This window comes from Castor canadensis, chromosome 12 (genome assembly GCF_047511655.1).
Source record: "Castor canadensis chromosome 12, mCasCan1.hap1v2, whole genome shotgun sequence".
NCBI classification, from domain to species: domain Eukaryota; kingdom Metazoa; phylum Chordata; class Mammalia; order Rodentia; family Castoridae; genus Castor; species Castor canadensis.
This window is the reverse complement of record NC_133397.1, coordinates 6417589-6489677: the sequence shown is the minus strand read 5'-3', so window position 1 is coordinate 6489677 and position 72089 is coordinate 6417589. Positions and strand designations below refer to the sequence as shown.

General features: G+C 44.4%; 1 long non-coding RNA gene across 1 annotated transcript; it reads left to right on the top strand.

Moving 5' to 3' along the window:
* Positions 1 to 44876: 44876 nt before the first annotated feature.
* Positions 44877 to 51550, top strand: LOC141415002 (uncharacterized). The gene is made up of 3 exons (XR_012440020.1): positions 44877 to 44943; positions 46435 to 46495; positions 50663 to 51550. It is a non-coding gene; the product is annotated as an uncharacterized lncRNA (long non-coding RNA).
* Positions 51551 to 72089: the final 20539 nt, after the last annotated feature.

Below are 72089 nucleotides of genomic sequence, written 5' to 3'. Positions count from 1 at the left end.
CAATTTTATCAGATCATAATGAGTCCCTTAATTTCTTTCAAACAAGGGAAGAAACACACTTGAACCCCTCAGTCCCTTGGTCAAATTATCAACCTCACAATCCTTTCATTTATGGCCTGTTTTGTGCTCACTCTTTGTGCAGCCCTGTAACATTCACTTCAAGTGTGTGCACAAGGTGACTTTGTTCCCTCCCACAAGGTGTCTCAATGGTGGCATTTTCCCCTGGTTGCTGCATAGGAATTCCTGCTCTTTGTCTTGATCCTTGGTTTTCAGTACTCCGCCTTCTGTCTTAAAATAGGCATGTATTTTATCATGTGCTGAGCCACTGATGTGCAAAAATCCCAGGTGTTAGTGAGGTTTGCAGAGGAAGCTCCAGGAAGATCACAGATTCTTGACTTCAGTGACAGTCATTAAGAATGCAGCCTTACTGGTGTGGACATGTTTTTAGATGTAAATTTTGTACTTTTTAAAGAATCATGGAACCAGTGAGGCCAAAACAGAGAGTCTTGGCACATATGTAAGCCCCCAAACAAAGGAGCATATGTAAATCAGATGATGAACGAACGTTGGCATTTCATGTTTTCACTACATGCCCTAATTGTTGAACACATATACCTACTTCTGAAACAGATGCAAAGAGAAATCACTATATGCACATATTGTAGACATTTTTCTAAACCGGCATCACACAGGTAACAATCAGTAGTTTAAGAATTCAATGTTGACTTTGCAGAAATAGCAGTTCTCATGACCAATTGTCTTCCCTGCCCCATGAGGTGTTAGGCAACCCTGCTTTGTGCCTACCTGTGACTCTCAGCTTACCTCTCAAATAGCATCCCCACCCCACTTTCCTAATTCCTGGTGATGTGTCTTCTTTCTACACCAAATTGTGTGCTCCTTTAAGGGAGGGACTGTTTCATACCAGTGCCTATCCAAGGGGTTGAATGACTGGAAGGATGGGTGGATAGGTGGATGAATGATGGGTGAGAAGCAGAGATGGTGAGAAGTGTGGGCTATTATTTAATATGATGAATTAATATCAAGTTGTAGATGAGTTCAAATGATGCAAGAGAGCTGTCTGTTGGGTTGGGGTATTTCTGGAGCTGCTAATAGCTAGCAGTATGGATTTGTATCCACATTTAAGACAGTAAAGAGAATTTTATGGTAATCACACATTTTCCTAAGTCCATGATGTCAGACATCTTTGTCCAACTAACAACTAGATCAGTGAAACAGTTTAGAAAGTCAGGCTTGGTTCATTTAAAATAGATGACCACTTATGAGAAGGCTGTCTAATTTGAAACTTTGTTAGACTTGTTTCAAAATATCAAACTCATTATTTTATCTCAGTGGTTCTCAAACATGGCAATATCAAAATCACTTGAGAAGTTAAAACTTCCTGATTCTCAGACTCTACCTCAGCTATTGTCTCAGACTCCTTCAGGGCGGGACCCAGGCATCTGCACGGAGCTTGCATGGCTCCCAGGCAAATCCAATATATATGCCCTAGGGCATCTTACTGAGGCTGTGACCCATGAGAAAATGGGACACTATAAATTGCAAGAAAGAATTGGCCCCAACGTAATAAGAACTTGGTTTGGAACTTTAAAGGTGGATTCTTTGAAAAAGTATCTTCATTCAGTAAAAATTTAAAAACGCATGCACACTAAAGATAGAGTGGAAGTATTTTGCAGGTCCATCTTACTGTTGTGAATTCACTACTAAGAAAAACCAACCTAACTGGATTTCGTGCCCTAGTGGAACTGCTTCTGCACTTAGGAAGGCGAAGAATTTTACAGCACAGCATAGAGGTGAGGTGGGTGTGTCACTCACACTGGAGGTCACATTGGTCTCAGATGTCACAGGTGTGGCAGGCCAAATCTTTTAATACCACTTCCACTCCTGGGAATTAAATTTATTCTCAGTGAGAAGGGATTGATAAATCATGGCCCTGCCTTTGGAACAACAGTATGACATCGCCCGGGTGATAAATTGCTCGTATCAAAACAGACATTGAGGCTCCAGGGAAATAATGGGCTTGAACAGTACTAAGTGTAATGTCATAGTGCTTACGAGCGGGAATCAGCAGTGAAAAATCAAGTCTTGAGAAACTGGTAGATTGTATTTATTTAGTTAGTTTTGAGCCTTTCTTAAATCGTAAGAGGTACACAAGAGCAGATGAAAAGGATAAAGTAATTGTAAGAAAAAAAATCCACCATGACCTTGTCCTCCAGAGCACAGTTGCTGGAGGGCGGGGCTGGGCTGGGTGGGGATGGTTGATGGCTAGGTGTGTGGGGTTATCTTTTATAGTCTCCCTGACGACCTGCGGGCCTGAGAGGAAGTCTGCTGTCTGGGGAGGTGACTTACTGAGGCTGAGAGGCACTCCCTGCCTGCCTGAGAATGCTTCCTGCCAACCCGCCCTAATTGTCTGCAATTCTCTCATGACTGAGGGTGAAGTCAGGAAATGCAAATGCTACCTGGACAGAAAATCCCATTAAACCATTATCAGCTATCAGCCATGTTTCATAACCCACTTCCCCAAATAACCAACTGCCCTTGTATGTGACCTAGAAATAAATGAGGGAATGGGATTTTGCTTTGGTCACTTCTTTCTCAATTTGCTAACATGTTATCCTGCCCAGACCCTTGACCTTGTGAAAAAAAAAAAAGGAGCAAACCTCCAGGCTGTTTTCTTGGCTTAAGGTTTTCTTGGGCTCATCCTCCAGGACTTGATTCACCTGTGGCTTCCTTAGGATGGCTTACTGAATACCCCCAGGATACTGCTGCTCTTCTAGCTCTTTGTTCTCATATTTTCAGGGGAGTAGAGGGTGACCACTACTGTGCATAAGTGACTCACCTTCACACATGCATTCATTCACCAATAATTTTCTGAGCTTGTACTATGTGCCAGGCACTGGGCATGTGTCTGGGACAGAAAGAGAAAACCAAGACAGCTTGAGCCCTGGAAGACACCCGGGTAGTTCTGACTTGCATTGCTAGGCCACAGGCAATGTTTTCTCCTTTTTGGGGCCTCGCCCCCCTTCCTTAGTGGAGTTTGAGGTTGGAGCAGATCATACTTTAAGTTTCTTCTGGTTCTGAGATTATTCTGTGAACTGTTGTAATCTAAACAGGATCTTTTCTCTTTATTACTAAAGTAAAAATACTTTCCTTGTAGGGAAAAAAGAAAAAAGAAAACCATCATAATTCTACCACTGGGGATAAAATCAGTTTTAAGATTTTACTTTGATCATTAGTCTTTTATTATGCATACAGTCCTCTCACAGGTCAAGAGCAACTACTCTTGGGTTTCCTGGTAATTCCCGTAGGTAGTCCCACATCCACCAACAGTACATCCCCCTTTCAATTGTGTGACCACACTGTTCTTGTTATTAAGTAGCATGTATCAAGTATTTGCAATGTACCAGGCACCGTGCCATGCAGTTTAGATTCTGAGGTGTTTTAATCCCCCAAGACTAGATGAGGTAGGCATCTTTATTCTCATTTCAAATGAGAAATCTGAGGCTGACAGCACTTAAGAAACTGGCTGAATGTTGAGTCCTTGTCCCTGCTGTGGTCCAGCTATCCTCGGGTTCCAGGGCAGCCCTGGGCTGAATTCCACCCCGGTCTGAACTCCCTGTAATCATGCTGGACCAGGGCCCCATTGGTGCTCTACTGATTGTTCCCACCTTCCCACCATTACAAACCATGGCCTGAGTAAAATTTGTGCAATGCTTCATTTTAGTTTTCTTCAGTGATAGAAGTCAAAAAATTTGTGGGCTTTGCCATATTGCTGTCAAGTTGCTTCTATCCACAAGAAGCTGAGCACTGTATGCCCCTAAATCCAGCAAAGAGCAGACAAAAGGAAGTGAAGCCATGCTGAGGAAGAGAAGGAAAGATCAGAAGCACTGAAAGAAAGGAGAATAACAGAGGGTTTGAACCATATATATATATGTCACAACGGAACTCCCCATATAACATCATAAACAAACAAAAAGTGTCTTTCAAAAACGAAGGACAGGAAGGTAAAACAAGTCCTATTTGGGGGTTGGTACCAGTGAGAGGGGGAAGGGCATAAGGAGAGGGTGAAGTAGAGAGAATGTGGTGGAAGTGCTATGTATTCATGTATGAAAATGGAACAATGAGAACTGCTGAAACTGTTCTAAGAAGGGAGGAAGGGGATAAAGAAGAATAATGGAGGGGGTGAATCTAAGATGTATTGTAAGCACTTTTATAAATGTCATAATGTACCCTGGGTACAATTATAATATGCTAATGAGAGAGAGAGGGAGGGAGAGAGAGAGAGACAGAGAGAGACAGAGACAGAGAGAGATTGGGCAGAGCTGGAGGGCGACTGCTCTTCCTAAAGCAGCAGCCTTGTGACTTTGCCAGGTCCCAGGGAGTGACTCTTGCTTGATTTGCAGCAGGCTGAAAGGAGGCCGTCCTGGTTTGCCCACGATCTCCCAGAGTTACTGATGTTAAACAAATGCTAACCTTTCATTTCCCTTGAACTAAAAAGAAAAAAAGTCATGCCTTTATTGTCTTCCTCTGCTAAGCCAGGCCTGAGGCTTGTGCCAACTTTTCCCGTGTAAAAATGTGAGATGAAAACTCCAGTGCTATCAAATGAGACCTCTATGCCTCCACCTGCACATCGTGACTCTCATAAACACGCTATCAGCTCATGAAAATGATGGCAAACAGGTGACTGAAGGATTTGATAAGTCAGCAGCGAAGATTAACAGTTCTTTTCAGAGAAAGCTGTGAGAGGTTCCCCCATTTAAAACAATTGTAGCATGTGAATTTACAGCACTTAAATCATTATCGGCAATTAGTCCTTGTCAAAAAGGTTGCAGCTGGCTTCAATTACAGGTAAGATTTTTATAATTTGAACTTAGTAGTACGTCTGATAAGTAGGACTTGGAGGAACACTTGCAGGGAGATTTGCAGTGTGAGGAAAACTTTAAGGTATTTCAAAATTTAAAAATCCATTATTTTCAGGATGGCTTTGTTTCTGACATCTATTATGAAGCTTTGAGAAAAAATTTTGTTTTCTTTCCTAACAGAAAAATTGCTACTGATTAAAACATTGTTTTTCTTAATGACAAAACACTACATGTATGGTATAAAAAAATCCAAGCAGCAAAGAAGGATAAAAAGTAAGACTTATTAAAAATAAGTATTTTTCTAGACATCTTCTCATCCTTGGTCTCCCGTACCACAGAGATAGCACTTTTCATTTTCAATTCTTCTAGAAATTTCCACCCTAACTTCATCTAGAATTATTTTTACCTTATAGTCTAGATGTGTTCAAAGTCTTCACTGTGAAGATGAAGAGTTTCGGATGCTTTCCTTTCCATTTCTCTTTCACATGTTGATCGCTGCTGATGGTATGTTTTTAAAGTTTATCTGTTCTTCCATTTTCTTGATTCAACAACCAAAGATATCCACCATCTCAGTAGATATGTAGTGGTATCTTATTTTAATTTACTACCTAATGACACATGGTGCTGAATATCTTTTTTATGTGCTTATTTGCCATCTGTATATCTTCTTTGGTGAAATGTCTGCTCAGATCTTTTGTCTAGTTTTTAATTGAGTTGTTTGTTTTCTTATTGTTGCAACTTAAGAGTTCTTTGTATATTTTGGATAATAGTCCTCTGTCACTTATGTCTTTTGCAAATATTTTCTCTATGACTATGGCTTGTCTTCTCATTCTCTTAAAGTATCTTTTGCAGAGCAGAAGTTCTTAATTTTAGTGAAGCCCAGCTTTTCAATGATTTCTTTCATGAACAGTGTCTTTGGTGTAGTAGATCCATTGCCTTTAGACATTATCTATTGACTCTCCATTAAGAAAGATGAGAAATTAGCATGCTTTTTTTTTTTTTGGCCAGCTATCCCATTATTTTTTACATTGCTGGGACTTACTGTAATTATAATTGGGTTTTCACTACTTCTATGAATCAATTCTAAAAATTAAAAAGTAGCATCTACATTGTTATTTAATTGATTATTTAATACTTTTCACTGCAAAGAAAACAAAATCTACCTATATCACTGAGCCCCTGCTACCTGAAGAATAATCTTCCAAGGGTCAAGATTAGTTTTACTTTTCTTAATAGCCATCTATTGCTCAAAATCACCCTACCTTTAGTTGCTTCAAATTCAGATCATGCATGTTTGTACAGCTATCATATCCCTCTCCCCTACCCTTAGTGTTTCTAGTTTTCTTTGTATTTTGTTTTGTAACCATTTCTGGAAGGGAAATACGCATCCTTTAGACCTTCCAGGTACTTGATCGTACAATGCACCCAGTCTGCTTCTGTCTCGCAGACTTTCTTCCACAAGCCTCCTCCCTTCCCTTTGAATTGGTCCATCCTTTCTGGGCACACTGCATAGCTCTCAACCTGTTTTCTTTTCATTGGTCTCCTGCTTAGCTCACTATGAGTTCGATTTTTCTTGAGTTTCTTTTTCATTTTGCCAGAGTATAACCTCTCTGCTACAGTTTCTTCAGTTATAAAATTAGGGTAATAATGATTTCCTGGGTTGATGTAAAGATTCAGAGTTAACACATCACCCAGCTCCATAATTATATCATCCTTTTATCTTTCACGTTTCTGTCATCTGTGTTCCCTCCCATGTCTTCTTATACCAGTACCTAGATGCTTGTCTATATCCCTTTGGAATGCGTGGCCTTCCAGTTGCTGCATACTGTATCTCAAGTATATCCAGAGTGACCTTGACTTTGACCTTGGAGCTCTCTTGCTGGAAGGCCCTCTGTGTGCTACCATATTATTTGTCTGTCTCGTCTTGAAGCAGCTTCAGCCCTCTGTTCTCAGTTCCCCACGTTTTATGCTGTAGTAACAGCAGGGACAGCAACACAGCCAAGTGTCAGTCACTACATGGGCAGGGCTTATGGGTTTCCCTTCTGTTTTATTCGCCTGCTGATTTCTAGGGCCTAGAACAGTAGTGCCTGACATGTAGTTGGTGCCTAGTCACAAATCGGTGTTATTCACAAATAACAATCCAATCTAAGAAGTGTCTCTCTCCCTTCAAAGGGTGAGTCACCTAAGCTCTGGACCATCTCTGGATCTCTTCTGGAGGATTTTGCTGCCTTAGTCATTCCCCTTCTTCTTGAACCTTCATTCTGCCTCTCATGTTGGGTCTGCTTCCATCTTCCAGCCCATTTTCTGTTTCCTTCCCTGCACAAACTTCTCATAAACTTGGCATGGTGCTCCTTCCTGTCCCTTCCACCTGAGATGAATTCTCTTCTGAAGACATCCATGCCCTGCTCTCTGGAGCCTGTGAATGTGGTATTCCATGGCAAAGGACTTTGCAGAAGTGATAAGGGTGAGTCAGTTTCCCTAAATCATCTGGGCGGGCCCCAAGAGTCACATGAGCCCTTCAAAGCAGAGAACTTTCTCTGGCTAGAGGCAGAATAGGTGTGAGAAGTCAGATATGCCAGTCTCCAAAAGGATTTGGTCTGCTCTTACTGGTTTGAAGAGAAAAGGGGCAATGAGACAATGAATACAAGTAGGGAAATGGGCTCTCGACCCACAACCACCAGGAAGGGAATCTTGCCAATTACCTGAAGGAACTTGACGTGGATTCTTCCCCAGAGCCTTCAGAAAAGATCCCAGGCTGGCTGACACCTTGAGTTTTGCCTTTGTGAGACTCAGCTCAGAGAAACTGGCCAAACTCACCACAATTCTAACTTGGTTTCATCCTACTACTCCATTGAAAATAATTTTCCAGGGTCACCAGTTACTTCATGTGGCCAAATTCAAAGGGTCCCATCTTTATCCTTACTGTCTTGATCATTCAGAAATAAGTTATGTTTGTGGTTTCAGGGAAGTCCTTCCTTCAAATTTCTCCTAGGTTGTTTCTCCCCATCCCTGCTGGGTTCCTACTTTGTTTTCTGTAATGTTGTGTTTCCTCAGAGTTCTGTGCTGGCTCTACCTGGTGGTCTTTCATTGGTTCTCAGGGATAAAAATTCTATCACTCTTAGGCTTAGTCCCTGGGAAGCAGGCCTTAGGTGAAGACTCCTCCAGGAAGGTGGGTCCAGGATGGGGACAATGGTGAGTCTTCAGCAGCCAACCCTCCTGACAGCTGGGAATCCATGCCTCAGTCCAGGCAATCTGTGTGGCTTAATCCAGCATCCACTATAGTCCATTCTCAAACCACCCACATCCATTGGCCTAACGCCTATACTCACCCCATTGGGGAATATCTCTTGCAGGATTCTGGTTGCTTTTTAGTTTTAAAAAGGAGGCTAATGGGATGAACTATGGTTTTTGTCTCTGCACTTGGTCTTGGGTCTGCAATGGACACTCACATTTCTATTCTTTACTCATTCTAGGTGGCTTACCTGGTGGGGTGGCCCAGGCCTTCATACCTAACAGGGTCTAAGCTTTCGGTCCTCAAGCCCTTTTCAGGCTGCTGCTACTGATTTTGTCCATCTACTGTAAAAATGTTTCTTTCTGCCCTCGTTGTGTAACAGCAGCTTTACCTTCCAGTGAAATCCCACTGCCAGGCTGGTGATTCCTTCTCCTGCCTGCCATGTTCTTAATGATTGACCCAAGGAGCAAGAAGTGCCAATGTATTCCCTTGGATATCAGGATGTGTAGCTTAGCATGTCCAGAATTGTAGGGCACAAAGAGCTACAGATTACCTGAGTGGGAATGATGACAGCCACTCCCACACCCATTCTTGATTTCTGAATCCATGTACTCTACCTTCTGTGGATGTAGTGTTCTTGAAGTCACTGATCTAAGTCCTCACCGTGTTCCATCCCTATAGGGTGCCATCCCACACTGGTGCCTCATTTGAACCCCCAAAAGAGAGTTCCATCGTTTTATCAGTCCAACGGTTCTCTGAGTGATGGTGGGACCCAAAAGGACAGCCGGTAGATCCTATGCTCGTGTGCTGTCCCTACTTTATTGTGAGGTAGACTACTTGGTCAGACATGCGGGTGGGTGGAAGCCTGTGTGATGAATTGAACTCTCTGTGGACCCTTGCATTGCTGTTTTCTACCTGTGCTGCCTAGTGTGCTGCAGTGGGGTGGCCAGTGATGGAGGCTGGCTGACAGCAACTAGCTGCTTAGTTCTTTTCGGTGGTGGGTCCTTTCAGGTGGGTATGCACACACCTTATCCCCCTCCCATTATCTATCACAGCTTCTCCCCAGATGTTGCCCCAATCTTCCTATCTCTTTCTTCTGAGCATCTGGCCAGATGTCCCACACGAACGCTAACTGCTCGAATTGGTTAAGAGTGGAAGGACTGCACTTGTCCAGTATGGGGCTGCATTCCATGTTAACCTGCTCTAGGACAGATGTTTGTCAGCCAGTTGTAAACACTGCTTGTCCTTGGTGGAGTCTGTGAAGGTCCATGGTAATCCTGCAGCACCTGGATTTCTAGAGGTCAGACTGGCTGAATAAGTTGGTCTATGTTATCTCTTGCATCCTCTAGGTCTTTAGTCCCTGGCCTCTCTTTTGGGATGTGATGTTGTTTTTGACTTTCTATATGTCTGGAGGTGGGGCACAATTCAGAGGCTGCTCTTTGATCCTTCCCATTCTGGTGTTTCTTACCATCTGCTCCAAGGAGCCAGTGCAGAGTAGTTCTGTCAAATTTCCAAGACCATTTGAACCATACAGTTGGAGACTGGAGAAATGTGCACTGGTTGGATGTGTGGACCCAGGACAGCCACTCTGGGCCAGACCTGAGCCCCATATACTTTAAACTGGCCCCCATATACTTCCACCTTACTCAGGTCATCCGTGACATTAATATCATTCCTTAGGGCCCCAGTTATCAGTGTCATCACAAATCTTGTGCCCGCAGTCTGAAAATGTCTAGGTAGCCCCTTTTTTTTTCAGTGTGTGGTTGCCTGACTAACTGGCTGTGAGTCTCATTGTGAAAGATCCAGGGAAGCTATTGACATACCCTTGTGTGGTGTTGGAGGTCCTTCTTCGAGGGACCCACCCTTCCTTCAGTCAATGGGTTTTGGGTCTAAAAATTGACTCAGGCCCAGGGCTGATATCTGGCATTTTATTGGGAAGTTCCATTCAACCTCTTGGCCACTTTTCCTTAAAAATTTTTTTTGAGCATGTAGATTGAGCAGTGCCCCTTCTGGCTGCCAAAATCTCTCACTCCTGAACATATTGCATCATTGTCTTCTAGGCTGACCCCCTGGCTGTCACTCCAGGATCATTATAACTGTGCACACCACTTATAATTCAATGCCACACTGGCTTCTATTATTTTGGGGTTCCATCAGTACTATTTCTATTAGGGAGTCCAGTTTTATAACAACAGAATGGCCACAGTCTCTCTCTGAGTAACACCTTCTTTATCAAGCTGGTAAGTGGAGGGTCATCTGGGTGTCGCTGAAGAACGTGCTTGGTTTTCTGAGCTGATGTGCCCTGTCTGCTTTGGAATGCCTTTACCCTGGGCCTCTCCCTCTTCAGGCCTGGATGGCAGCCTGGTGTTCCACCTCACCTGTGTGGGTCATTGATAAAGTTTCCCTAGTTTCAACCTAGGTTCTTCCCTTCTTGACCCAGCACACTTGGATTTGGCCCTACCTGTTCTTCTGGCTGCTACCAATACTTCTTGGCCAGGTCTTGCATCTCCCTTGGGGGCTCTTTCTCTGTCTTCCCATAGCAGGCCCCACATTCCCACCCTTTTGTCTTAAGCTGGTGATTAGTAACTCATGGGCTTTCCTTGTCTTTCTCCAATAGGTGATCTACTCAGTGGCCTTTCCATCCCTTGTCCTTGGAATGACCATTTCTTGGAAGCCTACCCAGTGTCCAGGGTCTTGCACTTGTCAGTGTGCCCCTCCCCCATGGAGCTCTGACCATCCACTGTAGGATGCTAACAGTTGCACCCCACCCGGACAGGGGCTTCTAGTATCACACCTGCCACCAGCTCTCTGTCACAATTGACCAGCTCTCCATGCCAGCTGCCTGCCCTACCAAAATGGGGACTCTCCTGGAATGAAGCAGATGTGGGGTGCTGGAGCTTGGGGGAGCCAGGAGCCACAAGAGATCTTCTACCACTTGGGAGGAAGGGAAACTGAGGCCCAGATTGCACTTTGAAAAAACAGAAGTCTCCAAAGACTTAGTCAAGTGAAGATAAGAGGAAGACAAGATGTGAAAACTCTAAATAAATAGACTTTGTGGTTCATAGAAATTTACATTTTTTTCAAGATGTTTTAAAAAAAACAATATGTGAGCAATCCTTTAATTCTCACCATCAAACTAATAAACAAAGACACATTATTCTATATCACTTTGTTTTAGGGAAGATCTTGGAATAATCTCTTAAGCTTTTAACTTGATGCCCCTCCCCCACCAACCACATTGTTTTACCTCACCTCATTCCTCCCTCCCTCCTTCTCCCCGCCTCAGTCTCCATTCCTTCCTTCCTCTCTTCTATCCTCTCTTCTTTCCTCCCTCACTCCCCACTTCCTCCCCCTTTCCCTTTCTCCATCCCTCTCTCTCCCCCCTTCCCTCTTTTTCTCTCTCCCTTCTCTCTTCCATATATATTTATTGAGTCCACACCTCCTGCTGGGCTTTATTTTGGAGATCACAAAATAAGAAGTTTGTTTCATCCTTTCCCAGTGGCCTCACCAGTGTGGGATGACTTAGGAGAATCCGAGGCTTCCAGGTCCATCCTGCCACCTTATCTTTTTTTATCCAGGTCTGTACAGGAGTTTTCCTTCTAATAGGTGAAGTAGAGGTGTGCATTGCTTGACACCTGGCATTTGTTCTGAAGCATGTGCCATTAGGTGAATCTGTCACTATGTGACCATCATAGAGTGTGCTTACCCAAACTATGACTTGTGAAATTATCAGGTCGTCTATTCTTATGGGGCCACCATGTATAATCTGGTCTGATGTTTGCCGAAGTGTTGGTATGCAGTGCATGACTGTAATATTTTACATCGACTTCAGAAGCGTTAGTTAGTATTTACAAAGTATGCTGAACAAGAAAAGTATAAGTGAACCAAATGTGAATTCAGATTTGAACACATTTTCCTAAGTTTCAGTAATTTCTAGTGTGTTGCCTGGCAAGATACCATGGTTATGAAATGTTACCAACTGCATATATTTCTTCATATTAAAAAAATCTCATTATGGAAAACTCATAGTTTAGAGTTACCCTTCACACAGGAAGTCACGGAGAAGCAGGCAGGCATAGTAGCTGCGGGGTTTTATGCAAAAGTCAATGCATATAGTAATTAATCTTTTGTTTGCTTAAAACTTTCACATTCAAAATGTTTAATTTTCACACCCACACTCCTGCTCTTTTGTGCACTGAGTAGTGGTACTGTATTTCTAAGTACTCAGACTAAGTGTAATTTCTGAAAACTCTCTCCTCCTCCTTCAAGAAGTGCTTATGAGAGGCAGAATTCTTATTTTCACTGGTTTGGACCTCATTTTTATAGGCATCTCTGTTTCATCCCTTGCTCCCTTTTCAACCTGAGCCTTGTGTCTGGACACCACAGTGTAGATCCAGACCCCTCAAGATTCCTATCAATCTGGACTCAACTTTGTAACAAATATTTTCATGCCAGAAACAAAACAAAACAAAACAAATGTAATTATTGTGTTAAACAAATTCTGCTTGCACATGCCGGAAACTAGGAACCAGCCTTTCTATATGTATAGTTCTATGTTTCTATGAAACAAAGCAGTTTTTCTAATAAAGCATGTGCCAAATTGAAATCCAATGCAGTACCCATTGGTGATGTATTTTGCTGGCATGCCTGTGTCATGGTGCTGTGGTCCAGTCAGGCCAAACTTGGCCCTTGCTTACTGCTGCGTCTCTGGGTGGCTCAGCTCTCTGCCAGAGTCCTCTGTTTAGATCCACGGTACTCTGTGATGTCACTTGGTCTTTCTCTTGTGTCAACTGCATTATTTGGGTATACTATTGGCCATAATTCTTTTCTCATTAGCCTGTGTCAATGAAGAGAGAGCTTCATGGAGCCGAAACCAGGAACACATAGAAGCAAACCCAGGCATGGAGCAGCACAGTTACTAGGAAATTAACCAGGTGAGTCAGAACGTGCAGAGCAGGTTCCTTCACACCGCAGCATCACAATGAAAGCAGAGCATCTCTGATTTTTCAGAGAAGAGCCCCAGACTGTTGGGAAGACATCCTGGGAGCCTAGCAACTCTGCCTCAAACTTCTGGGCTGGTTTCCATTTCAAATGCTCTGCGTCCTTGTCCCTTTGTTTGCTGTGTGATACTTCTCAGGTCTTGGTTTCCAGAACTAAAGCCTCCGACCTTGTTCTGACCAAAGAACCTGTACCTCTGCTCACATTCATTCCTTCATCTGGAGTACTTCTGTCTCCTGATGTCATTGAAATGTCTTGGGAACACCAGCTCCTACTTTATCTTTCCTTGGAAGGCTTTTTCTGCTTTTGAATTGCATTCCCTTTGTTAAACTCACCCAGATGGACACTTGCTTGGAATCCCCTTTTATCCCCACAGTACCTGGCAGAGTGCTCTGCACACCGGTGCTCTGTGCATCTTTGAGAGTCAGCAGATTGGAGGGTCTCCTCTGCATCATGGGCCACCTGTGGAATTGAAGAGATGCTGCATGGGACCTGGGGTCAAGGGTAACTGGCACCATGTCCCTGGGCCAAGTTCCATAAAACCTGGCAACCTGACATGGGAAGGAATACCCAGGATGATTTGAATAGAGGCAGGTTCTGGCACAGGCTGTATGTGTATGTGCGAGTGTGTGTTCGTGTGTTAGTGTCTGTGGGGGTATGTGTGAACCATACACCGGAGGAGTGCATACCAACAGTGGACAATGACATTCTTCCCACCTAGGGGAAGTTACCCCACATTCCTTCCCCATTTTTTCCCCTCCTTCCTCCAGAGGTTAGTGGTAAATTAAAAGGACTGTTAAGATACTCTTATTGGGAGAGCCATTGATGATGAATTGTATGATTTTCAGGGTGAACTATTTTAGGACACAGTTCTTTGCTGTATTATGTCCTCATCATATCCTGGAGTATTTTCAGACACTGTGCTTTGGAGCACCTCTCATTCCCTGCGTCATGATTGTATCTTATACTGTTCATAGCCCTCCAGAGGGTCTTGGGGTTTTTTTTGTACTGCAGTAAATAAATAAATCAATTATTTAAGGCAACTATTTTCATCATTATGAGCTGTGAGTTTTCATGGGAAAATCTTAGCTGTGTGGTTCTCTACCATGTCTTCCCTCCCAGCAGGGACACAGCACTTCTGAGGGCCCCTATGGTGGCAGCATTGTGTCCTATTGTGCACAGCAGTAGGTCACCAAGCTTCTTGCTGAACACACACAGCCTTCTGTGCCTGCAGTAGAATTCCCACATCCCATGTCATCTGACAACCTTGCTGTGGTCTCAGCTAAGTGGCCACTTGAGTTCTCAGTGAGGTCTGTTATTTGCCCCTCTTCAAAGGGGCTGGGCAGATGGAATTGCTCCTTACCTCTGTGGATTTCACTCTGGTGTTTCTCAAAACACTGCTTTCTCTGGCTGGGTAGAAAGAATTTGGGGGTCACTTGGGATCTGTATAAATTACCATTTATATCATATTAATGAGGTACTAATTGCTCTTGCAACCTTTTTAATGCAAATGAACTCCAGTCCTCTTTGCATTGCCCTGTACCAGCCTGTGCCTTACAGCTTCTCTACTGTAGTTAAAGTAACTACCAGTGTTACTGTTAATAAGAAACATGTTTCATGTCTGCCCTGCTCACTGTCACACACAGGATGTCTTTGGGGGATAACAAGATCTTTCCAACATTGTTAGGGTCACTTTAAAATGATGGTGTCTCCCAAAGATAGGGACATTTGCAAGGGGCCGCAGATAACAGCTGTGTGTAGAATATATGCACAGGGTTAATCCTCAGGAAACCTGGAACTCACTAACACTGCCATAGGTCCTCCTTCTTGCTCAGCTTCCTGTCCCCTTTCAGATGACTAAATGACAAGCAGTTTCAGTGGGTTGGGGGGATGGGGTGGGAAGGCAAAAGGAAGAGTCTTTACCCCATGTATACTTACCAAAACATGCTCCCATATTTTGACCCAAGGAGAAAAAATGAACAGAAGCTTTGTGATTAAAAAACCATGACTAGATAAGGAGTCCGACATTGCCCAAGCTGTGTGCACAACATTGTCATCTTTCAGGAAGCTGTCTGGAGGGGACACAAAGGCCATGGGAGCCTAGGAACCTCAGTTGATTGGAAACCACTGGGTTATAACACTGAAACAAATGAGTAAATAGCATCCTGTCTTTATCTTTTTTGTTTTGTTTAAATGTTGACTTTTTTCATCATGGATTTTTTTGCATAGTTTTTTATTCCTTAAAAATTATTATTTATTTTTATTACTGAGATTTTTGGTTCTTCCTTAAATTTTGCCTCACTTGCTTCACCTTGTCCCTGACCTTGAACAGTTTAACAAGTGACTTTATTAATTTCCAGATAAGCATGTTAACTCTAGTGTAGACAGCATTCTAGAAGAGTTGGCATTCTGGCTCTTTCCTGGACTTCCTACTGTTTTACATATTTGAGGAAGATCCCAACATCGTTATCTTTGAAATTGAGGGATATTACTTAGTAACTGATGATAGGGTTTTTATAGGTATAGCTATTTTAAAATTTCTTAGATGTAGCTATTTTAAAATTTCTTAGATGTAAATGGGGTCTTCTGAATAATAGAAATTGTTCTTCAGATAAAATTTGAGTCATTTGAACATATGCACTGTTGAAGATCAATTGTGGACTTTGGGTTCAAGTGTGTGGGTTTTAATTGGGCTCTTTTGCTTTTTAGCTGAGTGATCTCAGAATAAGTTTTTCAAAATTTTTGAGCCTCAGTTTTCATATACATAAATATACATATACATACATACACACACACACACATACACATATATTTGTGGTATGGGGTTTGAACTCAGGGCTTCATGCTTGCTAGGCAGGTGCTCTACTGCTTGAGCCATGCCTCCAGCTCTGGCCTCAGTTTTCTCATCAGCCAGTGAAAATAATGCCTATTCATATCATGATTTTAAGGATTATATAAAACGGTCTGCACAAATAATCTGACATACCTAAGACTCTTTACCCATTTTTAGTTTTTGTTTTCATCTGAAAAGATCTTATTTTTACAAATGCTGCCTCAACTCAGTGTCCCTGAAAGTGGTCCTTTGGTCTTTCGTGCTCCATCACACATTAGATTCCAGCCACTGAAGGTCACTGTTTTCCCAAAGAGGCCAGCATGGTCTTGCTATAGCAGGACCTGGGACCTCCACAGAATCTTGCTCAGTGGTTCCAAGAAACCCTGGGTTTTTGCCTGGATGAATGAGAATTCCTTCTCCCTCTTATGGGCGTATACTTCTGTCTTCCTTTCCTGCTTGTGCTCTCTCAGGAGACCTGTGGACACCACAGTTCTTTGTCAGGGGGTCACCAATTTCTCTATGGGGCTGTCCCAAAGCTTCACTGCTGTGGGGAGAGGCACACCAGGTAGAACAGTGCTATCATTCATACAAACTGGTTGTGCTTTCTAAGTCACTAGGTTTTCTTTACCTTGGAGGAAACTGCTGTCCTGGCAGGGGACTGTGGGCATAAAACCGTCTGCTTACCTCAGACCAATCCTTGCCTATAGTGTACTCCTTGGAGGACTTTCTACTGGCTGCTTTTCCCAAGCCCCATTTCCTAACCTCTTTCTTTTGCTGCTTTCAGTCAAGGATGACCATGTGGATAGAGTGCTGGCCATGGGGACAAAACAGCAAAGTTTGCTTCGAGTCCTGAAAGCTTCTGCCGTAAGATTTGCTTCCTCCTTTCTGGTGGTTGGAAGGCAGCTAAGATGGATAGCAGTCTCTGCCCATCGGAGACCATGAAGGAGGGGACAAAACAGCCTCAGAGACCTTAGCATTGAATCAGGAAAATAAATCACTTATTGGTTTAAGCCATTAAGGTTAGGCTTTCTGTCCTTTTCAGTGCAAGGCCTTGTTTCTCTGATATGCTACCAACTCCCGAAATCCTGGCATACCCAACAACCTGTGGAAGGTAAGTATGAGAAAATTCACTCGAGTGTGTGGCATGCTCACACCCCTGTGGAATTTAAGGCTCTGTTAGTGGCCTCCTCTAGGATGAGCCTCCCAGGAGAACCTTTGGTTCTTGGTGAAAACAACCTTGAGTGTCCACCCCTGCTAGCACAACCTGCCTGGACATCTCAGTCAGAACTTGCAGACTTGCTTGACTCCAGCCAAGCCTCCTGCATCTGCAGACACATCGTGAAGCTTTTGATAGGGAAAGGATATAGTTTTGTAGAGAAAATACCTGAGAAGGAATGCAAGATAGACTTTTTTGACATCATCATTAAAATGACAAAATATGGCTATTGTTTTAAGAAATGCTTTAAAATTTACCTCATATCCATTTAAAGCTTGCTGATGAAATGACTTACTGACATATGATAACTTTTGTAGAATTGAAGGAAAAGGAAATTGCAAGGACAAGCAGAAGGTAATGAACTGTGATGTTCTAGGGAGGTAGCTTCCAAATGGATTAACTACATTTAAAAATGTGAGTGTCACATTTTGCCTGCATTTCCACAACACTGATGTGCTGTGAGGATGTGAGGTAGGATTCTTGATTATTCATCCAGCACCCCTCCCTCTGAATGTCGGAAGAACCTGGATTTGAGCCCCTTTGGCCTCCTCTGCCCCGACATCCAGCAGTGCCCTTCTTGTACCAGCTCTTGACAACGGAGCTGACTATCAAAGTCTACACCAGGCAAAAATATGATGGTTATACACTCACTTTTCCAAAGATCCAATAAGTTTTCATTCAGAGGAGTGAATAGAATCTAGCATACCACAATAGTGTTGGTTTGGGATGGGGGCTGATGAGCATTGATGGCTTGTAGAAGGACCTTCTGTTCTGTTTCACTTTGGTTTTGGTGCTACTGACTGAACCCAGGGCTTGCACAGGTTCTACTACTGAGCTATACCCTCAGCCCTAAGAAGGCTGTTTCTTATCAGAAAGTGAAATGCATAACCCTCTTCCAAAATCCTGGTTATATATGAGGGTGGCGTGTGTTTATCTAGAATAGCTCTGAGGATCTGCTTTGTGTTTTTTGAAGCTTCAGACAAAAACAGTCATCTGTGGGTTGTGGCAACGGCAGGAGGCTAATTTTATAATGAGTCAGAAATTGACTGATAGAAGGCAAAACAGTTAAGGGGTAGATGGCCCATGGCTCAGAGGCAGGAGCTGGAAGATAACAGGAGATGTCTTGGGTGGTCCAGGTGGCTGAGGGTACATAAAACAAATGTGGGAGGATTCTAACCAGAGGTTACATGACTTAATTAAGAGCAAGGGCAGGCTTGGCAGAGCAGAAGGCCCAGGAGCTTGATCCAGCTGCTCCCTTGAAGGTGAGCCTTGTGCCAGGAATGTCTGGGCTTGAGTGATGGGGAGAAGTGGCTCCTGAGAGGAAGGTGCAGCTCCCATAGCTCTGGCACAAAGAACCACACTACCCTAACTTCCAGGGAGCTCCAAGATAAATCCTTCCTGATCTAGGAGAAAGGGCATGATGAGAAGAGCCCAATATATGGACTCCCCAATTTCTCATTTATCCCTGTAGTTTGCCCGTCTGTGAGAATGTGTTGTTTCAACTCAACATGGAGACTCTGGGTGCTTGCATCCTTGGTAGAGGGTCTTTTCACCTTGATACCTCCATGTGAAACCTGACTCTTTGCATTTAGTGGCCACCCAGTAGTGTTTGCTGAGTGACTGGAAACAATCCCATTGGTGTGCTGGAACAAGACAGAATATTGGGGTGAGAAAAGGGAGGCTCTTATTCCTTCCATGGTGGTGCTGGAGGAGCTGGCTTTGATTTGGGAAACTCCTGAGTGTAGGAGTCTCTTTTGCCAGGGGTTGACTCAACCCCCTGTATCAACCCCCTGGTGAGAGACAGATGCTTTACTTTCTGGGCTGGGTGTTTGTCCTAACTGACAGCTTCAGTAATAGAACAGAGATGTTTTGGGCACATTTTCTAAGGGCTTTTCTTTAAATTATCCTGGTAGGGAACATTTGGACACCAAGTGTGACTTTGAATCAACTTGATGTTTTACTGATTGCCTTTTAAAAATGGATCCCATTCATAGAGTTCCTTGGCCAACTTGAACTGACCATTTCTTCCCCCAGGGACCCCCTGTGCAAGCTTCTGTCACAACACTGACATGACTGGGCCACATCACACCCTTGTTTCATTGCTGCCTCCTTTCTGCTAAGTAGGGCATCCTTTTGCCACCCTGGGCTTTGTGCAACTGGCACATAGTCACATGCACACTTTCTGTGGAGAATGTCTTTAATGCTGGGATTTCTTCAGGCCATATCTTTCCCATGTGGGGATGACATGGATGTTTGAACTGTTACCTAGCTATTTCAGACCAAGAAATTCACTTAGACTGCAACTATCTCTGTGTTTTAAGGCAGGCTTGATTTTTGACCTGACACATGTGGATAACCACTCTCTGCCTCCCTGGTGTCCAAAGAACAGGTTGTCAGTCTCGCCAGGTGCAATGTAATCTGTAGGGAAGTGAAGCATTTACAAAAGTAAGGTGACACCTGGGCACCTGATTATGATGCAGTCATTCACTATGGCTGCCTCCCCCCTCCCCCAATTATCCCTCTCTGTCTCTGTCTCTCCCAGATCAGCCTCCACACATATTACATTACGTGTGTACTTTGGTTGCTCCCCATGCCTCTTGCTGCTCTGGGTTGCAGTTGTTCTTAGGAGAAGTGAGAAGATGTATAGAGGCTAAAATAAAAAATATCTAGGAAGCCTGGTATGGAAAGAGAAAAGAAAAGCAAAGCCCCTATTTTTGTCTAGCAATGTCTTGTAGTAATTAAAATCCCTATTAAATGACAGCAAGTTGAATTAAAGTGTGAATTTAACAACGTGAAATCTTTTTTTTTTTTTTTTTTTTCATTTTTCTTTTATTATTCATATGTGCATACAAGGCTTGGTTTATTTCTCCCCCCTGCCCCCACCCCCTCCCTTACCACCCACTCCACCCCCTCCCGCTCCCCCCCTCAATACCCAGCAGAAACTATTTTGCCCTTATCTCTAATTTTGTTGTAGAGAGAGTATAAGCAATAATAGGAAGGAACAAGGGGTTTTGCTGGTTGAGGTAAGGATAGCTATACAGGGCATTGACTCACATTGATTTCCTGTGCGTGGGTGTTACCTTCTAGGTTAATTCTTTTTAATCTAACCTTTTCTCTAGTTCCTGGTCCCCTTTTCCTATTGGCCTCAGTTGCTTTAAGGTATCTGCTTTAGTTTCTCTGCATTAAGGGCAACAAATGCTAGCTAGTTTTTTAGGTGTCTTACCTATCCTCACCCCTCCCTTGTGTGCTCTAGCTTTTATCATGTGCTCATTGTCCAATCCCCTTGTTGTGTTTGCCCTTGATCTAATGTCCACATATGAGGGAGAACATACGATTTTTGGTCTTTTGAGCCAGGCTAACCTCACTCAGAATGATGTTCTCCAATTCCATCCATTTACCAGCGAATGATAACATTTCGTTCTTCTTCATGGCTGCATAAAATTCCATTGTGTATAGATACCACATTTTCTTAATCCATTCGTCTGTGCTGGGGCATCTTGGCTGTTTCCATAACTTGGCTATTGTGAATAGTGCCGCAATAAACATGGATGTGCAGGTGCCTCTGGAGTAACAGTCTTTTGGGTATATCCCCAAGAGTGGTATTGCTGGATCAAATGGTAGATCGATGTCCAGCTTTTTAAGTAGCCTCCAAATTTTTTTCCAGAGTGGTTGTACTAGTCTACATTCCCACCAACAGTATAAGAGAACAACGTGAAATCTTTACCTTCTCTGATGGTGGAAAGATGAATCAGGAATGCTAACTGCTTCCTAGAAGCTGATAATTGATTAAAGGAGGAAGACATAGATAGATCTGGACACAGAGAGATGACAGACAGACAGGGAGTGTACATGTACTGTACATTGTGTGCCACGGTTATACATAATCTCAATTATTCTTCATTCCCCCATGGGATAGATATTATTATTCTTCTTCTTACATCTGACTTACGTGACTAGTAAGGAAAGCCAGAATTCAAAGGCAGGTTTGGTAACGTGAAGCCAGTACTTCTTCCTGTGTGCCACATCAGTGCTGGGTCTTTTCCATGTCCCCTTTCAGCTTATCCATCTCCAGGATGTGGCCAGCCAGGTGACTGAGCAAGATGTTGTCAGAGAGGCAGTGAGAACTATGGAAATTTGGGAGCCATTGGAGCCTCTGTCTCCCTAGAGACAAGGAAGCCAACTCTCTGGTCCTTCATCTGTCCTGGGCTCTGAGGAAAGGCAGGGGATGCAAGAGTGCAGACAGGCAGCACGGGAGGAGGTCTTTGCATCCCACAGCAGGGCATGTAACCCTCTCAGCCTGCCAAATCTAGTTATTTTACCTGGGCTGTGCTGACAGGATGAGGGGCTTTAGAGGACAAGTTTTATTGAAACATGGGTTAGAATCAAGTTTAATCATAATATTCAAAGTCAGAACCTGGCTGAGGTTAAAGAGCAGATCAAACCTTGGAAACCAAATGGATCCTCCACACGAAGGTATGAAAAGTAAAAGACTGATTCATTTTCAAGAGAATAAGATTTTGGAGCTGGGTACCAGTTCTCTGGCAATAGATGTATCAGGGAGGGTAATAAGAGGAAAACTGAAGTCAGAAAAGAATTAAGTCCAGCTGACTAGTTGGGTCAGGTAAGGGAAAACACTAAAATGTATATGAAGAGAAGGCAGCTAAAAATCCCTTCCTTATGTGTTCATGCATTGCTTGCATTCAAGGGGTAAATAATTCATGTTGTATTTCAAAGGGTCTTGACATAAGCCCACCTTGAGAACATCAGAACTTTGTTCTGCTACTTGCGTTATTGATGTGGTTGGATTTTCTCTTCCAGAAGATGAACTTATTGTTATGAACAGGGAGCATCATGCCAGAAATGTTGTTGCCATGGTGATGACTCCAGATGGATGCTGGAAGACACGGTGTCAGTTGAGAGAGAATGGCCAAATGTGGGGCACAGATCTGAATGACGCAAAGATGGTGGAGAAATTGTAGATGTGGGTCCCAGAAACCAAAGGTCTCTTGTTCACTCAGTGAGGATCTTGCCACTCTGGGAGAATGTAGCATTTTGCAGCTGCCTGGTGACACTATTGCTTGACAGTAATGTCTACACTCAACAGCTGCACACTCTGAGGAAGGAACACTACCAATCATAACTGTAGCAGTCCTCATATTCTATTTGATTTCTGAAAGCCTGGAAGTTTCCACAAAAAGGTAGGAATGCACGTAGGAATAAGTTCATTTATTCATTCATCCATTCCACAAAACTCTAGTGAAAAGTAAGTACCATGGCACAGGTGAGCAGTGTGCAGATGCTGTTAGAACAAGAGGGTCAGAGTACCAAGGGCAGCCTGAGGTGGTGCTGAGCTGTTTTGAGGTAACGAGGAAGGGTTTCTCTGGTCTAGAGGAACAAAGTCATGGAGGTCTGAAACAGCTTCTGAGCTCAAGAGTGTATTTGGCTCCACCTCTTGTATTCTGAGATTTTTTGGATTTTGTGTGGATTCCTTCTTATTTTGTGCTGCTATAGAATCCTTGAGACTGGGTAATTTATAATGAACAGAAACTTACTTGGCTCAAGTTATGGATTCTGAGATGTCTGAGACTGAGACTATGACAGAGAGTAGGGAGAGAGAGAGAGAGAGAGAGAGAGAGAGAGAGAGAGAGAGAGAGAGAGAGAGAGAGAGAGAAGGGGAGGGGAGAAGAGAGAAGAGAGGAGAGGAGAAAGAGAAGAGAGGCAGTAAGCAGTGAAGGGAAGGGGGCCTTCATCCTTTTATCAGGAACCCACTCCCATAGCAGCAAACCCACAAACTCATTAATGACAATGGCATAAATCCATTGACAAGGGCAGACATCGCCTGCCTAATCACTTCTTAAAGGCTCCACCTCCCAACTCTGTTGCATTGGGGTTAAGTTTCTAACACATGAACTTTGGGGAACACGTTCACAGCACAGCAGACTCTGCACCCTGGGTTTTCAGGTTACTCTCTTAAAATCGGGTCTTGCCTCCTCAATGGGTTTTCCATCCCCTGCAGGGCACAGAGCAGGGATAGGGCCTGGAGGCAGCACAGCAGGAGAGCAGGTCAGAAGTTCTGGACTTTCACTTTCAAATATAAAACACTGCTCCATTCAAGTTCTTTTCTTTTTGGGGGCTGACAGCAACACTTTAAAATTCAATTGTTAACAATTCAATTGTTAGACATAGGACCCTTTCCATTAATAAAAAAGGGCAATTCAGGGAACTACCAAGCTGAATATTTACACGAGTTACAGTAATCAAATTAAGCTAGAAATGTTGCCTTTTCAGAGTCTTCAGGGAGCTACAGTTACTAAATATTTAACAGCAACTATTTCCTGTAACAATTATTTGTGAGTGAGGACTTGGGATGTGTTGAAACAATGTTTTCTCTGATGGATTGGACCACTCCCTCACCCATACTGTTTATAAATTGTAATTGCTGTGTGAAAGAAGAAGGTTCGCTGGCTGAAGTTAAACTTCAGCTCAGTGTGAAATATTTCAAACCAGCCAATTCTGAGTTAATGAAATGTAACCTGAAGTTCACATTTATAGGTTTATTCTGTCAAAATGTGAAACAGGCTCAGGGAAGGGGAAGTGGCAGAGGCAATATTTGGGGGCTCATAGACTTTGTAGGGACTGGCAGTGGACAACAAAATTCAGGGAACTTTTAGTTCCTTCACAGGCCACACATCTAGAATTCACATTCTGAAAGTGGGCAGGCTTGCTGGACCCTCAGGAACCTGCTCTTTGAATAGTGTCTCATCTGAGGAGACTGGCAGAGACCAGAGCCTTGTCTCAAGGGAATGAAGTGCTTGCTTGAGCTCAGGGGATGTGTGAACTCCCAGGGCTACATGCCCCACACAGCTGCCTTGGAGTTGGGCTGAGTCAGCTCACTGCATGGCAACTGCCCAGTTTCTCCTCCCCTTCCAGGAACATCTCCACCATGTTTGCCTTATCACCTCACATTAGGTTCTGGCACCGGGAGCATCGTTGCAGAGACTGCAGTGATGAGTGGAAGGTCCCTTCCACTTTTAGGTTTGCAGGTCTATTTTCTTTTTCTTTTGATCCTGGAGCAAAAGAATCTGGTCACTGAAGAGAAGAATGTGCTACAAGAAAACTCTTGGTTTATTTGTGCTGTTTTTTGAATTTGTTTAGTTTTAAAATGATAGCCATCCTGACTTCACACTTCTTAGGGTGGTTGTATCTGGAGGGGAACTGGGCTTTAAGGAAGCTCCTTTCAAATTCCCTGACCAAGAAGTAACCACCAGCAAGGGTCGTGCTGTGGTCGCAGCCAGTGCTGACATTTGAAAGAAGTTTTGAAGTTTTCAGCACACAGGTTTCTCTGCTCTTCTTCAAGCTCACCTGATTGGAATAAAAATTAGTTTTTGTAATGTAAAAGCACTAGGACTTCACTTATGTGGGCTTATTTTTCAAGGGAAGTACACTGGTGCGTAGCAGATGAGGTGAGAGCCACCTTCAAGTCCTCTGGCTGCATCCAGAGTCAGTGTGCTTGCTAAATGTTTCCTGTTTGCAGAAGCCTGCTAGTGTTGAAAGAGTTTCACAAAAACTCTGGCCCATTTCTCTTGTAGTCCTTTCCCTAGTTTATTGCCTGCTTTTTGCTGATAAGAAATGCTTCTGTGATTTGGGTTGAAACAGCATCCAGGAGAAGTCAGAGAACTGAGTGCGAGCAAGCAGTGTTTTAGAAAAGCTGTGTTTTGGCCTTTCTAATGGGTGTACTCCTACTTTTCATCATTAAAAGCAACTGAGGCCAATAGGAAAAGGGGAACAGGTACTAGAGAAAAGGTTAGATCAAAAAGAATTAACCTAGAAGGTAACACCCATGCACAGGAAATCAATGTGAGTCAATGCCCTGTATAGCTATCCTTATCTCAACCAGCAAAACCCCTTGTTCCTTCCTATTATGGCTTATACTCTCTCTACAACAAAATTAGAGATAAGGGCAAAATAGTTTCTGCCGGGTATTGAGGGGGGGGAGCGGGAGGGGGTGGAGTGGGTGGTAAGGGAGGGGGTGGGGGCAGGGGGGAGAAATGAACCAAGCCTTGTATGCACATATGAATAATAAAAGAAAAAAAAAACCCTCAGGATGAAAGTTCCAACTTCTAAAAAAAAAAAAAAAAAGACTTGTTCATAGAATCTACTCCTCAGAGCTAGGGACTTTGCTCACTGAGGAACCTGGAGGTGCCAGGTGTGATTCAGAACAACTGCTCCTCCAACCCTCAAACACACCCTGGAATGGACAGTATGTTACGTGACCCCTGATCATCCTAGGGCCTCTGGTTCACAGATGTTCCAGAAAGCTCAAACATTTTTTCAATTTCTGCACATGCTGTTATTCCATATCTTTAAAGTTGGAATTTTACTGCCGGGCCTGTGTAGGAAACAATCCTAGTAATTTCAAAGTCATTCATGATATAGTGACACCTTCCATCCCATTACTTAAAAAAACAAAACAAAAACACCTGTTTCCACTTGATCCATTTTCATTTGCAAACTTAGAGTTGGTGGGGGGATGTTGGCCTGAGTTCTCATGCCCACAGTGCCTTAGGCAAGGGGAGTAAAAAGGGTGTTTAAAGGATGGGTGGAGTTGAGCAGGTTGACAATACTTGGAGGTCGGCTATGTTTAGGAGCCTTCCTCAGCCATCTGGGACACTCTCTTCCTCCCTGAGATGCTAGTGTCACTGTGAAGTGGTACGGAGCTTGTTACTCTGTGGACCCTCGGCTGCCTGCTGCAGTTTATAATGAGATTTCCCTAGATTCCTTTAGGAGTGTCTCATCATGAAGACCTGCTCTCTCAATACCCGAGGGAGTAGTTCTCTCTCTGTTGCCCTGCTCCTTTATTGCTCAGTGCTTAATGAACTTTTCTTGGCTGTTCCAACTGTCAGCATTGAAAGTCTGCAAATGAATGTCAGATGGATTCCTCTATGCTAAACTGGACCAGTCAGTGGCAATTATAGTTTTTAATCACCATGAGAAATTGGAGGGAAAGGTAGACCTTCCAAAAGCCTGTTGATGGAATGACAACAGGAAGTGAGTCTGGCAGGAAAAAGAGGGAAAAACCAACAACTAAGGTCCATTTTACCCTCGTACTGGAATTGCTGTGGAAACGAAGCCGAAGGGAGAACAAGATGCCATACTGGTTTCTCCTTCCCTGTGCTGTTTACTTCACAACTGGCATTCAGTCCATTCCTTCACAGTTTAATAAATCATTGCCAGATGCCTACAGTGACCAGGAGCCTTTGAGACAAGTATCATACTGTTCTTGACTTTAAGGGCCTTTGAGATCTGTCAGAAGACCAGCAGTAAATGCTCTTGGTCAAAAGTCTCCCCTGGGGGCAATAGACTTGGAGCAGCACAAAGGCCCAGGGGAGCATCTTTCTCAATCTGGGGAGTTTCATTCATTCATTCAGTTATTTATCAAAAGCCTGTTCTTTACTAAGTGTAAAGCCCAAATTTATGGAGATAGGGGGTGGTATAAAAACAGGAAAGCTCCCAGAGGGCCTTCTATGCTGACCAGAGTATAGATATTACCTGGAAAGCATGGAGAGCTGGGGGAGGATGAAGCAGGAGAATGGCAGGATTCAACACAGGTGGTGGCTTCTGTGTGAGACATGCTGGGAACCTGCCTGGAAGCCCAGGGACTGGGCAAGGGAGAAGGAAGAAGTGGACAGAGCAGGAGTGGAATGGAGACTATTCCAGGGGAGGTTATAAGGAAATCAGACCTGTGGTTGGATGGAAATCGGAGGGGTGGGTCTGAGTTCTGTTTTGGATAATGTTGGATGCTGCCCTCACTGGCTCAGATCAGGGAGGGAGGAGATAAGGGTGAGGAAAGACGATGGTGTAGTTTTTGAAGAGTCTGAAAGACTGGAGGGGGCTGTGGGAGTTCTGGGCTGTCCACACGGCTGCTGGACTTTCAGGGCAGGCAGAAAGGAGAGAGTTGCTGCAGATACAGATGTGGGCAGTACATGTTTATAAATGATGGTGAAGCCATGTGCGTGTTTGAGATCATTGAGTCTTATACTAATAGTTCCACATAATGAAAAGTTGTGATCACTCATTCCCGGCTAAGACCCATGCCGAGCACTAAACCATTAATCTTCAGCAGGACCTTATGAGATACTGTGTTTAATTGTTCACATTTTACAGAGGAAGAATTTGAGGCAGTAATTCTGTGCAACTTGCCCCAAGTTGCACAACAAATTAAGATGCTGGTGGGTTGGGGAGGGGATGTAGGGCACTAAAGAGGTTGAGGGAAGAAGTGTGGGTTCCCCACACCACAGCCTATTTTGGCTGGCCCACTCCCGGAGTTCCAGGTCTGCTGCAATTCCTTGCAGGACACAGAGAGGCCACAGCTCAAAATAACCCTAAGTATTAGGAGGTCACCTGACACTGCTCCAGACGTGCTGCCTGCCCACCTTCCAACTTCCAGTAAAAGAAGGAAAGCGCTACACCTGGCATTCCCTTGTCAGGCTCCAAGATGTCTGTCAAAACTCCCATCCCATCTTGGCCAGTTGAGGCCCACTCACCTCAAGGCTCATGGCAAACTACAATTTCCCTGCTGATTCTGTGCCTCAGACAGGGTCTTTCTTCCACAGTGCATTGTGGAAGCCACTAACTCACCACATGTTCTTTTCCATGGTCACTTGTGTGTTTGTTTTGAAGTCTGAGAGGGCATGAACTTATCTTTGAGCACCTTGTACATAGCAGTTGCTTATTAAATGAGTTTGAAGAAGGAAGGCAAGTCTCCTAACTTTCCCTTCATGGGTAAATTTTCAGCTGAACTATGGCTGCAGCCTATCTTTCTGCTTCCCTTGGCTCTGTTTCCTTTTTATTCATGTGTTCATCAATCTGACATACATTAGAAGCAGCTGTCTCCCTGTGTCCAGGCCCCCTCTAAGTCCTTGTGGGCTGGGTCCCTATTTGTGTCTAAGAGCCAAATCCAGTGCCTGATACTTAAGCAAGGCCAGTAAGAAGGCAGGTGGGATGGAATTAGAATTATCCCAGGAGCGCCTCCAATCTGCCCTGTCTCACTGCACAACCCCTCCTCCATGGGCCAATCAGCTGCACCAATTTATCCCAGGCTAATGAGGGGAGCAGGTGGCCCAGCCACACTGCCTGTCCCCTCTGCACTTCTTGGTGCTCTCAGCCTCTGCTGATCCAGATACAGGCTCACACATGATGCTATGATGCGATGGGCTTCAGCTTTGATCAAAGCTGAGAACTGCAGCTGAGACCTGGACTGGCTGATAAATTAGCAATGACTTATTTCAGCCAGTTGGGCAAGAGTCTAAAAGCCGTGCTGCCAGAAGCCTGTGCCATGGTTCTGAGTCAGATCCTTCTGAGCAATGCCTTAAAGAGCAGTGCACCATGGCGGAGAAGGCTGGTGTATTGCCGATGTGCGTACCATCTGAAGGGCTTCTGGTCACCAAGGGTAGTGGTTGCATTTACCACTGCTGATGTCCTGCCAACCTACTCCCATCGACCTGATAGGGCTCAGGGGGATGGGGTCATAGAAGAGAAGAATGAGAGTGCACACAAATTGTCATTGAATCCCAGTGTAAACACAACAAGTCAGCTCACTAGGGCAGTATTTCTAGGGAAAAGATGTATTCTGCTGGACACAGTGCAAGAATTTTTTGCTCATGGAATTTTCACTTAACAATAGGGAAAAATTGTTTTCACACAGGCAGTTTTGGCACCAGATATGGCTTTGACAAGTGTTTCTCCCAGTGCCACCAGTATTGAAGTATGCAATTGCTATGGAAATTTCAGAACACTTAGAAGAAACTGAATTGATTAAAACACCACTAAGTTGTGTATTTAAATTGTGCTTTCTGTTGTTGCTAACAACATTGGAGTATTAGAATCTGAGGGACCTCACAGATCTTGTCTGGGAAACCGTGAACGTTCATCTTGCTGTTGGGCTTTCTGTGCTTTCATTTTGCAGCAGGGCGAAATGCCAGTGGCCAGTGTGGTAAGTTTCACTTCCTAGTCATTGTGAGTTTTACTTTCTGCCCCTACAACCTTGATGTTTGGGTTTTCAGAACAGAGAAGGAACACTGCATATGAAACTCACATGTCTTTGTGTCATTGTTATTGATGTCACACCACCTGTCTCTCTAGCTCTTGTCAAAAGCCATCCAAAACCTCTTTCTCTTGATCTTCTGTGACTTCTGGTTCAGCTTAATGTAGTTGCAATAACACATGTCATTGAAGTCAGAGGATGTGCTTTCTCCTCTGCCTGATGGTGACATCAACACACCCCCATGACACTGGTCACTGTAGGACAGGAGTGCAGCTGACAGGCTACAGGAGGAGGCCACATGGACTTATGGAACCCCCTTATAGCCAGGCTGGGGACTTCCGTGGGACCTGAAATTCTGTCAAAAACTGACTCAACTCTCTCATGACCATGTTTTTTGAGTGCATTTTTTTTTTTCACTTTTTGACATTGATTTTCTCTCTCAGTTCCTTCCGGTTAATCTTATTATCTTGAAAAATGTAAAATGACCAGCTGAATTTTAAATTAATTTACATATGGAAGATTTTTTCTGGGGGACTTTTTCCTATCATTTTCTTAGGATAAGCTTTAGCAGGAATTGCTCATGCCCACTTCCAGGTGTCTGCTAGAGTTTGGATTTGGAGTGTCCCCTAAAGGACCAAGTGGGAAGGGTTTGGTCCCACACGGTGCTACTGGGAGATGCTAGAACCTTAAAAGGTGGGGCCTTATAGGAGGTCTTAGTGGGGGTGTGTCCTTGAAGGGATTGTGGGATACTGATCTCTTCCTCTCTCTCTCTGCTTTCCTGCCCCCAGGAGGTGAGCCATTTCCTCCATGTCTCTGCCTGATCAGAGGCTGATGGCAATGGGATCTGCTGACCATGGATTGAAACTTACAAAACTGAGAGCCAAAATAGACCTCTCCCCTTTAAGTAGATTATTTCAGATATTTTGTTACAATTGTGGAAAACTGATAAACATACAGTCTGCAGTCCATTCTGGGATTAATTGGTAATTCAATACACACACACACACACACACACACACACACACACACACACACACAATAGATCTCTATGAAAACTCCCCCGATATTCACACAAGCTGATTGGGGTGGCATATTGAAAGTAACTCCAGCATCACTGCAGGGAGAGGACCCAGAACGCCACTGCTTGATGAAATCTGAGTGTGCCATTCCAGCCAGGTATATGGTAGAACTGGAACACACAGTGATGAGAGCTTTTCATTATAAGCCTTTCTTGAGTTTTAGTGTTACAACTGTGGAACTTCAGCTCAATATTACTTACTCCCATCACCAGCATCAGCGTCATCAAGGGATCCGAATTTAACAAAACTGTGAAAGTCAGATCTGACTTTCTTTATTAAAGTAGGCTTTGGGAAATATAAGGTATTAGGGCTCTCCAGAACACAGAGCCAATAGGAAATAATGGATTTATTATAGTAGGACTCACATGGTTAGGGAGGCCAAGAAGTCCCATGACCTGCCATGGGGACCATGGAAGCAGGTGGGCAATTGAGCTCAGGTCTGAAGTTCAGAGAAGCAGAAGAGGTGATGTCAGAAGGTAAGAGCAGATGGATGCCCCAGCTCAGAGAGAGCAAATCCATCCTTTCTCACCTGTATGTTGTATCGAGGCCTTATAATGAGACGATGTCTACCTGCATCAGTGAAGGTCTTCTTTACCCAGTCCACTGATTCCAGTCTAATGTCTTTGAGAAACATCCTCACAGACACAGCCAGAAACACTGTCTACCATCTACCTGGTCATCCCTTAGCCCATTCCAGTTATATCAACCATCTAATGGAACGCTGGTTTAGTTGGAAGTGGCAAAATTGTCAGCCCATAACTATCTTGAGGCACAGGGAATCCTCTCAATGAACTGCTGGTTAGGGAGCTGGAGGTGGATGTAACTTGGCACACTCTGGGAATTGGCTCTGCTTCAGCAAAGGCCAATAGTAAGTAGTTCAGTGGTTCTGATCAGTACATTGAGTAGGAATGAACTCCATGGAGAATGGGAAGGCAGCTTTTTCATACTGCCCCATTCCCGGAGGGGCAGCTCAGAAGGTGGGGAGGGCTGTGTCCTCACCATGGCCCTGGGAGGTGGAGCACTAAGAGGGGGCTCAGTTTGTGATATGGGTCTGTTACTAACTGGGTGTCCACTAATATCAGTTTCTTCATTGATGTAAGTATTAAGAAATAAGATTTTATTTTTAAAAACCTTTTGGTGGTATTGGGGTTTTAACTCAGGACTTCCCACTTGCTAGGCAGGTGCTCTATGGCTTGAGCCACACCTCCGGCACTTTTTGCTGTGGTTATTTTGGAGAGAGAGCTTTTTGCCCAGGCCAGCCTGTACTGCAGTCTCCCGTTTTACCTTTCCCGCCCTAACTGGGTGACAGGCATGCCCCATCATGTGCAGCTTTGTTCTGTTGAGATGGGGTTTTACAAATTTTGCCTGAGATGTCCTGGAATAGTGATTCTTCCATCTCAGCTTCCAATTAACTAGGATTGCAGGTGTGAGCCACCAGTGCCTGGCTAGGACAGAAGCCTTATTTTCAAATTAATCTGTGTGTGGGTTTAGGGATAGATAGTGGTAATGAAATCATTTTAATTGGAATTTCATTAAGAATAAATTTAAGATAAAATATTTCCTAGTATGGAGCAAGGACATTTTTATTCAAATATTTTTATCTTCTTACATAAGCTATGTTTTGTTATTAATAGACCCTAAGTGTTCTCATCACAAAAGATATGTATGAGAGGTCATGCATATGGTAACTAGCTCATTTTAGCCATTCTGCAATGTGTATGTATTTCAAGACGTCATGGTGTATATGGTAAAAAGATGACGTTTTATTTGTTAATTAAAAAAGACCTTGAAGGGCTGAGTTCCCTGATAGAACATGTGATAGCAGATGTGCAGAGAGCACGGGGAGACTCAAAAACAAGCCACCTCAGATGCACTTCTCAGACAACGGATTCCTCCACTTTCTTACTGTAGCAAATTCTCTCACAGGCCTAATTTAATGAAACTTAAAATCAGTTGTTTCCCCCTTTAGTGAAGGAGTGATAGTTCTACCAAATATATTCTTGAAGACTTTATTGAATCACTGGTTGAAATTTTCTTTGTAATGTTAAAAAAAAATCAAAATTCCTTGTAGCCCTTCTTCAGAGTTCCTAATCTCTTTTGCTTACCCACCTATGGGTGGAAGCAGTCCTCAGTGTACCTCACCGTTACTAGATGTGTCCATCTCCATGAGCCCAGAGCCCACGTGAGCCCAGGTGGCTTGGCTGCCTCAAGCTTCCTCAAGGAGTGTCTACAATCCACAGTGGTGACATCCAGGGACTAAGAGTTTGGAATAGGGAAAGAATGTGAATTTTGGGGTTCGGCTTTTCTCCATCCACCTGTTCATTTAACAATGCCTGTTGAACCCTTAGTAAGGGCCATATGTGATCATGGAACTTACAGTCTATCAGGAAACGTGCAATACACAAGACCGTATCATGATTACAGTTTAGTTACAATTATGGCTTATACTCCTAATTTAAATACAAACTAAAACAATCATGATAAATTATAAATGCAATGAGTTAGAATGGGAGAGAGTGACGTATTTGTGACATCCACTTCAACTAGAAGGGTCATAGATAGAAGACCTTTCCAAACCCTTGCAGAATTTTATTCTTCCCAACACGCAGAAACAGAAGATGAATGTAGGGAGGTGAACTTGACCATTAGTGAGGCTGGTGTGTGTCTGAGCCAGCAATGGAGCTCAAGTCTGTCTGGGTTCCCCACCTCTACTCCTGTCCATCCAGTGGTCATACTTCCTTCCCTTCTTCCCACAGGGGCCATAGAGATAGCTTTTATCCCCTTCCTTAAAACTGTGAGGGCCTCTTCCAACTCCTGCCCAGTTCAGCATTCATTCCTTCACCTCCCTCTCTGGCCCTGCACCCCACTGAGAGCAGGAGAGATGGAGGTGCGTGGACAAGCTCCCCAGCCTTGCGGGGGAAGCAATAAAAGGGGGATTCTCAGGATAACTGGAAAAGCTGCTGGGGCCAGGGCCACTTGGAGGAGTGGCTCAGGTGCAGGGAAGACACAAGGTAAGAGGGGGCTGTATGCAGTCTAGGTCTGGAAAACACGGTCTCTCAAAATCTGGCCATGGGCTATTGCCCATGGTCCTCCATGGGCACTGGGTGCTCAGCACCACAGTTGCTGCAGGTTGCTCCTGTCTCCTCCTGCCCTTGACCATGCTGCCTGCTTTCCTTCACAGTTGTGAGCTTTCCTTCCCGAGTTTCCACAGAGCAGTGTGGGCCTCCCTATGGTTCCCTGACCCAGCCAAGAGGGCTGTGTGGTTCTGTCTCTGCTCCCAACTGTCCAGCACCTCACAGACTCCCATCATTCATTGCAAGTTGATCTCCTTGGCCTGGCTCTGAACTATTTGAGGGCAGAACTTGTCTCCTTTCTTTCTAGGCCCCAAGCACCCGGCACAGATCCACCATGTTTTAGGTGCTCACTGAGTATTTGTCAAATGACTAAAGGAAGGAATTGAGTCAAACTGAAAGTGCCAATTGTTGATTGGTTTTTGGTGTTTATTTACATTGTTGATATTGAGGCAACAAGATTAATAAACATGCATGGCACTGGCTTTGAAGGATAAAGGAAGCAAAGCAAATGCAACAACCAGGAGGGACAAATTAGTTTTGGGACTGAGCCAAAATTTGTCTCTGAGCTCCCTGCCAGCATAGGCAAAAAGGAAAATAGGATTGTGGTGCAATTTTTGCTGGCAGAAAAGAGAAAGCAAATCTGTTTTTCGGGAAAGATTACACTCAGGCACAAGATTCTTAGTTTGAATTTAAGCTTCATCATTAATGTTAAATATATGTGAGAATTTCATTAACATTTATACTATAGTGGAGGCTCAGTGATTTTACAAATGAGAAAATAGACAATAGCAGCAGTACACATAAGAAAGAAAATATTTAAAAACTCAGCTGTATGCCAGGAATGGTGGCATATGCTTGTAATCTTAGCTATTAGGGAAGTAGAGATGGGGAGGATCACCGTTTGAGGCCAGAAAGAGGAGAGTTATAGAGATTCCACCTCAACAAACAAGCTGGATATGGTGGTTCTTTTTCATAGTCCGAGCTACATGGGAGGCATAAGTAGGAGGATTATAGTCTTGTAGTCTAAGGCCCACTGGCGCAAAACCACAAGATCTATCTGAAAAACAACTAAAGCAAAAATCAATTGGGGTGTGGCTCAAGTGGTAGAGCACCTGCCTAGCAAGCACAGAGCCCTGAGTTCAAATCCAGTACTGAAAAAAAACTCAGTTGCAAGAAGCGTTTGTAAAACACACAAACTATGCACGTCATTCTTACCAAGGAGAAGGACTGGGCCGGGGACACCAGGCCAGATGCTGGCATGCCATGTGGCCTGTGTGCCCTGCTGACAGGCACACCTGGTCACTGCTGCCCGTGAGTGGGCTCTCTCCTCCAGGCAGTCACCTGCCCTGCTCTGATTAAGCTTTTCCTACTCGCACCTCACTGTCCTTCCCATGCTACCTGCCACTGGGACACTGTTCCTTTTCTCTATCCATTCAGATGCCACTGTCCTTCAGGGCCCAGGCCCCTTTGTCATGCCTGACCCTTGGCACCCCCAGACCTCTCTTCTGGCACCAAGGGCTGTGGCCAGTACTGCTTCCCTCAGCAGCTGGTTTTACCCCACCCATCTTATCATCAGCCCAATCATGAGCCTGAGGCCCTGGGGGTCCAGGCCATAGTTCACTTCCTTGTATCACCATTCCCCAGCAATGGAGGGGACAGGGTAACACTGAGAAAGCTGAGGGTCTGGAAGCCCAGCACTAGGGGTGGGCATGGGAGTGACCACTTACTAGCTGTGTGGCCCTGGTGAAGTCACCTCCATGTCCTCAAGCATGACTTCCTCATTTACACAATGGTGGCAGTAGCCAGCTCTTCCACTTAGTTCAGGGCAACCCAGAAAGGCAAGGAGTGCGGACCTTTGGGGCTTCTCCAGCTGCACACAGGCGGGAAATCCATCCAGCCCACTGCAGGGATGAGCTTGGGTGTGTGGTCAGTGTGTTTGTTCTATCCAGTCTGCTTCGGGCATCTCACTGCATGTCAATGACAATGGAGGTCAGAAGTTAGGCAGACGAGAACAGGGGTGCAGGGGAGGGGCCCGGGGGACAGGAGTAGGCACAGAGCAGCTGCTGGGGTGCTGTCCTGGAATGCAACCAAGCCTTTGCCTGGCTGGATGGAAATGTGCCAGGGACAGGGAGAAGGGAGTTGGCTGGGATGACAAGGTCAGTAGAAGGGGACAAGGCCTGGAACAGGGCCTAAGGCTCTGGGATTTCCCAGTGCCCCTCTAGACTGAGAGCTGTAGCTCAGGAGGCCGCAGGTCAGTGGAAGCCCAGCTTCTCAGGACAGTGTCAGTCACCAGGCCAGGGACAGTGAGAACTTTGGCACAAATCCAAGGTGACAATGTTCAACACCTAACCAAAGACACCGTTTTGGGAACATCAAGGTGGAATGGGTGTTTGCTGGTCTTCGCTGCCCCATTGCTCACGGTGGAGTTGAAAGAAAGGGACAGAGAGGCTTAGACAGAAAAGGGAGGAGGGAAGAAAGAGGACATGACCAGGACAAGCCATGTCAGATGCGAAGAAGGGAGGTGGTGTTTGAGCAGTGCACACAGAGAGCATATGGATGCTGGAGGCATTTCCGCTTCAGGAGGAGCTGTGAGAGACCCTTGACCTTGGCTTCCGCTCATTGGCCAGGCTTCAGCCATTGATCAGGCTGACTGCAAAACAGTCTTGGGAACCTGGAATTTCTAGGCAAACCCAGGTTCAAGGGCAGTGTGGGGTGGCTCCCAAGGGCTGTATGCCTTGTTCAGCTTCCACATCGATTCACTGAGGAGAGGCCTGAGTTGTTTCAGAGCTGTGACTCTTTCTCCCTTTGCTTGTTCCCTACTTTTCTTTTCCCTGATCTCCGTCACTGGGCTCAGTGGGTGACTAGCTGGATCTTGGCGAGCAAGCAGAACTGGCCTCCTGGGATGTGTGTGTGGTATTTTGCATTGGATGTCGATGCCGTGCCAATGGTCAGTGGTTGTTTCACTCCTTCCATCTTCTCCAAGTAGATGACATCTGAGCCAAAGGTCAAGGCAGAATGTATATTAGTGAGGTAAAGTTCAAGTTTCCCAGCATGCATGTGAGCAGCGATCTCTGACATCTGCTCCAGGCTGCCTGTTCCACATAACTGATGACCCAGGACCTGTAGGCAGTGGTGCCACTGCCTCTGGGACAAATGGGGATCAGACAGGAAAATGCACTGGGTGATATTATGGTTCACAGTTGGCACACGGGCATGGCTGGGATCTGGGGGAGAGGGCAGAAGTGAGACAAGAGTTTCTTTAATGAATGCAAGCTTCCCCTAAGTTATATCTGAAAAATATACTGAAATGAGCTTGTGAGCATCATGACTGTGAGGGAGAAGTTTGTGGCTGGGGGTCACATAGCTGTAGTTGTCTCGGGGACTCTGTTCCAGTGCTGCCTGTCACAGAGCACACACTGCAGGGCTGAAGCTGTCTCTGTTGAGCTGGGCTATAGTGAGTTAGTCAGCCTTCCATCACTGTGACAAAATACTTGAGACAGTCAGCTTAAAAGGAGGAAAGGTTTATTGTGGCTCACAGCTTCAGAGGTTTCAGTCCATGGTTGTTTGGCTCCACTGCTTTTGGGTCTGTGGCTTCAGAGTACTTTGGGGAAGGGAGCATATGGTGGAGCAAAGCTGCTCACCTCATGGTGGCCAGGAAGTAGAGAGAGGCAGGAAGGGTCCAGGACCCCAATATCCCCTTCAAAGCCACACCCCTTCCTTCCTTCAAAGCCACATCACTTCCTACCTCTAGATCCCACCTCCTTAAAGGTTCCACCTCCTCCCAGTAGCGCCATGAGTTGGGGACCAAACTTTCAACACAAAGACCTTTGAGGGACAGTCAAGGGCCAGACTCTAATACACAGCTCTGGGACTGCTGTCCAGTCTACCTGGGGCAGCTGGGCCTCACCTGGCCAGCTTGCTGCAGAAGTCCTGGAGTTGGGAATGGGTGATGATTGTATTCTGGGGAGGTCTTTGTGACTATGAAAGACAGCGCCCTCCTGTGTGAACTTGTCCACAGGAATGGCTGAGCTCCAGGGGGCTCCTGGGTCCCCTGGGCATGAAGATGCACAAGAGTCCTAACAAGGAGCCCTGACTTTAGGCAAGCACTCTCTCACATGAGCCATGACCAGCTAGGGAGTCCCCAGGGTAGGACGAGGGTCTGCAAGTGGGTCAGGGGTTGGATTACCTTTGAGACGTCAATGTGAGTCTTGAGTTCCTCATGTGGCAACTGGATGGAGGGCTCTATAGCTTGGTTATACAACTTGGAAAGCAAAGATATGCTCCTCCACCATCAACCACACCCATTCTTGTACCTCATACCTGGCTTCTTTCCTTCTGCATTAATATTCCACACCTTTGCAATCTCACTGCCAGCACAACTTTGTGTGTTGCTGTTTTCACATACTTTGAATTCTAAGTTGAATTCTAATGCTATGTGGCCAGGGAGTCCATTTGTAGTGAGTGTACAGCATGGTACTGAATGAGTGGGCCACGATTCACTCTGATTGTTGGGACACAGTCTTGCTGAGCTGGGAAATGCCTGGCATTGGAAACTTCCCTGATAGAATCATTCAGAGCTCTGGAAAGGGAATGAAAACTATATTTTGAGTCACTGTTACCAAGCTGAAAAATCAAGGTATCTTGGTGTGTCCTTGCATGCAATTAGCTGGGCCTCTCTTCATCCCGAGTGTTAACTATCACCTTCCAGAAGAGTGGTGGCACAGGGAAGTTGTGCAATAAACCTGGAAGTATTCATTTGCTCCCTCTGTCTTCATCCCCAGCTCCTAATGGCCTCTCTTCTTCAGGTCCTAGACCTTCCCCTCTGGCTTGTGCCTCTGGAACCCAAGCTGTTATCATAGTCATCTTAAGACAGAAGCAGTCTGCAGGTGCTGTGACTCTGTGTGGAGCAGAGCAGCTTCCCTGTTACCATGTTGCTTCTTTCCTCCTTTCTCCTCGCGTAGCTCCATCCTCAGGGATGAGGCCAAGTTTCATATGATGACCTGCTTGCCTAAAAATATTGTATTATTTCGCAGCAGAAATAGTGCCTTTTAAAGCCACCTGAGTTTGGGGACAGAGTCTTGCATGGGATGGTACACTTGAGTGACATCTCGTAGTGCTCAGCTTACCTTAAGCTGAGCTTGCTTTTCCGTTGAAAAGAGCTATGTGCAAGCATGTGAGTTGTGGATACTGTCCTGGCACGTTCCGCCTCTTGATAACCTGGGTGGCTTATCGCTGTAGCTCTAGTTCTGGTCTTGAATGTTAGAAAACCTGAGTCTACAGAAGGCCAGAGGGGTGCTTCGCTATGAGGTTGATGGAAGACAGGAGAGAGGTGGATGAAAGGAAGAGATCTTTGATCTAGGAAGGGGACAGTTCAGCAAGTTGCCATCAGAACAGACTTCAGGTAAATTTTGAATGTGTGTGGGTGACCGATCATGGTGGCTGGTCAACTGTGACTGTGCCCAGTGCTTCTTCTGGCCATCTCACTAAACCCTGGCAGCAGCTTGGCTGTATTAAACACTACTCCAAGGCTTATTTTAAAAGCGTTTCTCCTCATAAAACTGACAGACAAAAAAGGCTTCCTGATAATTGGGCCAATCGTAAGTTAAGGCATGTCATGCATTGAACACTGGTGGCTTCCTGACTACAAAACAAATGGATACTGCAAAAGACACCAGGTCAGAGGGGTCCTTGCTGGAGAGTGAAGAACGTTTGCTGAGCAGTGCAGCACCCAGAGGGGCCACACAGCCCTTCAACAGAAGGAAAACTGGAAAAGTTGTGAGCTTCTCCCTAGGTGGCTGGTTCTTAAATTTTGAAAACTGTACAAGTAGGTCAAGTGTCTGCAGAGGATAAATGAAGAGCATAATTAATTAATTAATTCGATTTTAAACACTTGTTCTGATTGTTATTCCAGAGCAAGTTTAGCTGCAATAATTCTGCCACATGGCACGGTCAGTGGTTAAGAGAACCGAGGCCTGGGGTTAAACAGCTCTCTCCGAGACCTCGTTTTTCCTGTCTTTGAGTTGCTCACACCCAAGTGGGAGAGATGGCGAACAACCAAGTGATGGCACAAATACAACCCTTGCAATCGCATCTGGGTGAGTGCCTCAGAGGGCCAGAGCAAGGAGCCCCATGAGGCTGCTCAAAGATCTGGCCAGAGAGCAAGAAAGCTCTGGAGAAAATGGTGCTGAGCTGAGACCTTAGAGAAGAGGAGGAGCACAGGAGGGAAGAGGGGGAGGAAGAGGTGTTCTCAGCAGACAGAGGAGTGGGGGTAAAGGTCCTGTGGTCAGGATGGGGGAGGGTAAGAGGAGGGGCTGAAAGGTCAGTGTGTTTGGAGGTCAGAGTGAGAGTAGAAGGGACATACAGAGTATTGTAGGTCAAGTTCAAAAGCTGTGTTTCGTTGGGAAGCCAATGAAGTGTTTCTAGTGTGGCAGTGGTGGTGGCGGTAGTGGTGGTGTGTGTGTGCGCATGTGTAGGTGGACTCTGGGGAGGGTGGTTTAGCATGACTTTACATGTCTCATGGTATCGCTGTGGCCATTAAGAAGAGAGTCCAGTGGGTACAGGTGGTACTAGCAGAAGCCAAGTTAAGGGGACATGGCAATTAGCTCGAAGGTGGTGGCATGGGGATTGGAGAGAAGTGGATAGATTTAAAAGCGTTTTGGAAGTCAACCGTGGGTTTGAGGATGGTTTGGTTATGGGCAGTTGGGAAGGGTGAAGGGTCAAGAGAGACACCATTGGATAAATGGGCCAGCTAGGGAGTTCCCAGGGGAGGACGAGGGTCTGAAAGAGGGTCAGGGGTTGGATTACCTTTGAGATACCAATGTGAGCCTTGAGTTGCTCACGTGGCAACTGGAAGGAGGGGTCTATGACGGTTGCAGGATGGTGGGGGGAAGAGAAGGCTTCCTAGATAGAAATCTGACAGAGTGTGGAAGCTGCCGAGAAGGGAGCGAGATAGGGAGAAGGCGTTTGGGCTGCACGTGAGAATACCGTGGTCTTTGGCGATTTTTGATCATGCTAGGATTTTTAGAACACAATCTTCAAGTCACATCAGCAGAGACCATTTCTGACAGTGTGAAATGAGATACTCTCAGCAAAGTGCTGCTGTGTTTGAAGCACTCCACTGTAGAAATTCTGTTGAAATTTTGTACAATAAAGATTCTCCCCTGGACACTGTCGACACATGGGCCAAAGGGGTCTTGGTTGCAGAGTTTTCTGTGTTTAGCACCATCCCTGGCTTCTGCCCACAAAATGCTGGTGCTCCCACCAATCTGTAACAAGAAGTGACATATGTCTCTGAGTGGCAAAATTGTCCTTGGGTGAGAATCAGTGGAAGGATTAATTAAATAAAATAATTTTTCTAAATAAATTTGATAAGCTCATATTTTTCCTTGCTTTTATAAACAAGCATCTCTGAGGACACAGCACCCTCGGAATGCCTATTGCAAACAGAAGTCGCCAGCCAGTGGGAAGATGACTGATTTACTGCTGAGCATCTTAGTGGCCACCAAATATTTAGCTACAGTGAGAAACAAAACTGTGATTATGGAAGGACTGACTTCAAGTGTTTTCTAATTCTGCAGAAGTCTAGGATGTGTGCCACACAGGAGAGAGGAGCCAGTTCTCCGGTGATGTCACAGTCCACGCCTGGGGGCACAGTCTACCAGCTGCCTCCGCATTCTGGACTTGAGTTTCTCAACAAACTTGTGCTAATATTTATGAAGAGGCTTCATGCTCTTTGGTATAAATGAACATTGCTAACAAGGGTGGCCATATCTCCCCAAACATATAATCTCCTTTTGGGGGTTGGCAAAGTTTACAAAATAAATCTTATCCAATGCCACACACTGGCTGCACAATTTATCTCTGACCCCTGTGCTGTTGGAATTCTTAATGCTTTACAGTTGATTTCAGCAAACAGATTTCACAACCAAATTAGAAGCAAATAGTTTCTTGGAGATGCTATAACTTCGTTTTTAAGTTACAGCAGCACAGAGTGAGGAAGACAGAAAATTAAAACCCTGAGGCCACTCATCCAAGCATGTATGCAGTAGTGCTAACCTAAGTGGCAGCCCAGGGACAGTGCATTTTAGAGCCTGGGGCTCCTTTTTCTCAGTGCACCTCTGTGCCAGAATGGAGGTCTTTTCAATTTCTGGTTATGTTGCACAGTTTTTCAGGGACATGTGCTTAATGACTTTTTATCCTAAATGAACTCTAACAAGAACTGTACTAATAGGCTCTGATGGGATGTTGAGAACTAGGATCACATGGTCCAGGAGGATGAGCTGATGGGCTCCTTTCCTGGAGAGGCTGTTCTCGCTGATGCCCTGGGTTGGGCAGCTGTGAAATGAAGCTACTGAGCTACACATGTTGCCTTGTCTTCCTGCTTCTGGACAATAGTTTGAAGAAGCCCGTCCTCTTCATAGTACGAGGTGTGAACTTGAGCTGGTAGCTCGGCTCAGTGTCTGTGGCTTCAGCAGTATTCTGTATGGAAATCATGGCTACTCGGCTGCAGAGTTACAGTGCAGACTAACAGAGGAGGTATGGGAGGGAGGGAGGAGAGAAAAATGGAGGGAGACAGGGAAAGAGAAGCAGAAGAAGGAGGGAGACAGAATGGTGGGTCAGTGTTTATAATAAGCCTTTACTTCACAGCTGTGACCTCCACGGGCAGAAGACTTCAAGTGTCTCCAGACTGGCATCCAAGAGGTCAGAACTGTCACTCTTAGGAGGACAGTGAAACCTCTCGGAGCGTCGCCTGGACCAGGTGGACATGATTTGCTTCATGGGTCTTTTGGGAAAGCTGTTCTGATTCCAAGAATTCCAGGAGTTCCCCATGGAATAAAGAGCTTAGCGTTGAAAGGAGCCTTATAGAGTTTTAAATGCAAACTAGCTCAGGGACTAGAGAAACTGAGGCCCTGAGATGGGCCCTAAGAGATAAAAAGAGGCAGAGTGGGGATAAGGTCTTCTAAATCCTAATCTGCAGGCTGGTTCATTCCCTAGCAAAATCCATGGTCTTGTCGCCTAACTGAACAGGACTGGTATCTAAAGGGATCCTTGAGCTGAGTAAAGTTGCCTAGCTCCCGCCGGGGAAGTATTTTCTCAGAAGTACTTCATTCCTCTGAGCCCAGCTTGAGTGACTACAAATGACAAATACTAAGTGCTTTATCAGTGCTGAAATCCTGTGAGTCTTTGAGTCTAAAAAGAGACTTCTTTATAAGGAGTTTGTTTAAGGTAAGTGAATTCTGACTGTCAGGACTTTAAAATAGCTCTAGGTGGTCTCTTTGCAGGCCGAGGCCCCCAAGTTAGCTCTTCTTGGAATGGAGGCCTGTGCTTAAACTTAGAAATGGCTACCAAGGGGCTATTTCTGATTCCTGTCTTCTACCAGGAGTGGCCTCCTGGAGTGCAGGATATGAATGAAGAGGAAACTTGACTCGTAATGAAACTGCCTACTTGTGAGTGACGTCTGCAGATGCAGAAAGGAAGTGAGGGGCTGAGTTTTAGGAAGGTACAGGGAGGCTCGAAGTTGCTCCTGAAAGTTGAAGGGTCTCTCCAGGTGGCTGGCTCCTCCTATGGCAGGGCATTCTGACCACTGTGCAGAAGGGCTTTTCCTCATCGTTTTTGGCCAGATGTGGCCCTTTTCCCCTTTTGAAGGTGCAGAGCAGATGTGCCATTTCCTAGCCCCAGGAGGACCAGTGAGTCCCTGTTTGGGAAGCTGCCTCAAACACAGCAGAGGCAGCTGTTACATGCATATGCAGGCTGCCCTATTCCTAGGTCTGCTCTGACTCTCAGCTCTGGGGCTTGAGTTCCTGGGCGTGGGGACCCAGTTCAGACCTCCCTGATGGGGTGTGGGGAGCCCGCTGAGCCCCTTCCATGTTGTGCTCCACCAGGGGAAGTGGAGATCTTGCTCTGTTGTCTGCAAGATTTGAGCCCGAATACAGCCTCAGGCCATATTCTCAAGAAAGAAAAGCCAACCTTTTCTGTCCTCCATTTTTTGTGGATGTCTGTAGGAATGATGTCATGATCCATGGCTACTGAGCAGCACGGGTCCCACAATATGGCACCAGCCCAGCCCTCGCTTCATGGCCGCCTGCTACTGTGCTTGTGGCTCTGAGATCTGGACCAGCCCCACTAGTGTGGCTTCTTCTCCCTTGTGTGTCCCACACTTCAGCACCTTCCCCTGGGTCTTCTCATTCTGTCCCAATCCCTCCTCAATTATTACACTTCTTTATACAGGGGGTTGTCTCTGGTCCAAGAACTCAGCTTTAGAGCCTGGGCCCCTGGCTGCCCTATCCACAGACACTGCCAGCCAGGTATACGTCCTGGGGTTGCCAGACCTCTCAATCATCTCTGCCTTCTCACCTGTGAAAGGGCAGTGACAAGCTGCCTCCTTTGGTAGGTGAGTACCTGGCACCTAGTGCACACTGAACATAGGACGTTACTATTTTGCAGTAGTTGTGCTGAGGACACCGGCCAGTTACACATCTGAGCTTCACCTTGCCCCACAGCCAGATTCAGCCTAATGTTTTCCCTGGGCTTCTGGAGAGATGATCAACTAAAGGAATTAGGTAAAGCAGGGGTTAAATTAGAGTGATGACTTCCTGGCTGCTTGTATCTCAGTACCTCTGTGTTGTTGGACCTTTCTGGGGCAGGGAAACCCTATCAGACTGGCTCTGTGGCTGCATCGTTGATGGTCCCCACTTTAATAGAGGTACTTGTGCACTGGATGCCACCATCCCACGAGATCATAAACCACTTAGAGCTGAAAGAAGGGAGGGAGGAGGGAACAGACAGGATCGAAGCTGTACTCTGAGACGTGAGCCAGCCCTAACATGCCCAGCTGTCCCCTCCTTTGCCTGTGGGTATCTACACTCTTCTATTGCCCAACAATTTCTTTCTTTTTAATTTTAACAACCTTACAACTCAAACTGTCAAAGGTTTATTTAGAAGAATATATTTCAAACCCCTCTCTTTCTTGTAAGTGTCAGGAGGACGGTTTGGATATGGACATGACTGATGGGTGAGAGTAGAAAGGGACCAGATTATTTTCTGACGGCTTGATGCCTATTTATAGTACAGCAATGACTTTCCTTCACCACCAGCTGAAGTGGAATTTAATGATTGACCAAGGGGAAGTAATTCATTCTTTCTGCCATCCTATTTTATTCCCATGACCTCTTTTCTCCTCCGCCCTCTTTTCCTGTTCAGTTCCTCTTGTGATCGTTCTTTGTCAAGGAATTGTGTGTTTCTCACAATTAAACATTTATATCTGTGGCTCCTTGATATATTCATTTGGATAGATTTAGGACACATAAAAATGCTAAAAATAGGCTGATTTCTCTTTCCTCTAGACAGAAACCCAAGGTAGATTTTAAAATACTAGTATCTGACCTATTTCCATTACTGTGAGGTTAATCTACCTTTTTGTTCTATAGTCTTCCAAAAGTCTAGATCTTTTTGATATTAAAGAAAACATGATCATCTTGAGTGAACTAACAAGATTCAATTAATTCTTTTTATTTTATAGAGACTGAGAAGACATGTAAGGAAAAAAAGGAAGCTTGACCATGAGTTTGGACCCTGAGTCTGTGAAACAGGTGATGGAGTTAGTAAGAAATGTAGCTTTGAGATGGTTTCACTCTGGGTGATTTCTGTGCTTGAACTTCCTCTGCTAACCTGACTATGGTTGCAGGTGGGGTGGGAGTGGATGGAGAACCTCCACGCACAGCTCACCACTTTGGGTCCCTTTCCGTAACCACCAGGTCTACCTGGAAGTGCAACTCCAGGTCTTGTGGAAGTGAAAACTTGTGGGAGCCACCCAAGGTCTATTTTAGGATTTTGACTTGGTTTTCCTCTCTCCTGTCTGAAGGTCTGGCTCACATGGACTTTGTTAGCACCTTTCTTTATGTTTATTTTACTTTTTTGATAAAGGCCTCATTATGTACTCCAGACTGGACTTCAATTTGCTTTGTTGCTCAGGCTGAGTTCAAACTCATGCCTTTGCCTCACACCATTCTTAATAAAACTCAAACAGACTTTTTTCACAGCCTGATCTTTTTTTTTTCAAAAGTTTATCTGCATTAGAGGAAAAATGTCTTTGTTTTTTTATTTTCCCATAACTTGCATTTTGCCCCAAGTTCTATGGTCATTGGTAGGATGTCACAGAGTCCTGATCGTATTGCCAGAATATAGTCCAATTCTTAGGATTTGAGACTAGGGACTTCTGATTTGGGGGGATGGAGTTCCTGTCTCAAATCTTACCCAAGCCACCAGAGATTAATGGTAGTTACTGCCCCCTTCTCTTCTCCCCTGTGCTTTAGAGGGGGTAGAAACTGAAGTGGAAGAAGCTGGAAAGCTATAGGGGTATTCAACCCTGTTTATAAATTCTGATTTTTAAATTTTTTTCTTTTTCTGAGGCTGTAATATATAATTTGATTAGAATAAAAGCAGTATAGTTGGTGAAACCTGCTTCAACCCAGTGAGATACAAATGTGGAACTATCTCTTTGCATTTCCATTGACTTTAGTGCACAGACATCTGCCCCTCTAGATCTGTCTCTTCAAGGTCTCCTCCAAAATGCCTGCGCACCCGTGGAGGGGGAGGTGGTTACTTATTCCAAAATTTCAGTCAATCCAAATAAATGTCATCTGTGGTCAATATTCATTATTGCAGTTGTCCCCTACTACCACCTGGTGTCGCTTTTGTAGATGGTCCTGCACAGTCCTGTGGCTGCCAGTTCACTAGGTTCTCCAGCCCAGTACAGGCTGAGACCATGGTCTGTAGTAGCTGCTCCGGATATGGTTTTCTTAGCTCACACAGATGGGCTTTGCCAGTTTCCCCTGGAGCATGGCATGGTGTGGGGACTACATTCCCAGGTGAAGTGGGTGAGCTATGCCTAAAGCAGCCCTCCCTAGCACACCTTCCTGCCTTGGACTGATCCCAAGCTGACAAATGACTCTCAACAACTTCCTGGTAAATTCGTCTTTGGGACCCTTGGTATCTTATCTTATAGGCCTTGGGGAAGGGCCTCTGTTATTCCTGACGGACCCTTCGTTTTAAATGTCTCCATCTATTTTTTTCCCCAACAGGATTTGACTTCTTTTATGCATCTTTCAGTGCCTTCTCCAGTGGCCAGTTCTTCATACCAAGGTGTGTGGGTGGTGGTGGGGAATGTTTGCTTTTGTTCAAATACAAAACGTTCATTAGATCTTAGAGGAGACCCTCAAGGGACTCTTCCTGAACAAAGAAGAGGTGTTGGAATAGACAAAAAGGTGTATGGTTGTGGCTGTGGCTGTGGGGATGGGGAAGGGTAGCAAGCAGTGCTTGGCACTCAGTTCTAAGAGATTCCAACCTGCAGATCATGGTTTGAATACAGAGGTAGCAATGTGGGGGCTGGGAAGCCTTGCTCTCTCTGTAGACTGTTCATCATCAGAAAGGCTCATAGTTGTGCTGGCAAGTTGACTGCATTTCTATAATTTCAAAATTGGATTCTAAAATTTAAGTAATAAATAAACTATCAAGTTCTTCAAAATTTGGGAAAATATTTCTTTAGTAATGATATTTGAAAGTCTCATATATTAAAAAGTGACCTGTTCATGCTAAAGGATACTTTTTAAAAAAAGGCTAAAATTAGGACTCTCATGAATACAAAGAAAACTTTAATTAAATCCATTAATTAATTCAAGAACCAATCAGATATTACAACAAATTCAAAAGGAAATTCAACACACACACACACACACACAAAGGCAATCCCAGACCACTGAAGTAAATTTACAAATAGATAATAAACTAGCCAATAGCTACAGAATGATACCAATTGTGTCCTCACAGCACAGTCTGCATTCCTATGGACAGCAATCATTTGCATTATTATCAGTTTTCTACAATTTACTGATGTAAAATAGCTCAAAGGCAAGGAAAGTTGGTGGCAACCTGGAAGGATAAACTAGATACAACTCATGAAAATCTTTTTTGTTTGGGCCCGTCAGTCTTACACAATTTTCATAGACACTTACCTGGTTCTGAGTTCACAAAAGGAATGGTGGATCACTGATTTGAGGATTATTGTAATTATTCTGGTGCCCAAACTCTAAATCACTCTTTCTGCAACAAAATAGCACATTTTTGAATTTTTTTTGAGATCATTCTTAGCCTCTGTCTTGTTACTTATTGTCTGCACAGTGTGGTAGAAGGGAGCCTAGACTTGGGTGGGTGTACGCTCAGTGTATCATTTACCTGTCACTGCAGCTTTCAGAGAATGAGCTCAAGATCTCTGAGCCCCAGCGTTCTCCTTGGAAAATGGGAACAATGCTCTGTGAACCTCACCATGTCTCTGCCTTGCAGGTTAAGTGACGTGCTATGGTGACTGATCACAAAGGAATACCTCCTTCCAATCCTACCAAGGAGTTTCAAGTTTGCAAATCCTGCTGTCTGTTCTACAGCTCCTAGTCCACACCCCAGTCACCTCAGTGTGAACAGGGCCAAGACTCAGCTCTTGGGTCCCACTTTCATTCCTTTGAACTTGTTTTTCTGAATTTACTCACTGCATTCACCGCCTCCACCATCCTTCATCTACACATCCAGGGTTCATCCTTGACTGGCCATTTCTTTACCTGTCACATCAAATCCAATCCCAGGGCTCTTTATCTTTACTTCCAAAGTATCTTTCCTATCTAACCAGTCTCACAATTTCCCATGTTACTCCTCTTGACCATGCCAACCAAGGTCAGCTCCTTCCTGGGCTACTGTTAGTGTCTCTTAATATCCAGTTGGTCTTTCTCCATCCGGTCTTTTCCCCTAAGTCTCCAGTGACCTTTACAAAATGTGCATCAGGGTGTAACACCCCACTGCTTAAAAATCTTCTAGTGGATTTTTAATAAAAATCTGACATCTCCCCATGTTGTGAAACAGCTATGGGACCTGCCTGTCATCGGCTTCTCTGACTTCTTCCTGCTCTTTTGGCTCCCTGGATCCAGCAGCTTTCTGTACCCTCTCCTGAGAACGCTTTTTCTTAAGATTCAGGATTTAGATTGCTGGCAACTTCCAGAGGCCTGTCTTTATTATTATTGGGAGGTTTGTTATCCCTTTGGTTTTGCTCTTTATCTCTTATGCATCTCTTTTTTTGTCCTCTCTTTCTGCTCATCTCCTATAGCTTAGCCTTTTCCTTCTCTTCCCATTGCTTTCATCTGTGTTTTCTGCCTTTCTTCCTTCTCTTATTTAACAGACTAGGCCACACACACCACTATGCTTGTCTATTACTTGTTTGTTTTACTGAAATAATTTTGTATGCCCTTCTGTTAACTTTAAAATCAAGAGAAAAAATTATTCTTGCTTGTTTCTAAAAAGCTATACACACTCAACAAAAATAAATTGATTTCCACATGTTCATAGCTCTCACTGCACCCATTTATACGTCAGTGGCTCCTGATGAGAAAACAAAGCACAAAGGCTGTTCTTTGCTATTCTAGGCATAGTCTTTGTTCTTACCCTTAAAGTAAGAAGATCTGTAATAGTCAATTCCTATCATCAGAATGACCAGTATTTTATAAAAACAGGCTGCAACTTACCCTCATGGGTTCTTTCAGTGTGGCCTATTTTCCTTTGTAATAATCATTGCACAGTCAGATTCTTTAGTTTTTTCTTTTCCCCCAGGAAGATAAAATATCTTCTCATGATATGTACTAATTTTAGAATCTTTAAACAATTAGGAAAACTAGGAGAGATAAATTTAGAAGTCATTAAAAAATTCATAGAATAGTTTGACTTTAGAGGAACTTAAAGCTTAAAATATTTCTTTCTTGCCACTAAAAACTGCCTGGATCCAAACAAACAGCTGAAAAGGGACAGTATAGAAAGATGAATGCACTTGAACAGGAAAAGTTACTACTTCAAGCTGATAAAATACCTTGCCTGCAATTTCTGCAGGCTCCCATTTAGAGAATGGTGGGATATGCGTGTCTCTCTCATAGGATCTGCTCCTCAGAATCAGCTGTGAAAATGACTGAAGTCAGCTGAAAGTTCACCAGAGATCTTGCTGTGTAAGTTAGCCTGTCTTACACTCACGGCACAATGTGCTGTAGTGGAGTTTATTCCCTATCTGAGATGGAGCTTGTGTTCTACACCAACACTATGCATTTTGTCTGTCCAGATAATCTTGGGTATTGGAAACATTTTCCATATGCACTTTGTAAGAACAAGCCTTCGTTTCACTACCTAGAATTGAGTGCATATTGGGGTCTCTCTGCATCTCACAAGCTATGTGTCTCTTCTGCACAAGTTTGTGTGTTGATGATGCAAAGTCAATGGAGCAGGTATTTAAGAGTTTAGCTTAAAATGTGGTTCTTGGAGATCACCTCTAAAATACATCTCTTTCTGGATTGCATTGCAAGTTTGTTCTTGATTTTGGTCTATACCTGTGTTTCATTCCCCTTTGTACCGGCTCCCTCTGTACCATGGTGTGAAGGCAAGTTCTGTCTCCTCCCTAGCATGTGGACACATGGAGGCCAGGATACCTGCTTTCTTAGCCTTTGTATCTCTGGAGGCTTGCTCAGGACCAGGAGCTAACTACAGGTCTTGTGGCAAATATTTACTCAATAAATGATAGAACATCTTAATGATCTATGGCTGAGCTAGATTGGATGTTTTGTATTTCAGGACCAAATGAAATTCAGTAGAAGACCAGATAAGACACACAGTGGTGGTTATAATTCCCCCCCTTTTTTGGTTGTCACATGGTACTATTGCTGTTAATGTCTGCAGAGTGTTGGAACTCACCAGTGTAACGAAGGCATTTCCATTTGAGGATAGACTGAAGGTAGGAAGAAGGCAGTTTCACACAGACAATGACATGTCACAGAACCAAGGTTTTATATTCCTAGTCATGCAAACTTGAGCCCCACAGCAAACAGGTGCTGTATGATCTGGGAGCCAAATAGTGTCATGTTTATTGACATCTCATCTATGTGGATTCCTTAGAGACTTGGTAAAAGAGTCCAGTTCTGCTCTCTGCTGAGCAGAGCTCTCTGGCTTCCTGCTTCTGAGAGCTATCCAATTTGTGATTTGTCCTTTGCTTAGTTAAATTCTGTTACGTTTATTTCACGTGCAGTTTCTCTTAAACGACAGCAGCCGTGACCGACAGAGCCACGTGTGCAGCTGCTCTGCTGAGTGTTAAGAAGTCAGGATGCTGGTTCTGCTGTGTGAATGGTTTAGGGCCTGAGCCATTTGGGAACATAAATAATCTTTCAGGTCTGCATTTAAGGACCAGCTGTTACTACCCTGGGTTTTAAGAAAATGTTGTCCCCTTTCTCTCCTCAGGACAGGGTCTGGCGAAGGCTGACCTGCATTTTGGCTCTCTCAGGAATGGCCACTGCTACCTTGAGTCTTTTCTTCCCTGACACCTCTCTGCCGGGTTTCCAAGCTCTGTGCAGGGGCTTTGAACATCGTTTCTCTCGGATCCAACAGAGCATTTCATGGGTAACTTCGTGATTATTGGCCAGCTTCCCCTACTCAGCGAGAGAGACAGCCGCCCCAACACTCTAGGTCCATGCAAAGGTCAGACTCCTGACTCCATCCATGGCCCAGCTAAAATACTTAAAGGAGCTCTGGTTACAGGGCAGGGGACAAGGGACACAACTGTATTTCTCTAGACAGCAAAGTACAGGGGGCAAAGGCATAGATTGTAATTTTGACATTCCTCAATTTCAAAAATAAAAGCAAAACAACACAACTGGCAAGCTTGCAAAGAAGTGGGTCTGAAGTTCCTATAGGAATAGCCAGCCAGGGAAGAGCTGATGTGAGGAGTGGAGAACAGGATTGTATTTAGGCTGCCTCACAACGGGAGGTCACCCCAAACCTTTTACAACAGGTGAGCGCTGGCACAGCTGGGAGCGCTCTGAGCACCACGCTGCAGGTGTGATTTATGAGTTGCAGACTGGCTATAAATCAAACTCCCTTGTTTTAAGGAGTGGTTCCCGTACAGTCGATCAATTCACATGGAACAAGAATGAGGAAAAGTGTCAGTGTGCTATCATGTACGTATAACATAGAATTAGATTTCCAATTTGAACAAAGTGTTTCCGCTGACGATTTGCCCACCAGTGTAAAACACATGCCCTTCTGTGGTGTTCTCTGTTGGGGGGGCAGAGACTAGGTCCTCAGGTGAGCTGGGGGTGAGGCTGGGGACCATGAGGGATGACTTCAGAGCTGGACACCAAGTAACTAATCACTGCTGGGACCTGGTGACCCAGGCTCTCGGGGCTTCTTTGTTCATCAAAAATCTTCGGTGGTTGTTATTGTCACTACAGGTTTTTGTTGCTGTTGTTGCTGCTTTGGTTCAGAGGTTTTGCTGCTCTTTGTGCCAACACCGAGGGAGGGAAAGCCTGGAACCTTGGCCAGCATGAAGTGGGAATGGAAGAGAAGTGCCAGCAGCAAACTTGCAGCTGATTCTCAGAATTTGTCTTTTTTTTGGAAGTACTAGAATTTGAACTCACGGCTTCACACTAGCTAGGCAAGTGCTCTTCCACTTCAGCCATGTCTCTAGCCCTTTCTGCTTTTAGCACTTTTTGGGATAGGATTTCATGTCTTTGCCTGAGCCAGCCCATATGACAATCCTCCCACTTATGCTTCCTGTGTAGCTGGGGTGACAGGTGTGCACCACCACATCCAGCTATTGGTTGAGATGGTGTCCCATAAACTTTTTGCCAGGGCTTTTCTTGGACCATGATTCTCTCAACTTATCTCCACCTCTTGAGCATCTAAGATTACAGGTGTGAGCCACTGTACCTGGCCTGGAATTTCTGTCTTACATTTTTTTTCTCTGTATTTGAGCACTTGATATCTACTGTCTTAAGCTCTCATAATTATCTCACCCATGTAAACCTATACAGCTTAAGAGATGGAAAACTTCCCAAGAGCAGAGCTCAACCCTGTGGTCCTCTTGTTTTTCCCACGATGTTTTGTAGTCTAGGGAAGAGCAGACTCTCTGGATGTTCTGGTCAACTTGGATCAGATGTCTTGGGAACGGGGGAGCCATCACAGGGACGATCAAAACCTTGGGGTTATTTGGAGCCCTCATTTTAGTAATTAGATTCAGCTGTCTTCCCCTTCAAGTCTTTTTTATCAGAAATACCACTAGAAAAAAAGACGCTGATGAAAAAACATCTCTCCTGTCCTTCTGCTGGTACTGAAATGAGCAGGAGGGTAGAAAAGTGGCCAGCACATGGCAGAGGAAAGAGATGCAAAGGGCAGAGAACTAGGTCCACAGGGACTGGCTGAGAATGACTCAGACACACTGTCACCATCTACGCAGAGGTGTGTTTCCCTTGAAAGTCCACAAATCACAAGGGTTTCTTTCTGGTGTGGGGATGGTTTTCCCAGGGGGGAAAGCTCATCTTTACCATTTGCATATGTGGTTTCACTTATATGCACCTCAGGGTTTCAGGTTGAACTCCAAGGCCACTCTTTACAGGCCACAAGGGAATTCCTGATGGTGAGCTGACAGTAAAGCTTGTGACCAGGGACTTCATTTACATGCATTGCTGTAGATTTGGCTGTTCTTGGAAATTTTCATCCTTTTTGCCTGAATATAAAGTCTTCTTAGTGAATATAATTGTCCTGTCCTGCAGACTGTCAATACAAACCAGGTTGGCGTGGTTTTGCTGACTGGGAGAAGCCAGACTGCATGGCCTGGGTGTAGCGCTCTGTGGATCTAGTGAGGACAGAGCCCAGGTTTTCCAAAGCTCGGAGGGAAATGGAGACTGAGCTGGATATGGGGAATGCCAGCCATCTCTGGAACTGCTAACTCCTTACAAAGTACCTGTCGGAGGAGGAAGACGATGGAGCTGTGCCCTCAGGGCACTTAGGGACCCTAAGGGTTGGGGAGAAGCTCTTGTGATAGCGTTCAGGCTGTGAAGAGACTGCATGGAGTCTGGGCCCTGCAGCAGCCCACCTAGTGAGGTTGGTAGGGGAAGGAGAGGAAACCACTGCCTTAGAGGGACATGGTCTCCAGGCAAGGAAGTGGGAATGGGAGTTTTGGCCACATAGATGTATAAGTCAACATTTAGGACTATCACCTGGTACAGATGAGAGGTTAAGTTTGCATTTGTGGAAGGATCAGTTAACCTCAAGGTTTGATTTCCTTGACATCTTTGAACACTGATGAAGAAAATGCAACTGTACTTTGTAACTGAATGGCTGTGTTGGAGATCAGGAGGGGAATTTTAGAACTTCTAAGAGTTTGCTCTGCATTGTAAAGCCACCTCATGCTTACTTACTAAACCCATTGCTGCCTTCTTGACCCCATGGAAGAAAGCAGTGGGTTTACTTTTGAGAATGAGCATTTAAAATTTGAGCAATCTGAAGCTGTGGGACCCTTTGTGCCACACTCAGATGTCAGCACAGGTTTCTTGTTTTTGGTCTTCTTACCTTCTGCCACCATGAAACCACAAATGAGGAATTGGGAGCGAAAGAGGCAAGCCAGAATGGGCACTTCTTCCTCAGTGGGGCTGGGGCAGAGGGTGCCCTGCTTAGATGTGAGACACACGCAGACTTACCTGACATCTTAAAATAGAGCTTGTGTTTTCAGGTCATATTGAGCAATCAATCATCCACCTATATTAAAAATATTTATTAAAAATGTATGCAGTTATGTGAAGTATCATGTCATCACTTATGGAGACCATAATTTGATTTTTCTTCTGATACATTCATTTTGTTAAAAGAACTGGCCTGAGACCTGAAGTGGGAAGGGTCAGCACAGCTCCATTTCTGTACCTCTGAACTTGGGCCACCTCCCTTTTAGAGTTCTACTAGAACTCAGTCTCATGCTTCTCACCACATTTCAGCTGGGGACTCTGCCACATGGGGGGTGATGAATGTGCGTCTCCAGCTTGTCAGTGCCGGAGCTGAGTGGCGTGGGAGTCTGGCTTCCAGGCCACTGCGTCCGAGGATGTGTGCTAACCGCTGCCCCAACCTGCCTCCGTGCAGAAGAATGCAGCAAGTTATCGAATGCATGAGCTGTCACTGTATGAGGATGCTAATAAGTTTTGCTGTTAAGAGCAACATGGAAAATATGTGACGCTATACTTTTTTGGGGGTTAAAACAACTTTTAAAAAATGGTACTTGGAGATTGAACCCAGGGCCTCACACTTGCTAGGCAAGCGCTCTACCACTCAAGCCACACCCTCAGGCTTTTGGTTTTTATTTTGTTTTGGGGATAAGATCTCACCAACTTTGCTGGTCTCAAACTCTTGATCCTCCTGCCTCTGCTTCCCAAGAAGCTGGGATTATAGGTGTGTGTCATCACACTTGGATAAAACAAATTTGAATGTTATCAGAGAATAATGGTTAGAAAGAGTCATCACTTTTTCTCAACCATTGATGAGATGAGAATTTTTAGGTCCAGAATTTTTATAACTATTTTAGGTCTCCAAAGACAAGAATCCTTAAGGACTAACTATGGAATGAGAAGCATGTCAGGAAGCATCTGTTCTCTCCATAGTGGTTAAAATATAGTTTATATTATGGGTATTTCCCACGTGCGTCTGATACGACATCCTGAAGTATTAAAAACAAACTTCCCTGCTATCACTGATTCCTGGTCACTGCTCTATTTTCCCTCAGAGGCAGCCAGCATTGGAAGGCTCCTGTGTGACCTTGCAGAGACATCCTAAGCGTATCTCACTCATGTGCCGACACAGTTCCTTTTTTTGGGTTTTTGTGGGGGTGTGTGTGTTGCACACTTAGTAACTGACTACATGTCAGTAACTCTCCACCTTGCTATTTTCACTGATGAGAGTTCAATATGAGAGTGGTCCATATATTGAATCTCATCAAACTGACCATTATTTGTAAAATTAGCTGATTTTTTAAAACACAGAATTTGTAGCCAGCTTTCTTACTAAATTATATTATGATTTATGTTAGTTTTACAATGATTTCTCTTTGTTTCCAAGCCAAAAGTCATGTAATCTGAATTTTTCTTTCTCTTTCTTTCCTTTTATATTTCAAATATATATACATATGCATATGCATATGGAAAGATTTTGCCTCACTTTTTTTTTTGGCTGTCCTGGGCTTTGAACTCAGGGCTCCATGCTTGCTAGGCAGGTACTCTACCATTTGAGCCACTCCACCATCCCCTCAAATATATTTTTCTTAATCAGATGGACCAGCAGCTCGAAAACAATGTCAGTAGTTGAGATGGGGGCAGGCCTGTCTTTTTCTTGACTGAATTGGAAGCTGCTAGCTTTTTTCTCTTAAACATGCTAACTTTTGGGTTCACACACACACATGCTAAATTTACATTTTTTAAAACAAATGTTATATTTTTTATATCATGCTTAGGAATCATCCATATAGTCCTGTTTTTAAGAATATTTATGAAAAATAGTTATTGACATATAAAATGTCTATGCATCACATATAAAGAAGATAACTTGATTTGTGTCTTTTGACATTCATATAATTACGTTAATAGATTTTAATAATATCTAATGCAATCTCAGAAGCTTGCATTCTGAGATTAATACTACTTGGTTGTACATTTAAAAAATATTTTTGTAAGGATTTTGCATTGCTGTTCATAGATGAGATTTCTTTTTCCATGGCCTCTTTGCTATTGTTGATAAATGTTATGCTAGTTTAAAAAAGGACTGACCATCTTCCTTATCTTCCCACGATCTACAGTAGTTTGACTGAGCATTGGAGAATGGGGTGGAGGTTCACAGCTGTAATTTCAGCTATTTGGAAGAGAGGCAAGTTTGAGGCGACCCAGGCAAAGTATGTGAGAACCTATACCAAAACAAGGTAAAGACAAAAGAACTTGGAGGATAGCTCAAGTGGTAGCGAGCTTGCCCAAACATGAGGCTCTAGGAGCGTCCCCAGGATGGGAAAAAATAAAAGAATATCCGGGTTGTCTGTTTCTTCACTAGAACTCCAGTGTGAAATCAATTAAACTCACTGCTTTGGGGGAGCAAGGGCTTTGGGAGACATTTCAACAACTTCCTCTATGTCCTCTAGAACATTAATCTACCTTGAATTTACATCCTTGATGTAAGTTTTGATAATTTATGTTTTCCAGAAAATAATCTCATCTACTCACATTCTTAGAGTGGCATTAAAGTTCAGAAAAGTGGTCTCAGGATTCCTGAAATGCCTCCCTTTACCTCTCCTCATAGTGTTTGTGCTTTTTTATTTGTTAAGATAAGGTTAACTGACAGTTGACTTATGAATTTGTTTGTTCTCTGATTTGTGCATAGTTTTGGGAGTCATCAGTATTATTGCTTTTTCAGTTTTCTAGTTCATTAATTTCATATTTTGTGCTTGTTAATTCATTCCTTCTGTTATCCTTGGCCTTATTTTACCCATTTCATATTAGCTTTCTTTGGATGAGCTACCATATATTTTTATTTTTTCTGTTTATTAATATACGTGCTTATGGCTATGTGTTCGATGCAATCAGTTGCTTCTGCTATGCAACATCTTAAGTATTGCTATTTTCTATTTGTAATAAAATTAGTTTTGATTTCTTATTTTACTAGGAATTGAGAAAGAGCCTTCAAACTTCCAACTTGTTGAGGTTTGTTTATTTTTGTATTTTAGTTTCATTATTAATTTCTGGTTTTGTTTTGTCAATTTTCCCTGGGAAGTGTATTTTGATTTTATAGATTAAAACCTTTTATTTCTCAAAACTTTTCTTAACATTGTCTATCTATCTATCATCTATCTATCTATCATCTCTGTCTATCAACCTGACTATGGAGAAACCAATTAGGTATATGTTAGATCTCTTGGTTTGTCTTTCTTGTTTTCATTCTCTAGCTCTCCTTGATATATGCTTATATTAATTTTACCTTGATTGTGCTTAAAGAAGTTATAGCTATATCTTCTGCTGGGTCTCCAGAAGTTTCTCTGTTCCTCAGAGCTTCAGCCAATGTGGTCTTTACATCTGTGATGGTTTTATTTCTCTCTTCCATGTCTTCTCTGAGCTCTACCAACTTGTTTTTTTCTCCTGTCATTGGTAAACCATACTTTCCCTGAGTACTTTGAGATTCTATGGTGTCAGGTGATTGCATTTTAATTCTTTTAAATACACAATACTGCTTTACAGGTGACAATTTTGTGCTTCTGACAGTAACATTTTGCTGGTTGCTGTTTGTCTTTCATTTATTTTTCTTGAGCTTTACTTCCTTTTCTTGTAGTTTTTTTTTTTTTTTTGGTTTGAGCACTGGGTGCATTTTGGTCATTAATTATGTTTGGATGAGATAAACTCTTTCTGGTGTAGATAATTGCAGAGCAACACAGTGGAGCAACACAGGGTCATGAACATGCCAGCAGGAATTCTTCATATGACACTAGCCAGTTTGAGAACGTCCTTTCAAGCCTGTTCAGAGGCAACTCTACCCATAATTCTGTGCGTCCTTGCTGCTTCCCTCCTCACTAGCCTGCTTCCTGCATATTGGTGTGATTGACTGACTTCTCATCACCCACCACATCCGCTTTCCCCTTGTGTCAGATTCAGCCTTTGCAAGCTGTGCACTCCCACTCCTCCTCTCTTCTGCTGCTCCCAACAGGGAGGCTGGCTTGCCCTCAGAGTTGCCACTTCCTCTGGGACCTTTGCCCTGCCATCCTGTGTGAGGTCAGAAACCGTGGAAGCCTCTGACCTGCTTGACCTCTGTGACATTAAATTTCCACCCCTCACACATTGTGCAGTTACCTGTGCCTCCCAGTTTTGTCAAAATGTGCAGGTGGTTTCGCTAGAGGGTTGGAATATCTCCTTAACTCTTCCATTTTAAACCTGGAAGTGCTCATCATATTTTTTAACTGTTTGAATTTAAAGTTCACATTTCGGAAAGGATTTTTTTGCACTGCAACATGTGCAATATTTTTTATACTCTCTTGACATATTACTTAGCAATTTAAGAATTTTTGCTAAATTTATAAATTTTATATAGCCCATGAGTTATTTATAACTTAGATTGTCAAATAAAATATTTTGATATGAAGAAATGATGCAATTTGTGAATCTTTATACCTACCTATGTTTTATTTTCTATTTAAGCACAGTTTTGGTAGATACACGAAAATCTTAAATGTCACTTGACTATCTTCAAGATAGTATACTCTACAAGACATATGTGTTAATATGAAAAACACAAATTATTTCTCCATAACTCAAATATTGGGGCCCCTTTTCATCTCTCTTTTGTGCTGTCAGGTGGTGCTAAATATTTTAATCGTAAAGCTTGCAGGAATACTCTGTTGTGTTAATCGAATTAGGCTCTTCAGGTGGATGGACATGATCGATTCATCGAAGTTAAAAAGAGCGTGATTAAAAACAGTTGATTAGCACACAATTTCATAGATATATTAAGCCCCAACAGCATTTTTCAAGCTTTAGTGGAATCTGGGACTTTCGCAAAGAACTGCTGTGCAGATGGCGTCTCATAGGGGACACGGAGGCTTTATAACCTCCCTGCAAGACCATTTCACTTTTTGTTCTCTGGGTAAAGTCTGCTCCATGTGTTTATCTCACATCAGCATATCTGTTTTCTCCACGTTCTGTTTTATTGGGGTTTATTGCATTAATCTTGACCCTTGAAAGAGAGATGGTTTCTATAATTTGCTTACCCAAAGAAGCTGGATGACAAACTTCACAGATCTGCCACCTCAATAAATTTTTTGTCTTGCATTTACACTTCTTCTCATTATGGAGACAGAAATGTAATAGACCTTCCAGAGGGGACCAGGTGACTTTGAGAATCTCTTGATTGGATCTCAGTGACCAGATAGTGTACTGTGTAGTTTGCTTTTAGCAGCACCACACTTTTAAATTTTCTTTAGTAAAAAGGGAAAACCCAGGAAGCATGCTTTTGATTCTAAATCCCAGAGGAGGGCTTGCACTTATTCAATGTCACATTCTCTTAGCAATTTTTCTCTAGTAAAAACACACATTTCTTATATCCCAAAATGATAATATAACTGGTTGAAAATACTCAATGACCCTACATCATCTTCTGTTTAATGAGTGTCTTTTAAATTGTTAAAAGGCTCTTATAATTTTGTCATTCAACAATCCCTATGGTACATGCTGCATCCATACACTGGATGTGTGAAAATGCAGCAATAATGTGCTTGCCACACCAGACTGGTGCTGCTGTCAGGGAGATCATAGGTACAAAAAAGGGGTGGCCAGCCTGGCCTCTAATGTAGAAAGGAAGCAATAAGACTTGCAAAATAATCCTTGTTTACCTTTCAGTTCCCATATTCTCTCCCTGCTTCTCCCTGGACCCCCTCAGCCTTTGGTCATGGGGCACTGCACCTGTGACTCTTGTTTCTCCTGTCTTCTGGGCCTGGGCACCTGGTGTCTTTACTTGACAATCCGAGCCTCCTGCAGGGACCAGTCCATTATTCTTCACAGTGACCTTTGCTGAACTGCTTTTAGGGTGGAAGCAGGAGGGGGCTGAGACCACCTTCACAACTAAGTGGAGCAATGCCTGGCAGAGGGCAAGAGAAGAAGGAAAAGGAGGAGAGGAAAGAAGGAAGGATTCAAGCAAAAGCAGGTGACCTTCCTCTCCATGCCTCCCCGGCTCTCCTTGCAGGTAGTTCGGGTCACTTCTCACCTGCACTCTGGCCTGGGGAAACACAGAGGTGGGCACTCTGTGCTCACACCGCAGCTAAGGTGATGGAGATTTTAGTTCCAGCCACAGTATGCCGGGCTGTCCTGGAGGGGAGAGGTTGCCTCGGTGATCTCTTGTCATCCTTCAATCGCATACTTGGCCACTTGAGCAAATGTCCCCTGTGTGCTTCTGTGAGGAGGGCTAGGCATGTCCAAGGGGAGCTCCTCACGGAGGCGTTTGTAGCACAACCCTAAGCTGACTGGCTGAGGGATCTATCCCCACCCCTCCCAGAGAAGTGGGTATGCTTAGGTCACTATGTGACAACTATGTAGAATTCACCGTTAAGAAATAGACCACACCATCGACTAACTCTCCCTGCCTGAGATATTTCATTAACAAATTAAATATTTTAACCACACCAACTTCCCTGATATTTGTTTGGGGGATCACTTCTTAAGCAGGAAATGGAAGGATTGAGTGCGACTCAAATTCTGCATGGTGACCATTGGCCTGAAAAGAAGCCCAGATAAGGGAGTGAGGGAGGTGGTTAGTGTCCTGCTTGGCTGCAGAAGACAGTGGGAGAGCCCTGGGATAAGGGAGGACCAGGCCTGGAGGAGTGGGGCAGCGAATGCCTGAGCAGGCTGGGGAGGGACTGACCAGCAGAGGCCAGGTTTGGGCATTTCTGGGGTGGAGGACTAGAGCTGGCTCAGGTTTTCTGGACTGAATTTGGTGGAATGAACTTGAAAACCAGAATCCTCAGGAGGAAATCTTCCTTCCTGAACTGGGTGGGTGGGGACATGGGAACGTGGAGAGTGGATAGAGATGGCCGGGGCAGCAGTAGGACAGGTCAATGTCCAATAGCAGAAATCCGGGCAGAAAGCTGCCCAGACCTGGGTGAAAGCTGTGATGGGGGTAGAGGTAGGAGAGGAACCACTTGGACATGTCTAGCCCCCATTCATTTTGTTATCATGGAATGCCAGACTGTCACCAGCAAGTAAGGAGCAAGTCCTTTTTTTTTTTTTTATAAGACTCTGGAGCAGATAGAAGATTTCTTTTTGCATTTCCACTTCCTCTTCTGCACTCAGTCTTCTGTCATGGGTCTTCCCCTTTTGCAACTCTAGGGCTATATTTCATGAACCAGAATTTCATACCTTTGTAAGCGTTTTTATGCTAAACCCCAGGTGTTATTCAAAATAGCACAAAGTAATTCCTTATTCTAGGGTTTAAAAATAAGGGTTGCATTAAGGTTGAGCAATAAGGAACACACTTATGGATGTCATGATGGGAGATGGGAGGTCATATTTAATTTTTGACTCATTCTTTAAAAAAGTACAAAATTCTCAATGCATCGTTAGGTATGAAAGTTAAAATTTGTTTAGAACAGGGAAAATTACAGCAGTGTATAAATTTACAAAGTTTATGTGTCAGTCATCTTCCCACCACTGTGACAAAATGCCTGAGTTAATTAAGTCATAAGGAGAAAAGCCTTATTTTGGCTCATAGTTTCAGAGGTTTAAGTCCATGGTCAGCACCATTGCTTTTGGGTCTGTAGTGAGGCATCACATCAGGACAGGAGTACATGGTAGAGGAAGCTGCTCACCTCATGGCAGCTAGGAAGCAAAGAGTCAGACAGGAAGGGGCTAGGGGCCAAATATTCCCTTCAAGATCGTGGCCCTGATGACTTACTTCCCCCACCCCTCTAGGTCCTGCCTCCTAAAGGTTGCCCTGCCTCCCTGTAATGCCACCTTGTAGTGTAGGGTTGAACACAAAGCCTTTAAACCTTGGCTGTCAGAGTACATTCCAGATCCCAAAACAGCAATTGACAAATGTCACAATCATGACAGGAACCCAGAAAAATAGCCCAGCAGTGTTAGTTAGCTGCCTGATCCACCCTCCTAATACTTTTTCTCCCTAGATTTGTTGGCCTCTGTCCTTTGATTTCCCCTCATATGACAGTAATTCTGTAATATTATTTTCTTTTGAGTGAGTGGAAACAATTCTGTCTTCCTTCTGGGGAGACTGATGGATTCTCTTGTGGGTTACTGGTATTTCGGGTCATCCCTTTCACCTTTTGCTGGGATGGCACACTGGGATTGTCTCTGTGGTGTCCTGCTCAGGTTTCTGGGGTTGACATTGGAACACTGCTGCCTGCGGATCTCTCTAGGCCTGGTGCTTAGCAGGTCACCTTAGCACTGACACCAACCATTGCTGGTGATGAGTTGGTCATTAAGACTGGACAATGATTGCCCCCACCTCCCTGCAGAGCCAGATGGCTGCTTGTTCACATTCTTCTCTTTGATGCCTAATCAGTGTAGAATGTTGCAGGGATGGTCAGTGTGGGGAACGGGCTGCAAGCTGAAGACTCTGCCCCATCCTTTGAACCATCCCCAGGGCAGAGAGGAAGATGCCAGGCTGGGCAGAGCTGCATGCTTCTTGTCCATGTGTAGGAGAAGAATGTGAGGTGATAGGAGGGCCATGAAGCTAGATGCTCTGATGCTTACGCTGCATAAGCCAGTGGTATCTGCTTCTAGAGCCATCCTTGGCTGTCATGACCCTCTCTGAATGAGAAGACAGGTGAAGGACTCTTTTCTTTTCTGAGCCACAGAGATGAGACGTGTAAATGTGCAGCTTGCAGTTGGCCTTGTGGTAGCTTTCCAGTGACTGGCAGCTATTGTGGTTATTAGTAAATTACCATCTGCTTTAATCATTCTTCTGTGAGTTTCATCTGATCCGCTTCATTCCCCAGAGGCTGCTCATGTCTGGGAGAAGACCCATGACTGAAGATCAGCTCCAAGTGCAGAGCCAGGGGTCCCACTCCATACTCAGTCATTGAGACCATTTTGATGGAGCATCTTGAACCAAGTGTGGGTCTTGCTCAGTGGGTGTGTGTGAATTACCCTGCAGAGCCATAATATGGGATGTTCATCCTCTTCATGGGTGCTCACTAAGTGAATCCTCCAGGGGATCTGAGCTAGGGCCAGTGGAGGGTGTAGGAAAAGATCGATGGCTCTCGACCCAGTGGATCACTCCAGAGTTGAGTGAATTTAACACACAGTTAATTCAGATGTTTTGATTACAAATGGTAGCTTAGCTGGCAAATGTTTTCTCCCACTCTGAGGGTGATCTCTTCAGTTTAGAGACCATTTCTTTTGATGAGCAGAAGCTTTTTAGTTGTATGAAATCCCATTTATCTATGCTATCTTTTAGTTGCTGTGCTGCTGGGGTTTCGTTGAGAAAGTTCTTGCCTATACCTATTAATCCATTTTATGTGGCCATGAAGAAGAACGAAATGTTATCATTCGCTGGTAAATGGATGGAATTGGAGAACATCATTCTGAGTGAGGTTAGCTTGGCCCAAAAAACCAAAAATCGTATGTTCTCCCTCATATGCGGACATTAGATCAAGGTCAAACACAACAATGGGATTGGACTTTGAGCACATGACAAAAGCGAGAGCACACAAGGGAGGGGTGAGGATAGGTAAGACACCTAAAAAACTAGCTAGCATTTGTTGCCCTCAACGCAGAGAAACTAAACCAGATACTTTGGGGCAACTGAGGCCGATAGGAGAAGGGGACCAGGAACTAGAGAACAGGTTAGTTCAAGAAGAATTAACTTAGAAGGTAACACACATGCACAGGAAATCAATTCGAGTCAACTCCCTGTATAGCTATCCTTATCTCAACCAGCAAAAACCCCTGTTCCTTCCTATTATTGCTTATACTCTCTCTTCAACAAGATTAGAGATAAGGGCAAAATAGTTTCTTCTGGGCAGCGGGGGGGGGGGGGGGGGGTCAGGGAGGGGGTGGGGGGAGGGGGGAGAAGTGACCCAAACATTGTATGTACATATGAATAATAAAAATTAAAAAAAAAAAGAAAAAAAAGAAATTAAAAAAAAAAAAACAAAAACAAATGGTAGCTTAAGCCAAAGTTGGGGCTTGACAGATTTATTCAACCAAAGAGTTGTGAGTTAGCCCTAGAGGCTCAAAGCAGTGAAAGCAGAACAATGGCCATTGAAATACTGGGGACAGCACCTAGGTCCACCTGGACTTTATGCTGAGGCACATTTGTATGCAGTGGGACCTGACAGCTCAGGCTTCCTTCCCCCAGGTCAGTCACACAAACATGTTGAAAACTTTAGTCTCCTGTGTTCCTCTGGGATTTAGGAAGCTGAGTCTCTGATTCTAGTCATTGGTCATTGTAGCCAGAGTAATGGAATGTTCTGTCCCAGGCCTGAACACTCTGTCCATTCTGGGATTTGGGATTGCTTGCCAGACCAACTCACACTATCTGGACTGAGAAGAGCTCCAGGGATGTTCAAAGGCAAGCATGGTCCTCCCCTCAAAGTAGTGGCCATGGGTACCAGGTAGTAGGGTATCGCAACATCCATGATAGAACAATAGACAGTCACCATATTATGAGTGAGACCTCTACACTGGTGTGTTGCATTCTCTATAAACTACAAATTAAGTCACAGTGCTTATCAAGCAATCCATGGGTGTTTCCAGACTGGATCTGCACTGTAGTCTACTTCCTGGGTACATAGACTGTTGCTATGTAGCACGTGACTTAACACCTACAGGGTTTTAGACGTATTGGTTGAATGAATTTGCTAATGGATTTCAGAGGATGGAGACCATATTAAGACTGATTCCTTAGAAAACGAAAAGTATAAACTTCAAGTATCCCATGGCTTTATTCTTTTAGAAAAACAAAGCAAAAAGTTCCCCTTGCAATTGTAAGTTTCCAAATTAAAATTTGAAGTGAGTCATGAATTTGTGGCCTTTTGTAAGAAATTTCTAGTTCTGTGAATATTGGTTACAACTATTTATTTATGATGTCATGTAAATGCTGACTTTTTCTTGTATTTCAGACCAATTTTATATTATAGTGTTTCCTTGGAGACCATGATAGATGGATTTCAGTGCATGTTTCCTTACACAAATGCCATGTAAAATTTCCTGGAAGATATGGGTTCTCTCAGCCTCCTGACATGTCCACCTCTGATGCTCACCCTCTGATCCTGCACAGGAAGCCAGGTAGCAGGCAATTCCAGGACTCCAGAGTTGGTTGCTCCTCCATGTGCTCCCACAGCATTCTGTCCCTTGTCCTCATCTTTCTCACATGCAGGGACATGTATTTGTTTCCTTGTCTATCTCCTTCTTTAACCTGGCCATGAGAATACACCACTGCCTGTGCCACCTGTAACCAGCACCCATGCCTGGCACACAGCAAGTACTGATTGAATGAATGAATGAAAGAGGCTATTTGGATGAAGAGCAAAGGCAGGGAACTGATATGGGTTGTTTTGGGGACAATTCTATTAATGATAGCAGAGTATCTAAATTTATACTGCACAGCACACAAGCAGAAAAGCATATTCATTGAGTGTTTATTACTGGGCACTATGCAGGGCCTGTGGGAGGAGTCACAGAGGATTGAGAATTAGATACCTGCCTGGGTGGGAATCAGGATTTATTCAGGAAGGCATTAGGAAAAAGTGTAAAGAGGCAGATTTTTCAATCCACCCAAGGTGAGTAGGTGAATTCTTTCTGCCCTTTCACAGAGCAAAAGTGCCTTAGGCCATTTTGTGCTGCTGTAACAGAATGCCTGAGACTGGGAAGTTTATCAAGAACAGAGAGTTATTTCTTACAGTTCAGGAAGCTGGGAACTCTAAGGTCAAAAGGCCCACATCTGGTGAGGGCCTTCTTGCTGTGTCATCTTATGGTGAAAAGTCAGAGGGCAAGAGAGTGAGACATTGAACTTGTAGCCCTGAGCTCTTTTATGATCAGCATCAGCCCAGTCAGGAGAGTGGAACTTTTCCTAATCACCTCTCAAAGGTCCCACCTTAATCCTTTTGCATTAGGGTTGACTGCCAAGACATTGAGACACATTCACATCATAGCCCAGGGGTCTCTGGAGGATGGGGGGCCAGGAACTGGGCCATGAGGCTGATGTATAGTCTGGAATCTTACAGAAGCAGTGACGAGTACCCTAATTCAATAGGCTTAGAATGAAAAGAGGGAGGGGAGGAGCTTAATTAACTGCCTACTGAAAATTACCAGGGAGTTCTGGCAGGGAGGGAAGGGTTCAGACCGTGTCACTGGGACCCATACTGCTTTCTGCATCTCCTGACTCTGGTGTTCTCTGGGCTTTCCTTCTCATGCCATCCCCCATGTGGACTCTAGCAGCTTTGGGCTTACATCCTTACGAGTCTTGCAGAAAGTAAGACCCTCTTTCCAGATGGCTCCTGCAAAGATCCAGGTCTCATTCTGTTTGTACCTAGTTCTCCCCAGCCCCAGGGGAATGCCAGACTCTGTGTCTCAGCCTGGATTGCACACTCACTCCTGGGCGTGCAGTCAATGATTCCACCTGCCAAGGATGAACACTGAACAAGTAATGAATATGCAAATAAATGAGAGAATAGATGAATCAATGATAGAATCAATTTGGATTTGAGGAATGCAAGATATATAGAGAGAAATGTCCTTTCAGTTTCTGTGGCTGTGAAGTCCTCTCTCTTGACTCCAAGGGAGGCCAAGCATCAGCTCATGGATTCAATGGCCACATGGCCATGCTTGCCATCTGGTTGCGGGTCCCAGACGTGGCCCAGCACACAGTCGCCGCAACACATGCCCTCCATTTAACTGGGCCAGCAGTGTCCACTTAAGCCCTAAGCTTCTGAACCTTTTCCCTAGATGCCCGAGGCCAAGAGTGGGCATTGCAGGAGCAAGTAGGGACATCAGCAAACAGGGCTCTCATCCCTGGATGGAGACAAAGTCTGGCCAGTGTCCCTGTGCCTGGCTCAGATGCACATGCATGTTCAAGCATTAGCATCCTAGCCTGAATCTGGAGGTGCGGCAATGGGAATTGATTTGATTGGCTCCCAGGCCCTTTATTGATGTGATCCTGAATCCCTGGTGCACAGGGGGTACCCACAACCATCTCACTTCCCACTCTTCTCTTTAACAAATGGCTCTAACGTCTCAGGCTCAGAATGGAAGCCATGCTCATACAAGTGGCCTGCCCTGCCCTACCCTGCCTGCTGCTTCCTGTTAAGGTGGCAGGGGTCTGTCTCTGTGGGTGGCAGCCTGCTCTTGCTCATGGGTGAATGTGAAACACCTCCTCTATTTGAGCAATTGATCTTGTGTGCACACCCTTCCCTCCACTTCCCATGTCCACTTGTCTTTATTCTGGAAGTATTTTGAGTGGAAATTCACTGTTACATACATTGGTTAGCAGAGAGATGGTGAATTAAAGCGCAAATATTTAATATAGCATATTGACATTAATAACATAGAACAAGGAGCTCTTCCTGGGAGACTCCTGTAATTTTGGGTCAGCTTTCCAGATTGATCTTTTTAGAATTTTTCCATTAGTCATCTGCCAAGTCAATACTTAGGAATTTCCCTGGGGCAGACTTTCTGACAAGTTTTGTACTAGTTGATCAATGAGTCTAATCAACTTCACATCCTTTGTGTCTCTTGAATTGGCTCTTGCTTAGATTCTTTATCTTGTTTTGCCTTCAGTTTCCTTCCCTCACCCCATTTTCCATGTGTAGGCCAGCATGGTCCCACTAAAGTCTGGCTGACACCTTTTACTGGCTTCTCCTTTCTTTAGTCCTAGAGAGACTTGTGCAGCTCTTAGGGTCTTGCTCTCTGCCTCTCTCTACCACCCTTGCTCTCTTCTGCTCCTCTGTGAAGAAAGAGGCAAGCTTTCTGTCAGAGGCCCACTGGGATGACGTTCATCTTTGAATCTCCTGGATTCTTCCCACTCATGGTTCTGGATCAAGGTCCCCCACCCACTCATGCTTCTGGATCAAGGTCCCCCACTGAATCAAAGGCTGTCTGGTGTCTGCTGATCCAGGATATGCAAGATGGGTTTGGCGCCTGACCACCCACCTCTGCAGTGAGTCAGTCTAGGACTTTCCCAGGAGCCAGGATGAAGTCAGATAAATCTCTTCTCATCCCATCTCTGTCATCTAAATGTGGAGCTCTGCACTGGCTTCACGTCTTGTTTATTTAAATGAAACATCACAGGTAGCATGGTGCTGGGTTCCAACTTGGAGATCTAGGTCAATGTCAATTTCCTTTCAGTCTGATTGCCTGATCTCTCGCACATTCTTCTGCCTACATTTACATCTTCCCTAAGTATAAGCTCCAAGCCAGGTTGTTGAACCGAATCCAAATCTTGGCAGTGCCTGGGACAGACTTTGTTTCCACTTAACAAAAATTCTTTAACCGCACTCACTGGTCAGTTATGCAGCCAGCTGTACCTATCTGTCTTTTTTTCCCACCAGAAATTGAAAGAAATAATGTCAAGTTCATTGGCAAATGCCAGAAATAACTTTGGTTAGGGTATAGATTTTGGGGTCAGCTGAAGCTGTGTTCAAATCATAGCTTCCTGACTGTGGACCTGGGGGAGCTTGGACAAAATTGCAAGTGTTCCTTGGTATTTCAAAGTCTACCCTCTGGGAGCAGACAAGCTCTGGTAAACTCCTGGCTCCTTCAATTGTTATCTGGATGACTTTTGTTAAGCATTTGTGTCAACGTGTATAACTGGGGCTATTATAACTGTAATTCATGCAAATTACTCCTGAAATGTTGTGGATAAAAATCACTCAAAGTGTTATTGTTTTAGTTCTGACTTAATCTCCTTATACCTTGGATTTCCAAGCACAAAATAAGAATATTCCACTAAAAACTTTCTTAGGGCTGTTATTAGAGCAAGACAGGGAAACTCCCTAGTCAGCTCCTTGCCTGTTACAAATCTTCCTTCAGTGGGACTAGCTAAATTTAGGGTACCCACCTGATCTGCCACTCCAGGATTGTGATTTTAGCTAGGGAAGGGACAGTGGGGAGTGTGCACGGTGTCGCGGGTGGGTGCTTTATTGTAGCAGAACTCTCTTGTGTTTGGGAAAGTGTTGATGGCTCCTTGATTTCACAAGTACAGTCCTTTCTGTGCCCCATCACAGGTTGGTAATTATATCCTTTGCAAGTGCTATTCCCCAGGGATTAATGCTTGTGCCAGCTTTAATGTTATGAAAAGATGCTTTTATGTATGAAAAGATGTGATAATTCTGGGCAACTTGCTTGGACCAGGTAGACCTGGTATATCATGTGAAACACTCTTTCCATAATCAGCAGACACCGGAAAGAGGAAAGAATTAATTTTATTGAAGGGCCTGCAGTGCACCCAGGGCGGTGCCAGGTGCTCTGAATATGAGTCCACTGAACCCTGGAAGTCCAGATCTGCACTTTATGGATGAAGGAAACAGAGACGCACTCTTTGCACAGCAGCTAATTGGTGCTTAAGCCAGGGATTGAGCCCAACAGTCCTTCCCATGAAATGGAATCAAGACCACCACTGCTCTGTGCAGCTGTAGAAGAGGACATGGAAGAAACCATTTCCTTCTTACTCCCTCGGAGGGAGGGGGCAAGTCTCAGCTACCATTTTTCAATAAGACAGACCTTGTTTAAATAAACATAGGACCTTACCATGTAGCCCAAATGTGTGTGTATTTCCCCAGTTAAATAGTTACTAATTTCTCTCAACAAAACTTTCTTTTTACCGTTTTCTATTCTTCGTGTGCATAGAAATGTCTTGCTGGGTACAAACCAGATGCAAACGTCTTCACTGTTAGGAGCCATCATCCCAGAAGAATGACAGATTCTCCCTTTTGTTGGTGTTTGAGAGACTGTGACTGTGGCCAGCCATGTAGATTTCTCCTCCATGAATTGGGGGGATGGAGGGTAGGCTGGGCAGGAGAAAGATGCAGGGGACTCACTGAAGATGGTGGTGACTCATCTTTGTGGGATCACTGAACGAGGGCATGGGTTACCTCAAGGTTTGCACCAGGGAACTGGAGTGGCCTGGCACAGCAGGGAGAGGACTGAGTGGGGTGGGGGTCCTGGGCTCTCCTTGCAAGGTGACCATGGGCTGTTGCTTCCCCTGTCTGGGCTTCCGTTCATAGCAAAAAATGACATATGCTAGTCAGGGTGCTTTTGGTTGCTGGTGACAGAAACTCAAGGAATCTGAGCTTGAGCTTTTTGCCCTGGTTTGCAGATCAGGGTTCTTCGGCAAGGAGAAACATGGCAGCCCACAGCTGAAGGCCTCCCCACCCGCTCTGAGGATGCCCAGAGGACAGACCTGCTCTGACCCAGGGTCCGGGCGTATAATTCTAAACAAGGACCTGGAATCCATGCCTGGGTCCCAGGTTTCTCCACGTGACAGTGACAGAGAGGTTTCTATGGCTCATTTTATGAAGGGAGGGAGGGGAGCAGGAATGCCGGGCAGAAAAGACTCAGCACCGAATTGTAAGACAAGGCAAAATATGTGTTAAGTAGTTACTAATTCCTCTCAACAAGACTTTCTTTTTCCCCATCCTCTCTTTTTAGTGTGAAAGAAATTGTTTTTAGGGTGGGAAGGACTTCTGACCCTGTTAACATTTCTCTGACTTCTCAGGTCAGAGGGCAAGCACACCTCATGGTTTAGTGGAGGTTCTCACACTGCTATTACCAAAAGGAACAGCACCCCAACACACACCATAAAACACATGCCTAGGTTAACAGATCCAAATTGAAATGTTAAAACTTTTTTCACAATTCTACTTAAAAGAATTTGAAGCTGATTACCTCCAAGTACTGTGTGTTATACATACTAGAAAATCAACCAATCAACCAATTGCCCCCTTCCCCACCCTGCAACACCCCCAAATGATAACAATACCCCCTCTGTAAGTTTAACAGAGATGAAATAGAAATAGGACCTCGGCAGGATGAAAGAAGGAAGTAAGTGGTGAAACATGAGGGTGATGACAGTAACCATGATTTCCCATCTCATTCAACTCTGAGGTTCCTGGCAGCCATGGCAAAGAGAGAAACATGCAGTGACATTCAAGAGCATAACAGTTTCTCAGGGGCCAGAATGATTTTCCCACTGGCATTATTATACCCACCTTTTCAGCACTATATTACATCTGATTAGTTTTTGTAACTATCTAAGAATGAGATAAAGAAGGATTTCCTCAACAGCAGAAATGGACCCCACATAGCAGGTTTGATGAGAAACAAAAGTGTGACATTGAAGCCCAGTTTTATGAGGACTTCTGGCCAGTCTGGATGGACCAAACATAGAATTCACTTGTGGGAGGACATGGGATGCTGGTTTTATAAAATAAGATACAGTTAAACACAAGTTTATGGCCATTAAGGTCCAGGGGACTGACCTCTGCTCTTGTCTGAGTGATTTCTCATCTTCACATGTGTCCTCCCAGAAATTCCCTTATCCCCTGAACATCCTCAAATGTCACTTCTGGGAAGGTTTTCTCTGATTTCTCCTCAGGCTGGCACTTGTCCTTCCTATGCCTATGACCTCCCTACCTCACTCAGCTCTTGGCCAGCCCAGCCAGTCTTCACACACCTTCTCATCTAGTAATCCCTTATCTACTGATGGATAAAGTCTATCTTTAGAACAATAGAGTAAGGGACACTGCTTGGATCAACTTCAGAGGAATTGCCATATGACCTTGAATTAGATCCAATTTCTAAACAACATGGGATAAAAATGATAAAGAGCTATCTGCCATGGGAATCAGAAGTAGGATCCCAATACGTGTTTATCTAAGCCTTCCAGCTACAGGCAGCTACATCACCGTTTGGTGATGTCTGAAGGGTGTATCAGTCCACCAGTGGTATTTGTTGAGTGTCCACCGAGGGCTGGTATCATTCTGGGTGGTGGGGTGCAGTGGATATCAGAAGACAAAATTCCCAGTTTCTGTGGGGGAATCATAGGACCAAACACCCAAGGTAATTTCAGGCAGCTGTAAATAGTACAAAGAAAACCTCAAAGCAGGAAGCCATTGGGAATGGCTCAGCCAGGGATGAAGGTCAGCTCCTGCATGAGAGCCCTGGAGGACTTGTTGAGGAGGTGGCCATGGAGCTGAGTCTTGAGTGATGAAGAGGAGGTGCCCATGGTGGACAGTGAGAGTGTTCTCAATAGAGAAAGGCACACTGTGAAGCCCTGGACAGGAAGGAGTTCAGCATGAATGAGAGAATTAGGAAGTAGGAAAGTGGGGGATGAGGTGGGGGTGTTGGGTGCCTTAGGTTGGAGATAGCTGGCTGAT